This window comes from Equus asinus, chromosome 1 (assembly GCF_041296235.1).
Source record: "Equus asinus isolate D_3611 breed Donkey chromosome 1, EquAss-T2T_v2, whole genome shotgun sequence".
NCBI lineage: Eukaryota > Metazoa > Chordata > Mammalia > Perissodactyla > Equidae > Equus > Equus asinus.
Window position 1 is genome coordinate 70,689,042 of NC_091790.1, and position 69,492 is coordinate 70,758,533.

Sequence of the window (69,492 nt, forward strand, 5' to 3'; positions counted from 1 at the left end):
AAGATGCTTTGGGGCCTATCTCCACCTTTCGAAACAATTCAGCACTTTGTGCCTTGAATCTCTAGGGCAATGTAGCACACCCAGAGCAGAAGTTCTACTTCAGATAGATCAGGCCTGCAAAGAAACTGCGTTTCACAGGCCTTTGTAAGAGATGTTCCCGATAGGCTGTAAGAGAACTGTGCCGAGCGAGTTGTTTCTTAGCTTCCCAAAGAGCTGGAAGCAAGATGCTTTGGTGCCAATCTGACAAGTTTCTAAACAATTCAGCACTTTGTGCCTTGAATATCTAGGGCAATATAGCACAGCCAGAGCAGAAGTTATACTTAAGCCAGATCAGGCCTGCAAAGAAATTGCGTTTCACAGGCCTTTGTAAGAGATGTTCTGGTAGGCTGTAAGAGCACTGTGGACAGCGAGTTGTTTCTCAGCTTCCCAAAGAGCTGGAAGCAAGATGCTTTGGAGCCTATCTCCCCCTTTGGAAACAAGGCACAGCTTTGGGCCTTGAAGCTCTAGGGCAATGTAGCACACCCAGAGCAGAAGTTCTATTTCAGATAGATCAGGCCTTCAAAGAAACTGCGTTTCACGGGCCTTTGTATGAGATTTTCCCTGAAGGATGTAAGAGCACTGTGCAGAGCGAGTTGTTTCATAGCTTCCCAAAGAGATGGAAGCAAGTTGCTTTGGGATCTATCTCCCACTTTGGACACAAGGCAGGTTTTTGTGCCTTGATGCTCTAGGGCAATGTAGCACACGAGAGCAGGAGTTCTACTTCAGCCAGATCAGGCCTGCCAAGAAAATGCGTTTCACAGGCCTTTGTAAGAGATGTTCCCAGTTGTCTGTAAGAGCACTGTGCAGACTGAGTAGTTTCTTAGCTTCCCAATGAGCTGGAAGCAAGATGCTTTGGGGCCTATCTTCCCCTTTGGAAACAAGGCAGGGCTTTGGGTCTTGAAGCTCTAGGGCAATGTAGCAGACCCAGAGCAGAAGTTCTACTTCAGCCAGAGTAGGCCTAGAATGAAATTGCGTTTCACAGGCCTTTGTAAGAGATGTTCCCGGTAGGCTGTAAGAGCACTGTGCAGAGAGAGTTGTTTCTTAGCTTCCCAAAGAGCTGGAAGCAAGATGCTTTGGGGCCTATCTCCCCCTTCGCAAACAAGGCAGGACTTTGTGCCTTGCATCTCCTGGGCAATGCAGCACACGGCAGAGCAGAAGTTCAACGTCAGCCAGATCAGGGCAGCGAAGAAAATGCGTTGCACAGGCCTTTGGAAGAGATGATCCCGGTAGTCTGTAAGAGCTCTGTGCAGAGCGAGTTGTTTCTTAGCTTCCCTGAGAGCTGGAAGCAAGACGCTTTGGGGCCTATCTCCGCCTTTGGAAACAATTCAGCACTTTGTGCCTTGAAGCTCAAGGGCAACGTAGCACACCCGGAGCAGAAGAACTACTTCAGCCAGATCAGGCCTGCAAAGAAACTGCGTTTCACAGGCCTTTGTAAGAGATGTTCCCGATAGGCTGTAAGAAAACTGTGCAGAGCGAGTTGTTTCTTAGCTTCCCAAAGAGCTGGAAGCAAGATGCTTTGGAGCCTATCTCCCCCTTTGGAAACAAGGCACGGCTGTGGGCCTTGAATCTCTAGGGCAATGTAGCACACCCAGAGCAGAAGTTCTACTTCAGATAGATCAGGCCTTCAAAGAAACTGCGTTTCACGGGCCTTTGTAAGAGATGTTCCCAGTAGTCTGTAAGAACACTGTGCAGAGCGATTTGTTTCTTAGCTTCCCAAAGAACTGGAAGCAATATGCTTTTTGGCGTATCTTTCCCTTTGGAAACAAGGCAGGGCTTTCAGCCTTGAAGCTCTAGAGCAATGTAGCACACCCACCGCAGAAGTTCTACTTCAGCCAGATCAGGCCTGCCAAGAAACAGCGTTTCACAAGCCTTTGGAAGAGATGTTCCCAGTTGTCTGTAAGAGCACTGTGCAGACTGAGTTGTTTCTTAGCTTCCCAATGAGCTGGAAGCAAGATGCTTTGGGGCCTGTCTTCCCCTTTGGAAACAAGGCAGGGCTTTGAGTCTTGAAGCTCTAGGGCAATGTAGCACATGGCAGCGCAGAAGTTCTACTTCAAACAGAGGAGGCCTAGAATGAAATTGCGGTTCACAGGCCTTTGTAAGAGATGTTCCCCGTAGGCTGTAAGAGCACTGTGCAGAGGGAGTTGTTTCTTAGCTTCCGAAAGAGCTGGAAGCAAGATGCTTTGGGGCCTATCTCCCCCTTCGCAAACACGGCAGGATTTTGCGCCTTGCATCATGTGGGCAATGCAGCGCACTGCAGAGCAGAAGTTCAACTTCAGCCAGATCAAGGCAGCGAAGAAAATGCGTTTCACAGGCCTTTGTAAGAGATGCCCCAGTTAGCCTGTAAGAGCACTGTGCAGAGCGAGTTGTTTCTTAGCTTCCCAAAGAGCTGGAAGCAAGATGCTTTGGGGCCTATCTCCACCTTTGGAAACAGTTCACCACTTTGTGCCTTGAATCTCTAGGGCAATGTAGCACACCCAGAGCAGAAGTTCTACTTCAGATAGATCAGGCCTGCAAAGAAACTGCGTTTCACAGGCCTTTGTAAGAGATGTTCCCGATAGGCTGTAAGAGAACTGTGCCGAGCGAGTTGTTTCTTAGCTTCCCAAAGAGCTGGAAGCAAGATGCTTTGGTGCCAATCTGACAAGTTTCTAAACAATTCAGCACTTTGTGCCTTGAATCTCTAGGGCAATATAGCACAGCCAGAGCAGAAGTTATACTTAAGCCAGATCAGGCCTGCAAAGAAATTGCGTTTCACAGGCCTTTGTAAGAGATGTTCCGGTAGGCTGTAAGAGCACTGTGGACAGCGAGTTGTTTCTCAGCTTCCCAAAGAGCCGGAAGCAAGATGCTTTGGAGCCTATCTCCCCCTTTGGAAACAAGGCACAGTTTGGGCCTTGAAGCTCTAGGGCAATGTAGCACACCCAGAGCAGAAGTTCTACTTCAGATAGATCAGGCCTTCAAAGATACTGCGTTTCACTGGCCTTTGTATGAGATTTTCCCTGAAGGATGTAAGAGCACTGTGCAGAGCGAGTTGTTTCATAGCTTCCCAAAGACATGGAAGCAAGTTGCTTTGGGATCTATCTCCCACTTTGGAGACAAGGCAGGTTTTTGTGCCTTGATGCTCTAGGGCAATGTAGCACACCCAGCGCAGGAGTTGTACTTCAGCCAGATCAGGCCTGCCAAGAAACTGCGTTTCACAGGCCTTTGTAAGAGATGTTCCCAGTAGTCTGCAAGAACACTGTGCAGAGCGATTTGTTTCTTAGCTTCCCAAAGAACTGGAAGCTATATGCTTTTTGGCGTATCTTTCCCTTTGGAAACAAGGCAGGGCTTTCAGCCTTGAAGCTCTAGAGCAATGTAGCACACCCACCGCAGAAGTTCTACTTCAGCCAGATCAGGCCTGCTAAGAAACTGCGTTTCACAGGCCTTTGGAAGAGATGTTCCCAGTTGTCTGTAAGAGCACTGTGCAGACTGAGTTGTTTCTTAGCTTCCCAATGAGCTGGAAGCAAGATGCTTTGGGGCCTATCTTCCCCTTTGGAAACAAGGCAGGGCTTTGAGTTTGAAGCTCTAGGGCAATGTAGCATACCCAGAGCAGGAGTTCTACTTCACCCATATCAGGCCTGCAAAGAAACTGCGTTTCACAGGCATTTGTAAGAGATGTTCCCAGTAGGCTGTAAGAACACTGTGCAGAGCGATTTGTTTCTTAGCTTCCCAAAGAACTGGAAGCAATATGCTTTTTGGCGTATCTTTCCCTTTGGAAACAAGGCAGGGCTTTCAGCCTTGAAGCTCTAGAGCAATGTAGCCCTCCCACAGCATAAGTTCTACTTCAGCCAGGTCAGGCCTGCAGAGAAACTGCGTTTCACAGGCCTTTGTAAGAGATGTTCGCAGTAGGCTGTAAGAGCACTGTGCAGAGCGAGTTGTTTCTTAGCTTCCCAAAGAGCTGGAAGCAAGATGCTTTCGTGCCTATCTGAGAACTTTCTAAACAATTCAGCACTTTGTGCCTTGAATCTCTAGGGCAATATAGCACACGGCAGAGCAGAAGTTCAACGTCAGCCAGATCAGGGCAGCGAAGAAAATGCGTTTCACAGGCCTTTGTAAGAGATGTTCCAGGTAGCCTGTAAGAGCACTGTGCAGAGCGAGTTGGTTCTTCGCTTCCCAAAGAGCTGGATGCAAGATGATTTGGGGCCTATCGCCCCCTTTGGGAACAAGGCACGGTTTTGCACCTTGAAGCTCTAGGGCAATGTAGCATACCCAGAGCAGGAGTTCTACTTCACCCATATCAGGCCTGCAAAGAAACTGCGTTTCACAGGCCTTTGTAAGAGATGTTCGCAGTAGGCTGTAAGAGCACTGTGCAGAGCGAGTTGTTTCTTAGCTCCACAAAGAGCTGGAAGCAAGATGCTTTGGGGCCTATCTCCACCTTTGGAAACAATTCAGCACTTTGTGCCTTGATGCTCTAGGGCAATGTAGCACACCCAGCGCAGGAGTTGTACTTCAGCCAGATCAGGCCTGCCAAGAAACTGCGTTTCACAGGCCTTTGTAAGAGATGTTCCCAGTTGTCTGTAAGAGCACTGTGCAGACTGAGTTGTTTCTTAGCTTCCCAATGAGCTGGAAGCAAGATGCTTTGGGGCCTATTTCCCCTTTGGAAAAAAGGCAGGGCTTTGAGTCTTGAAGCTCTAGGGCAATGTAGCAGACCCAGAGCAGAAGTTCTACTTCAGCCAGAGTAGGCCTAGAATGAAATTGCGTTTCACAGGCCTTTGTAAGAGATGTTCCCGGTAGGCTGTAAGAGGACTGTGCAGAGCGAGTTGTTTCTTAGCTTCCGAAGGAGCTGGAAGCAAGATGCTTTGGGGCCTATCTTTCCCTTCGCAAAAAAGGCAGGACTTTGTGCCTTGCATCTCCTGGGCAATGCAGCACACGGCAGAGCAGAAGTTCAACGTCAGCAAGATCAGGGCAGCGAAGAAAATGCGTTTCACAGGCCTTTGTAAGATATGATCCCGGTAGTCTGTAAGAGCTCTGTGCAGAGCGAGTTGTTTCTTAGCTTCCCTGAGAACTGGAAGCAAGACGCTTTGGGGCCTATCTCCGCCTTTGGAAACAATTCAGCACTTTGTGCCTTGAAGCTCAATGGCAACGTAGCACACCCAGAGCAGAAGAACTACTTCGGCCAGATCAGGCCTGCAAAGAAACTGCGTTTCACAGACCTTTGTAAGAGATGTTTCCAATAGGCTGTAAGAAAACTGTGCAGAGCGAGTTCTTTCTTAGCTTCCCAAAGAGCTGGAAGCAAGATGCTTTGGAGCCTATCTCCCCCTTTGGAAACAAGGCACGTCTTTGTGCCTTGAATCTCTAGGGCAGTGTAGCACACCCATAGCAGAAGTTCTACTTCAGATAGATCAGGCCTTCAAAGAAACTGCGTTTCACGGCCTTTCTAACAGATGTTCCCAGTAGTCTGCAAGAACACTGTGCAGAGCGATTTGTTTCTTAGCTTCCCAAAGAACTGGAAGCTATATGCTTTTTGGCGTATCTTTCCCTTTGGAAACAAGGCAGGGCTTTCAGCCTTGAAGCTCTAGAGCAATGTAGCACACCCACCGCAGAAGTTCTACTTCAGCCAGATCAGGCCTGCTAAGAAACTGCGTTTCACAGGCCTTTGGAAGAGATGTTCCCAGTTGTCTGTAAGAGCACTGTGCAGACTGAGTTGTTTCTTAGCTTCCCAATGAGCTGGAAGCAAGATGCTTTGGGGCCTATCTTCCCCTTTGGAAACAAGGCAGGGCTTTGAGTTTGAAGCTCTAGGGCAATGTAGCATACCCAGAGCAGGAGTTCTACTTCACCCATATCAGGCCTGCAAAGAAACTGCGTTTCACAGGCATTTGTAAGAGATGTTCCCAGTAGGCTGTAAGAACACTGTGCAGAGCGATTTGTTTCTTAGCTTCCCAAAGAACTGGAAGCAATATGCTTTTTGGCGTATCTTTCCCTTTGGAAACAAGGCAGGGCTTTCAGCCTTGAAGCTCTAGAGCAATGTAGCCCTCCCACAGCATAAGTTCTACTTCAGCCAGGTCAGGCCTGCAGAGAAACTGCGTTTCACAGGCCTTTGTAAGAGATGTTCGCAGTAGGCTGTAAGAGCACTGTGCAGAGCGAGTTGTTTCTTAGCTTCCCAAAGAGCTGGAAGCAAGATGCTTTCGTGCCTATCTGAGAACTTTCTAAACAATTCAGCACTTTGTGCCTTGAATCTCTAGGGCAATATAGCACACGGCAGAGCAGAAGTTCAACGTCAGCCAGATCAGGGCAGCGAAGAAAATGCGTTTCACAGGCCTTTGTAAGAGATGTTCCAGGTAGCCTGTAAGAGCACTGTGCAGAGCGAGTTGGTTCTTCGCTTCCCAAAGAGCTGGATGCAAGATGATTTGGGGCCTATCGCCCCCTTTGGGAACAAGGCAGGGTTTTGCGCCTTGAAGCTCTAGGGCAATGTAGCATACCCAGAGCAGGAGTTCTACTTCACCCATATCAGGCCTGCAAAGAAACTGCGTTTCACAGGCCTTTGTAAGAGATGTTCGCAGTAGGCTGTAAGAGCACTGTGCAGAGCGAGTTGTTTCTTAGCTCCACAAAGAGCTGGAAGCAAGATGCTTTGGGGCCTATCTCCACCTTTGGAAACAATTCAGCACTTTGTGCCTTGAATCTCTAGGGCAATGTAGCACACCCAGAGCAGAAGTTCTACTTCAGATAGATCAGGCCTGCAAAGAAACTGCGTTTCACAGGCCTTTGTAAGAGATGTTCCCGATAGGCTGTAAGAGAACTGTGCCGAGCGAGTTGTTTCTTAGCTTCCCAAAGAGCTGGAAGCAAGATGCTTTGGTGCCCATCTGACAAGTTTCTAAACAATTCAGCACTTTGTGCCTTGAATATCTAGGGCAATATAGCACAGCCAGAGCAGAAGTTATACTTAAGCCAGATCAGGCCTGCAAAGAAATTGCGTTTCACAGGCCTTTGTAAGAGATGTTCTGGTAGGCTGTAAGAGCACTGTGGACAGCGAGTTGTTTCTCAGCTTCCCAAAGAGCTGGAAGCAAGATGCTTTGGAGCCTATCTCCCCCTTTGGAAACAAGGCACAGCTTTGGGCCTTGAAGCTCTAGGGCAATGTAGCACACCCAGAGCAGAAGTTCTATTTCAGATAGATCAGGCCTTCAAAGAAACTGCGTTTCACGGGCCTTTGTATGAGATTTTCCCTGAAGGATGTAAGAGCACTGTGCAGAGCGAGTTGTTTCATAGCTTCCCAAAGAGATGGAAGCAAGTTGCTTTGGGATCTATCTCCCACTTTGGACACAAGGCAGGTTTTTGTGCCTTGATGCTCTAGGGCAATGTAGCACACGAGAGCAGGAGTTCTACTTCAGCCAGATCAGGCCTGCCAAGAAAATGCGTTTCACAGGCCTTTGTAAGAGATGTTCCCAGTTGTCTGTAAGAGCACTGTGCAGACTGAGTAGTTTCTTAGCTTCCCAATGAGCTGGAAGCAAGATGCTTTGGGGCCTATCTTCCCCTTTGGAAACAAGGCAGGGCTTTGGGTCTTGAAGCTCTAGGGCAATGTAGCAGACCCAGAGCAGAAGTTCTACTTCAGCCAGAGTAGGCCTAGAATGAAATTGCGTTTCACAGGCCTTTGTAAGAGATGTTCCCGGTAGGCTGTAAGAGCACTGTGCAGAGAGAGTTGTTTCTTAGCTTCCCAAAGAGCTGGAAGCAAGATGCTTTGGGGCCTATCTCCCCCTTCGCAAACAAGGCAGGACTTTGTGCCTTGCATCTCCTGGGCAATGCAGCACACGGCAGAGCAGAAGTTCAACGTCAGCCAGATCAGGGCAGCGAAGAAAATGCGTTGCACAGGCCTTTGGAAGAGATGATCCCGGTAGTCTGTAAGAGCTCTGTGCAGAGCGAGTTGTTTCTTAGCTTCCCTGAGAGCTGGAAGCAAGACGCTTTGGGGCCTATCTCCGCCTTTGGAAACAATTCAGCACTTTGTGCCTTGAAGCTCAAGGGCAACGTAGCACACCCGGAGCAGAAGAACTACTTCAGCCAGATCAGGCCTGCAAAGAAACTGCGTTTCACAGGCCTTTGTAAGAGATGTTCCCGATAGGCTGTAAGAAAACTGTGCAGAGCGAGTTGTTTCTTAGCTTCCCAAAGAGCTGGAAGCAAGATGCTTTGGAGCCTATCTCCCCCTTTGGAAACAAGGCACGGCTGTGGGCCTTGAATCTCTAGGGCAATGTAGCACACCCAGAGCAGAAGTTCTACTTCAGATAGATCAGGCCTTCAAAGAAACTGCGTTTCACGGGCCTTTGTAAGAGATGTTCCCAGTAGTCTGTAAGAACACTGTGCAGAGCGATTTGTTTCTTAGCTTCCCAAAGAACTGGAAGCAATATGCTTTTTGGCGTATCTTTCCCTTTGGAAACAAGGCAGGGCTTTCAGCCTTGAAGCTCTAGAGCAATGTAGCACACCCACCGCAGAAGTTCTACTTCAGCCAGATCAGGCCTGCCAAGAAACAGCGTTTCACAAGCCTTTGGAAGAGATGTTCCCAGTTGTCTGTAAGAGCACTGTGCAGACTGAGTTGTTTCTTAGCTTCCCAATGAGCTGGAAGCAAGATGCTTTGGGGCCTGTCTTCCCCTTTGGAAACAAGGCAGGGCTTTGAGTCTTGAAGCTCTAGGGCAATGTAGCACATGGCAGAGCAGAAGTTCTACTTCAAACAGAGGAGGCCTAGAATGAAATTGCGGTTCACAGGCCTTTGTAAGAGATGTTCCCCGTAGGCTGTAAGAGCACTGTGCAGAGGGAGTTGTTTCTTAGCTTCCGAAAGAGCTGGAAGCAAGATGCTTTGGGGCCTATCTCCCCCTTCGCAAACACGGCAGGATTTTGCGCCTTGCATCATGTGGGCAATGCAGCGCACTGCAGAGCAGAAGTTCAACTTCAGCCAGATCAAGGCAGCGAAGAAAATGCGTTTCACAGGCCTTTGTAAGAGATGCCCCAGTTAGCCTGTAAGAGCACTGTGCAGAGCGAGTTGTTTCTTAGCTTCCCAAAGAGCTGGAAGCAAGATGCTTTGGGGCCTATCTCCACCTTTGGAAACAGTTCACCACTTTGTGCCTTGAATCTCTAGGGCAATGTAGCACACCCAGAGCAGAAGTTCTACTTCAGATAGATCAGGCCTGCAAAGAAACTGCGTTTCACAGGCCTTTGTAAGAGATGTTCCCGATAGGCTGTAAGAGAACTGTGCCGAGCGAGTTGTTTCTTAGCTTCCCAAAGAGCTGGAAGCAAGATGCTTTGGTGCCAATCTGACAAGTTTCTAAACAATTCAGCACTTTGTGCCTTGAATCTCTAGGGCAATATAGCACAGCCAGAGCAGAAGTTATACTTAAGCCAGATCAGGCCTGCAAAGAAATTGCGTTTCACAGGCCTTTGTAAGAGATGTTCCGGTAGGCTGTAAGAGCACTGTGGACAGCGAGTTGTTTCTCAGCTTCCCAAAGAGCCGGAAGCAAGATGCTTTGGAGCCTATCTCCCCCTTTGGAAACAAGGCACAGTTTGGGCCTTGAAGCTCTAGGGCAATGTAGCACACCCAGAGCAGAAGTTCTACTTCAGATAGATCAGGCCTTCAAAGATACTGCGTTTCACTGGCCTTTGTATGAGATTTTCCCTGAAGGATGTAAGAGCACTGTGCAGAGCGAGTTGTTTCATAGCTTCCCAAAGACATGGAAGCAAGTTGCTTTGGGATCTATCTCCCACTTTGGAGACAAGGCAGGTTTTTGTGCCTTGATGCTCTAGGGCAATGTAGCACACCCAGCGCAGGAGTTGTACTTCAGCCAGATCAGGCCTGCCAAGAAACTGCGTTTCACAGGCCTTTGTAAGAGATGTTCCCAGTAGTCTGCAAGAACACTGTGCAGAGCGATTTGTTTCTTAGCTTCCCAAAGAACTGGAAGCTATATGCTTTTTGGCGTATCTTTCCCTTTGGAAACAAGGCAGGGCTTTCAGCCTTGAAGCTCTAGAGCAATGTAGCACACCCACCGCAGAAGTTCTACTTCAGCCAGATCAGGCCTGCTAAGAAACTGCGTTTCACAGGCCTTTGGAAGAGATGTTCCCAGTTGTCTGTAAGAGCACTGTGCAGACTGAGTTGTTTCTTAGCTTCCCAATGAGCTGGAAGCAAGATGCTTTGGGGCCTATCTTCCCCTTTGGAAACAAGGCAGGGCTTTGAGTTTGAAGCTCTAGGGCAATGTAGCATACCCAGAGCAGGAGTTCTACTTCACCCATATCAGGCCTGCAAAGAAACTGCGTTTCACAGGCATTTGTAAGAGATGTTCCCAGTAGGCTGTAAGAACACTGTGCAGAGCGATTTGTTTCTTAGCTTCCCAAAGAACTGGAAGCAATATGCTTTTTGGCGTATCTTTCCCTTTGGAAACAAGGCAGGGCTTTCAGCCTTGAAGCTCTAGAGCAATGTAGCCCTCCCACAGCATAAGTTCTACTTCAGCCAGGTCAGGCCTGCAGAGAAACTGCGTTTCACAGGCCTTTGTAAGAGATGTTCGCAGTAGGCTGTAAGAGCACTGTGCAGAGCGAGTTGTTTCTTAGCTTCCCAAAGAGCTGGAAGCAAGATGCTTTCGTGCCTATCTGAGAACTTTCTAAACAATTCAGCACTTTGTGCCTTGAATCTCTAGGGCAATATAGCACACGGCAGAGCAGAAGTTCAACGTCAGCCAGATCAGGGCAGCGAAGAAAATGCGTTTCACAGGCCTTTGTAAGAGCTGTTCCAGGTAGCCTGTAAGAGCACTGTGCAGAGCGAGTTGGTTCTTCGCTTCCCAAAGAGCTGGATGCAAGATGATTTGGGGCCTATCGCCCCCTTTGGGAACAAGGCAGGGTTTTGCGCCTTGAAGCTCTAGGGCAATGTAGCATACCCAGAGCAGGAGTTCTACTTCACCCATATCAGGCCTGCAAAGAAACTGCGTTTCACAGGCCTTTGTAAGAGATGTTCGCAGTAGGCTGTAAGAGCACTGTGCAGAGCGAGTTGTTTCTTAGCTCCACAAAGAGCTGGAAGCAAGATGCTTTGGGGCCTATCTCCACCTTTGGAAACAATTCAGCACTTTGTGCCTTGATGCTCTAGGGCAATGTAGCACACCCAGCGCAGGAGTTGTACTTCAGCCAGATCAGGCCTGCCAAGAAACTGCGTTTCACAGGCCTTTGTAAGAGATGTTCCCAGTTGTCTGTAAGAGCACTGTGCAGACTGAGTTGTTTCTTAGCTTCCCAATGAGCTGGAAGCAAGATGCTTTGGGGCCTATTTCCCCTTTGGAAAAAAGGCAGGGCTTTGAGTCTTGAAGCTCTAGGGCAATGTAGCAGACCCAGAGCAGAAGTTCTACTTCAGCCAGAGTAGGCCTAGAATGAAATTGCGTTTCACAGGCCTTTGTAAGAGATGTTCCCGGTAGGCTGTAAGAGGACTGTGCAGAGCGAGTTGTTTCTTAGCTTCCGAAGGAGCTGGAAGCAAGATGCTTTGGGGCCTATCTTTCCCTTCGCAAAAAAGGCAGGACTTTGTGCCTTGCATCTCCTGGGCAATGCAGCACACGGCAGAGCAGAAGTTCAACGTCAGCAAGATCAGGGCAGCGAAGAAAATGCGTTTCACAGGCCTTTGTAAGATATGATCCCGGTAGTCTGTAAGAGCTCTGTGCAGAGCGAGTTGTTTCTTAGCTTCCCTGAGAACTGGAAGCAAGACGCTTTGGGGCCTATCTCCGCCTTTGGAAACAATTCAGCACTTTGTGCCTTGAAGCTCAATGGCAACGTAGCACACCCAGAGCAGAAGAACTACTTCGGCCAGATCAGGCCTGCAAAGAAACTGCGTTTCACAGACCTTTGTAAGAGATGTTTCCAATAGGCTGTAAGAAAACTGTGCAGAGCGAGTTCTTTCTTAGCTTCCCAAAGAGCTGGAAGCAAGATGCTTTGGAGCCTATCTCCCCCTTTGGAAACAAGGCACGTCTTTGTGCCTTGAATCTCTAGGGCAGTGTAGCACACCCATAGCAGAAGTTCTACTTCAGATAGATCAGGCCTTCAAAGAAACTGCGTTTCACGGCCTTTCTAACAGATGTTCCCAGTAGTCTGCAAGAACACTGTGCAGAGCGATTTGTTTCTTAGCTTCCCAAAGAACTGGAAGCTATATGCTTTTTGGCGTATCTTTCCCTTTGGAAACAAGGCAGGGCTTTCAGCCTTGAAGCTCTAGAGCAATGTAGCACACCCACCGCAGAAGTTCTACTTCAGCCAGATCAGGCCTGCTAAGAAACTGCGTTTCACAGGCCTTTGGAAGAGATGTTCCCAGTTGTCTGTAAGAGCACTGTGCAGACTGAGTTGTTTCTTAGCTTCCCAATGAGCTGGAAGCAAGATGCTTTGGGGCCTATCTTCCCCTTTGGAAACAAGGCAGGGCTTTGAGTTTGAAGCTCTAGGGCAATGTAGCATACCCAGAGCAGGAGTTCTACTTCACCCATATCAGGCCTGCAAAGAAACTGCGTTTCACAGGCATTTGTAAGAGATGTTCCCAGTAGGCTGTAAGAACACTGTGCAGAGCGATTTGTTTCTTAGCTTCCCAAAGAACTGGAAGCAATATGCTTTTTGGCGTATCTTTCCCTTTGGAAACAAGGCACGGCTGTGGGCCTTGAATCTCTAGGGCAATGTAGCCCTCCCACAGCATAAGTTCTACTTCAGCCAGGTCAGGCCTGCAGAGAAACTGCGTTTCACAGGCCTTTGTAAGAGATGTTCGCAGTAGGCTGTAAGAGCACTGTGCAGAGCGAGTTGTTTCTTAGCTTCCCAAAGAGCTGGAAGCAAGATGCTTTCGTGCCTATCTGAGAACTTTCTAAACAATTCAGCACTTTGTGCCTTGAATCTCTAGGGCAATATAGCACACGGCAGAGCAGAAGTTCAACGTCAGCCAGATCAGGGCAGCGAAGAAAATGCGTTTCACAGGCCTTTGTAAGAGATGTTCCAGGTAGCCTGTAAGAGCACTGTGCAGAGCGAGTTGGTTCTTCGCTTCCCAAAGAGCTGGATGCAAGATGATTTGGGGCCTATCGCCCCCTTTGGGAACAAGGCAGGGTTTTGCGCCTTGAAGCTCTAGGGCAATGTAGCATACCCAGAGCAGGAGTTCTACTTCACCCATATCAGGCCTGCAAAGAAACTGCGTTTCACAGGCCTTTGTAAGAGATGTTCGCAGTAGGCTGTAAGAGCACTGTGCAGAGCGAGTTGTTTCTTAGCTCCACAAAGAGCTGGAAGCAAGATGCTTTGGGGCCTATCTCCACCTTTGGAAACAATTCAGCACTTTGTGCCTTGAATCTCTAGGGCAATGTAGCACACCCAGAGCAGAAGTTCTACTTCAGATAGATCAGGCCTGCAAAGAAACTGCGTTTCACAGGCCTTTGTAAGAGATGTTCCCGATAGGCTGTAAGAGAACTGTGCCGAGCGAGTTGTTTCTTAGCTTCCCAAAGAGCTGGAAGCAAGATGCTTTGGTGCCAATCTGACAAGTTTCTAAACAATTCAGCACTTTGTGCCTTGAATATCTAGGGCAATATAGCACAGCCAGAGCAGAAGTTATACTTAAGCCAGATCAGGCCTGCAAAGAAATTGCGTTTCACAGGCCTTTGTAAGAGATGTTCTGGTAGGCTGTAAGAGCACTGTGGACAGCGAGTTGTTTCTCAGCTTCCCAAAGAGCTGGAAGCAAGATGCTTTGGAGCCTATCTCCCCCTTTGGAAACAAGGCACAGCTTTGGGCCTTGAAGCTCTAGGGCAATGTAGCACACCCAGAGCAGAAGTTCTATTTCAGATAGATCAGGCCTTCAAAGAAACTGCGTTTCACGGGCCTTTGTATGAGATTTTCCCTGAAGGATGTAAGAGCACTGTGCAGAGCGAGTTGTTTCATAGCTTCCCAAAGAGATGGAAGCAAGTTGCTTTGGGATCTATCTCCCACTTTGGACACAAGGCAGGTTTTTGTGCCTTGATGCTCTAGGGCAATGTAGCACACGAGAGCAGGAGTTCTACTTCAGCCAGATCAGGCCTGCCAAGAAAATGCGTTTCACAGGCCTTTGTAAGAGATGTTCCCAGTTGTCTGTAAGAGCACTGTGCAGACTGAGTAGTTTCTTAGCTTCCCAATGAGCTGGAAGCAAGATGCTTTGGAGCCTATCTCCCCCTTTTTAACCAAGGCACGGCTGTGGGCCTTGAATCTCTAGGGCAATGTAGCACACCCAGAGCAGAAGTTCTACTTCAGATACATCAGGCCTTCAAAGAAACTGCGTTTCACGGGCCTTTGTAAGAGATGTTCCCAGTAGTCTGTAAGAACACTGTGCAGAGCGATTTGTTTCTTAGCTTCCCAAAGAACTGGAAGCAATATGCTTTTTGGCGTATCTTTCCCTTTGGAAACAAGGCAGGGCTTTCAGCCTTGAAGCCCTAGAGCAAAGTAGCACACCCACCGCAGAAGTTCTACTTCAGCCAGATCAGGCCTGCCAAGAAACTGCGTTTCACAGGCCTTTGGAAGAGATGTTCCCACTTGTCTGTAAGAGCACTGTACAGACTGAGTTGTTTCTTAGCTTCCCAATGAGCTGGAAGCAAGATGCTTTGGGGCCTATCTTCCCCATTGGAAACAAGGCAGGGCTTTCAGTCTTGAAGCTCTAGGGCAATGTAGCACATGGCAGAGCAAAATGTCTACTTCAGCCAGAGGAGGCCTAGAATGAAATTGCGTTTCACAGGCCTTTGTAAGAGATGTTCCCTGTAGGCTGTAAGAGCACTGTGCAGAGAGAGTTGTTTCTTAGCTTCCGAAAGAGCTGGAAGCAAGATGCTTTGGGGCCTATCTCCCCATTCGCAAACAAGGCAGGACTTTGCGCCTTGCATCATGTGGGCAATGCAGCACACGGCAGAGCAGAAGTTCAACGTCAGCCAGATCAGGGCAGCGAAGAAAATGCGTTTCACAGGCCTTTGTAAGAGATGTTCCAGGTAGCCTGTAAGAGCACTGTGCAGAGCGAGTTGTTTCTTAGCTTCCCAAAGAGCTGGATGCAAGATGATTTGGGGCCTATCGCCCCCTTTGGGAACAAGGCAGGGCTTTGCGCCTTGAAGCTCTAGGGCAATGTAGCATACCCAGAGCAGAAGTTCTACTTCACCCAGATCAGCACTGCAAAGAAACTGCGTTTCACAGGCATTTGTAAGAGATGTTCCCAGTAGGCTGTAAGAACACTGTGCAGAGCGATTAGTTTCTTAGCTTCCCAAAGAACTGGAAGCAATATGCTTTTTGGCGTATCTTTCCCTTTGGAATCAAGGCAGGGCTTTCAGCCTTGAAGCTCTAGAGCAATGTAGCCCTCCCACAGCATAAGTTCTACTTCAGCCAGGTCAGGACTGCAGAGAAACTGCGTTTCACAGGCCTTTGTAAGAGATGTTCGCAGTAGGCTGTAAGAGCACTGTGCAGAGCGAGTTGTTTCTTAGCTTCCCAAAGAGCTGGAAGCAAGACGCTTTGGGCCCTATCTCCACCTTTGGAAACAATTCAGCACTTTGTGCCTTGAAGCTCAAGGGCAACGTAGCACACCCAGTGCAGAAGAACTAATTCAGCCAGATCAGCCTGCAAAGAAACTGCGTTTCACAGGCCTTTGTAAGAGATGTTCCCGATAGGCTGTAAGAGAACTGTGCCGAGCGAGTTGTTTCTTAGCTTCCCAAAGAGCTGGAAGCAAGATGCTTTGGTGCCTATCTGAGAAGTTTCTAAACAATTCAGCACTTTGTGCATTGAATCTCTAGGGCAATATAGCACAGCCAGAGCAGAAGTTATACTTCATCCAGATCAGGCCTGCAAAGAAATTGCGTTTCCCATGCCTTTGTAAGAGATGTTCCCGGTAGGCTGTAAGAGCACTGTGGACAGCGAGTTGTTTCTCAGCTTCCCAAAGAGCTGGAAGCAAGATGCTTTGGAGCCTATCTCCCCCTTTGGAAACAAGGCACGGCTTTGGGCCTTGAAGCTCTAGGGCAATGTAGCACACCCAGAGCAGAAGTTCTATTTCAGATAGATCAGGCCTTCAAAGAAACTGCGTTTCACGGGCCTTTGTATGAGATTTTCCCTGAAGGATGTAAGAGCACTGTGCAGAGCGAGTTGTTTCATAGCTTCCCAAAGAGATGGAAGCAAGTTGCTTTGGGATCTATCTCCCACTTTGGACACAAGGCAGGTTTTTGTGCCTTGATGCTCTAGGGCAATGTAGCACACGAGAGCAGGAGTTCTACTTCAGCCAGATCAGGCCTGCCAAGAAAATGCGTTTCACAGGCCTTTGTAAGAGATGTTCCCAGTTGTCTGTAAGAGCACTGTGCAGACTGAGTTGTTTCTTAGCTTCCCAATGAGCTGGAAGCAAGATGCTTTGGGGCCTATCTTCCCCTTTGGAAACAAGGCAGGGCTTTGAGTCTTGAAGCTCTAGGGCAATGTAGCAGACCCAGAGCAGAAGTTCTACTTCAGCCAGAGTAGGCCTAGAATGAAGTTGCGTTTCACAGGCCTTTGTAAGAGATGTTCCCGGTAGGCTGTAAGAGCACTGTGCAGAGAGAGTTGTTTCTTAGCTTCCCAAAGAGCTGGAGGCAAGATGCTTTGGGGCCTATCTCCCCCTTCGCAAACAAGGCAGGACTTTGTGCCTTGCATCTCCTGGGCAATGCAGCACACGGCAGAGCAGAAGTTCAACGTCAGCCAGATCAGGGCAGCGAAGAAAATGCGTTTCAAAGGCCTTTGGAAGAGATGATCCCGGTAGTCTGTAAGAGCTCTGTGCAGAGCGAGTTGTTTCTTAGCTTCCCTGAGAGCTGGAAGCAAGACGCTTTGGGGCCTATCTCCGCCTTTGGAAACAATTCAGCACTTTGTGCCTTGAAGCTCAAGGGCAACGTAGCACACCCGGAGCAGAAGAACTACTTCAGCCAGATGAGGCCTGCAAAGAAACTGCGTTTCACAGGCCTTTGTAAGAGATGTTCCCGATAGGCTGTAAGAAAACTGTGCAGAGCGAGTTGTTTCTTAGCTTCCCAAAGAGCTGGAAGCAAGATGCTTTGGAGCCTATCTCCCCCTTTGGAAACAAGGCACGGCTGTGGGCCTTGAATCTCTAGGGCAATGTAGCACACCCAGAGCAGAAGTTCTACTTCAGATAGATCAGGCCTTCAAAGAAACTGCGTTTCACGGGCCTTTGTAAGAGATGTTCCCAGTAGTCTGTAAGAACACTGTGCAGAGCGATTTGTTTCTTAGCTTCCCAAAGAACTGGAAGCAATATGCTTTTTGGCGTATCTTTCCCTTTGGAAACAAGGCAGGGCTTTCAGCCTTGAAGCTCTAGAGCAATGTAGCACACCCACCGCAGAAGTTCTACTTCAGCCAGATCAGGCCTGCCAAGAAACTGCGTTTCACAGGCCTTTGGAAGAGATGTTCCCACTTGTCTGTAAGAGCACTGTACAGACTGAGTTGTTTCTTAGCTTCCCAATGAGCTGGAAGCAAGATGCTTTGGGGCCTGTCTTCCCCTTTGGAAACAAGGCAGGGCTTTGAGTCTTGAAGCTCTAGGGCAATGTAGCACATGGCAGAGCAAAATGTCTACTTCAGCCAGAGGAGGCCTAGAATGAAATTGCGTTTCACAGGCCTTTGTAAGAGATGTTCCCGGTAGGCTGTAAGAGCACTGTGCAGAGCGAGTTGTTTCTTAGCTTCCGAAAGAGCTGGAAGCAAGATGCTTTGGGGCCTATCTCCCCCTTCGCAAACAAGGCAGGACTTTGCGCCTTGCATCATGTGGGCAATGCAGCACACGGCAGAGCAGAAGTTCAACGTCAGCCAGATCAGGGCAGCGAAGAAAATGCGTTTCACAGGCCTTTGTAAGAGATGTTCCAGGTAGCCTGTAAGAGCACTGTGCAGAGCGAGTTGTTTCTTAGCTTCCCAAAGAGCTGGATGCAAGATGATTTGGGGCCTATCGCCCCCTTTGGGAACAAGGCAGGGCTTTGCGCCTTGAAGCTCTAGGGCAATGTAGCATACCCAGAGCAGGAGTTCTACTTCACCCAGATCAGCTCTGCAAAGAAACTGCGTTTAACAGGCATTTGTAAGAGATGTTCCCAGTAGGCTGTAAGAACACTGTGCAGAGCGATTTGTTTCTTAGCTTCCCAAAGAACTGGAAGCAATATGCTTTTTGGCGTATCTTTCCCTTTGGAAACAAGGCAGGGCTTTCAGCCTTGAAGCTCTAGAGCAATGTAGCCCTCCCACAGCATAAGTTCTACTTCAGCCAGGTCAGGCCTGCAGAGAAACTGCGTTTCACAGGCCTTTGTAAGAGATGTTCGCAGTAGGCTGTAAGAGCACTGTGCAGAGCGAGTTGTTTCTTAGCTTCCCAAAGAGCTGGAAGCAAGATGCTTTCGTGCCTATCTGAGAACTTTCTAAACAATTCAGCACTTTGTGCCTTGAATCTCTAGGGCAATATAGCACACGGCAGAGCAGAAGTTCAACGTCAGCCAGATCAGGGCAGCGAAGAAAATGCGTTTCACAGGCCTTTGTAAGAGATGTTCCCGGTAGGCTGTAAGAGCACTGTGGACAGCGAGTTGCTTCTCAGCTTCCCAAAGAGCTGGAAGCAAGATGCTTTGGAGCCTATCTCCCCCTTTGGAAACAAGGCACGGCTTTGGGCCTTGAAGCTCTAGGGCAATGTAGCACACCCAGAGCAGAAGTTCTATTTCAGATAGATCAGGCCTTCAAAGAAACTGCGTTTCACGGGCCTTTGTATGAGATTTTCCCTGAAGGATGTAAGAGCACTGTGCAGAGCGAGTTGTTTCATAGCTTCCCAAAGAGATGGAAGCAAGTTGCTTTGGGATCTATCTCCCACTTTGGACACAAGGCAGGTTTTTGTGCCTTGATGCTCTAGGGCAATGTAGCACACGAGAGCAGGAGTTCTACTTCAGCCAGATCAGGCCTGCCAAGAAAATGCGTTTCACAGGCCTTTGTAAGAGATGTTCCCAGTTGTCTGTAAGAGCACTGTGCAGACTGAGTAGTTTCTTAGCTTCCCAATGAGCTGGAAGCAAGATGCTTTGGAGCCTATCTCCCCCTTTTTAACCAAGGCACGGCTGTGGGCCTTGAATCTCTAGGGCAATGTAGCACACCCAGAGCAGAAGTTCTACTTCAGATACATCAGGCCTTCAAAGAAACTGCGTTTCACGGGCCTTGGTAAGAGATGTTCCCAGTAGTCTGTAAGAACACTGTGCAGAGCGATTTGTTTCTTAGCTTCCCAAAGAACTGGAAGCAATATGCTTTTTGGCGTATCTTTCCCTTTGGAAACAAGGCAGGGCTTTCAGCCTTGAAGCCCTAGAGCAAAGTAGCACACCCACCGCAGAAGTTCTACTTCAGCCAGATCAGGCCTGCCAAGAAACTGCGTTTCACAGGCCTTTGGAAGAGATGTTCCCACTTGTCTGTAAGAGCACTGTACAGACTGAGTTGTTTCTTAGCTTCCCAATGAGCTGGAAGCAAGATGCTTTGGGGCCTATCTTCCCCATTGGAAACAAGGCAGGGCTTTCAGTCTTGAAGCTCTAGGGCAATGTAGCACATGGCAGAGCAAAATGTCTACTTCAGCCAGAGGAGGCCTAGAATGAAATTGCGTTTCACAGGCCTTTGTAAGAGATGTTCCCTGTAGGCTGTAAGAGCACTGTGCAGAGAGAGTTGTTTCTTAGCTTCCGAAAGAGCTGGAAGCAAGATGCTTTGGGGCCTATCTCCCCATTCGCAAACAAGGCAGGACTTTGCGCCTTGCATCATGTGGGCAATGCAGCACACGGCAGAGCAGTAGTTCAACGTCAGCCAGATCAGGGCAGCGAAGAAAATGCGTTTCACAGGCCTTTGTAAGAGATGTTCCAGGTAGCCTGTAAGAGCACTGTGCAGAGCGAGTTGTTTCTTAGCTTCCCAAAGAGCTGGATGCAAGATGATTTGGGGCCTATCGCCCCCTTTGGGAACAAGGCAGGGCTTTGCGCCTTGAAGCTCTAGGGCAATGTAGCATACCCAGAGCAGAAGTTCTACTTCACCCAGATCAGCACTGCAAAGAAACTGCGTTTCATAGGCATTTGTAAGAGATGTTCCCAGTAGGCTGTAAGAACACTGTGCAGAGCGATTAGTTTCTTAGCTTCCCAAAGAACTGGAAGCAATATGCTTTTTGGCGTATCTTTCCCTTTGGAAACAAGGCAGGGCTTTCAGCCTTGAAGCTCTAGAGCAATGTAGCCCTCCCACAGCATAAGTTCTACTTCAGCCAGGTCAGGACTGCAGAGAAACTGCGTTTCACAGGCCTTTGTAAGAGATGTTCGCAGTAGGCTGTAAGAGCACTGTGCAGAGCGAGTTGTTTCTTAGCTTCCCAAAGAGCTGGAAGCAAGACGCTTTGGGCCCTATCTCCACCTTTGGAAACAATTCAGCACTTTGTGCCTTGAAGCTCAAGGGCAACGTAGCACACCCAGTGCAGAAGAACTAATTCAGCCAGATCAGCCTGCAAAGAAACTGCGTTTCACAGGCCTTTGTAAGAGATGTTCCCGATAGGCTGTAAGAGAACTGTGCCGAGCGAGTTGTTTCTTAGCTTCCCAAAGAGCTGGAAGCAAGATGCTTTGGTGCCTATCTGAGAAGTTTCTAAACAATTCAGCACTTTGTGCATTGAATCTCTAGGGCAATATAGCACAGCCAGAGCAGAAGTTATACTTCATCCAGATCAGGCCTGCAAAGAAATTGCGTTTCCCATGCCTTTGTAAGAGATGTTCCCGGTAGGCTGTAAGAGCACTGTGGACAGCGAGTTGCTTCTCAGCTTCCCAAAGAGCTGGAAGCAAGATGCTTTGGAGCCTATCTCCCCCTTTGGAAACAAGGCACGGCTTTGGGCCTTGAAGCTCTAGGGCAATGTAGCACACCCAGAGCAGAAGTTCTATTTCAGATAGATCAGGCCTTCAAAGAAACTGCGTTTCACGGGCCTTTGTATGAGATTTTCCCTGAAGGATGTAAGAGCACTGTGCAGAGCGAGTTGTTTCATAGCTTCCCAAAGAGATGGAAGCAAGTTGCTTTGGGATCTATCTCCCACTTTGGACACAAGGCAGGTTTTTGTGCCTTGATGCTCTAGGGCAATGTAGCACACGAGAGCAGGAGTTCTACTTCAGCCAGATCAGGCCTGCCAAGAAAATGCGTTTCACAGGCCTTTGTAAGAGATGTTCCCAGTTGTCTGTAAGAGCACTGTGCAGACTGAGTTGTTTCTTAGCTTCCCAATGAGCTGGAAGCAAGATGCTTTGGGGCCTATCTTCCCCTTTGGAAACAAGGCAGGGCTTTGAGTCTTGAAGCTCTAGGGCAATGTAGCAGACCCAGAGCAGAAGTTCTACTTCAGCCAGAGTAGGCCTAGAATGAAGTTGCGTTTCACAGGCCTTTGTAAGAGATGTTCCCGGTAGGCTGTAAGAGCACTGTGCAGAGAGAGTTGTTTCTTAGCTTCCCAAAGAGCTGGAGGCAAGATGCTTTGGGGCCTATCTCCCCCTTCGCAAACAAGGCAGGACTTTGTGCCTTGCATCTCCTGGGCAATGCAGCACACGGCAGAGCAGAAGTTCAACGTCAGCCAGATCAGGGCAGCGAAGAAAATGCGTTTCACAGGCCTTTGGAAGAGATGATCCCGGTAGTCTGTAAGAGCTCTGTGCAGAGCGAGTTGTTTCTTAGCTTCCCTGAGAGCTGGAAGCAAGACGCTTTGGGGCCTATCTCCGCCTTTGGAAACAATTCAGCACTTTGTGCCTTGAAGCTCAAGGGCAACGTAGCACACCCGGAGCAGAAGAACTACTTCAGCCAGATGAGGCCTGCAAAGAAACTGCGTTTCACAGGCCTTTGTAAGAGATGTTCCCGATAGGCTGTAAGAAAACTGTGCAGAGCGAGTTGTTTCTTAGCTTCCCAAAGAGCTGGAAGCAAGATGCTTTGGAGCCTATCTCCCCCTTTGGAAACAAGGCACGGCTGTGGGCCTTGAATCTCTAGGGCAATGTAGCACACCCAGAGCAGAAGTTCTACTTCAGATAGATCAGGCCTTCAAAGAAACTGCGTTTCACGGGCCTTTGTAAGAGATGTTCCCAGTAGTCTGTAAGAACACTGTGCAGAGCGATTTGTTTCTTAGCTTCCCAAAGAACTGGAAGCAATATGCTTTTTGGCGTATCTTTCCCTTTGGAAACAAGGCAGGGCTTTCAGCCTTGAAGCTCTAGAGCAATGTAGCACACCCACCGCAGAAGTTCTACTTCAGCCAGATCAGGCCTGCCAAGAAACTGCGTTTCACAGGCCTTTGGAAGAGATGTTCCCACTTGTCTGTAAGAGCACTGTACAGACTGAGTTGTTTCTTAGCTTCCCAATGAGCTGGAAGCAAGATGCTTTGGGGCCTGTCTTCCCCTTTGGAAACAAGGCAGGGCTTTGAGTCTTGAAGCTCTAGGGCAATGTAGCACATGGCAGAGCAAAATGTCTACTTCAGCCAGAGGAGGCCTAGAATGAAATTGCGTTTCACAGGCCTTTGTAAGAGATGTTCCCGGTAGGCTGTAAGAGCACTGTGCAGAGCGAGTTGTTTCTTAGCTTCCGAAAGAGCTGGAAGCAAGATGCTTTGGGGCCTATCTCCCCCTTCGCAAACAAGGCAGGACTTTGCGCCTTGCATCATGTGGGCAATGCAGCACACGGCAGAGCAGAAGTTCAACGTCAGCCAGATCAGGGCAGCGAAGAAAATGCGTTTCACAGGCCTTTGTAAGAGATGTTCCAGGTAGCCTGTAAGAGCACTGTGCAGAGCGAGTTGTTTCTTAGCTTCCCAAAGAGCTGGATGCAAGATGATTTGGGGCCTATCGCCCCCTTTGGGAACAAGGCAGGGCTTTGCGCCTTGAAGCTCTAGGGCAATGTAGCATACCCAGAGCAGGAGTTCTACTTCACCCAGATCAGCTCTGCAAAGAAACTGCGTTTAACAGGCATTTGTAAGAGATGTTCCCAGTAGGCTGTAAGAACACTGTGCAGAGCGATTTGTTTCTTAGCTTCCCAAAGAACTGGAAGCAATATGCTTTTTGGCGTATCTTTCCCTTTGGAAACAAGGCAGGGCTTTCAGCCTTGAAGCTCTAGAGCAATGTAGCCCTCCCACAGCATAAGTTCTACTTCAGCCAGGTCAGGCCTGCAGAGAAACTGCGTTTCACAGGCCTTTGTAAGAGATGTTCGCAGTAGGCTGTAAGAGCACTGTGCAGAGCGAGTTGTTTCTTAGCTTCCCAAAGAGCTGGAAGCAAGATGCTTTCGTGCCTATCTGAGAACTTTCTAAACAATTCAGCACTTTGTGCCTTGAATCTCTAGGGCAATATAGCACACGGCAGAGCAGAAGTTCAACGTCAGCCAGATCAGGGCAGCGAAGAAAATGCGTTTCACAGGCCTTTGTAAGAGATGTTCCCGGTAGGCTGTAAGAGCACTGTGGACAGCGAGTTGCTTCTCAGCTTCCCAAAGAGCTGGAAGCAAGATGCTTTGGAGCCTATCTCCCCCTTTGGAAACAAGGCACGGCTTTGGGCCTTGAAGCTCTAGGGCAATGTAGCACACCCAGAGCAGAAGTTCTATTTCAGATAGATCAGGCCTTCAAAGAAACTGCGTTTCACGGGCCTTTGTATGAGATTTTCCCTGAAGGATGTAAGAGCACTGTGCAGAGCGAGTTGTTTCATAGCTTCCCAAAGAGATGGAAGCAAGTTGCTTTGGGATCTATCTCCCACTTTGGACACAAGGCAGGTTTTTGTGCCTTGATGCTCTAGGGCAATGTAGCACACGAGAGCAGGAGTTCTACTTCAGCCAGATCAGGCCTGCCAAGAAAATGCGTTTCACAGGCCTTTGTAAGAGATGTTCCCAGTTGTCTGTAAGAGCACTGTGCAGACTGAGTTGTTTCTTAGCTTCCCAATGAGCTGGAAGCAAGATGCTTTGGGGCCTATCTTCCCCTTTGGAAACAAGGCAGGGCTTTGAGTCTTGAAGCTCTAGGACAATGTAGCAGACCCAGAGCAGAAGTTCTACTTCAGCCAGAGTAGGCCTAGAATGAAGTTGCGTTTCACAGGCCTTTGTAAGAGATGTTCCCGGTAGGCTGTAAGAGCACTGTGCAGAGAGAGTTGTTTCTTAGCTTCCCAAAGAGCTGGAGGCAAGATGCTTTGGGGCCTATCTCCCCCTTCGCAAACAAGGCAGGACTTTGTGCCTTGCATCTCCTGGGCAATGCAGCACACGGCAGAGCAGAAGTTCAACGTCAGCCAGATCAGGGCAGCGAAGAAAATGCGTTTCACAGGCCTTTGGAAGAGATGATCCCGGTAGTCTGTAAGAGCTCTGTGCAGAGCGAGTTGTTTCTTAGCTTCCCTGAGAGCTGGAAGCAAGACGCTTTGGGGCCTATCTCCGCCTTTGGAAACAATTCAGCACTTTGTGCCTTGAAGCTCAAGGGCAACGTAGCACTCCTGGAGCAGAAGAACTACTTCAGCCAGATGAGGCCTGCAAAGAAACTGCGTTTCACAGGCCTTTGTAAGAGATGTTCCCGATAGGCTGTAAGAAAACTGTGCAGAGCGAGTTGTTTCTTAGCTTCCCAAAGAGCTGGAAGCAAGATGCTTTGGAGCCTATCTCCCCCTTTGGAAACAAGGCACGGCTGTGGGCCTTGACTCTCTAGGGCAATGTAGCACACCCAGAGCAGAAGTTCTACTTCAGATAGATCAGGCCTTCAAAGAAACTGCGTTTCACGGGCCTTTGTAAGAGATGTTCCCAGTAGTCTGTAAGAACACTGTACAGACTGAGTTGTTTCTTAGCTTCCCAATGAGCTGGAAGCAAGATGCTTTGGGGCCTATCTTCCCCTTTGGAAACAAGGCAGGGCTTTGAGTCTTGAAGCTCTAGGGCAATGTAGCACATGGCAGAGCAGGAGTTCTACTTCAGCCAGATCAGGCCTGCCAAGAAACTGCGTTTCACAGGCCTTTGGAAGAGATGTTCCCACTTGTCTGTAAGAGCACTGTACAGACTGAGTTGTTTCTTAGCTTCCCAATGAGCTGGAAGCAAGATGCTTTGGGGCCTATCTTCCCCTTTGGAAACAAGGCAGGGCTTTGAGTCTTGAAGCTCTAGGGCAATGTAGCACATGGCAGAGCAAAATGTCTACTTCAGCCAGAGGAGGCCTAGAATGAAATTGCGTTTCACAGGCCTTTGTAAGAGATGTTCCCGGTAGGCTGTAAGAGCACTGTGCAGAGCGAGTTGTTTCTTAGCTTCCGAAAGAGCTGGAAGCAAGATGCTTTGGGGCCTATCTCCCCCTTCGCAAACAAGGCAGGACTTTGCGCCTTGCATCATGTGGGCAATGCAGCACACGGCAGAGCAGAAGTTCAACGTCAGCCAGATCAAGGCAGCGAAGAAAATGCGTTTCACAGGCCTTTGTAAGAGATGTTCCAGGTAGCCTGTAAGAGCACTGTGCAGAGCGAGTTGTTTCTTAGCTTCCCAAAGAGCTGGATGCAAGATGATTTGGGGCCTATCGCCCCCTTTGGGAACAAGGCAGGGCTTTGCGCCTTGAAGCTCTAGGGCAATGTAGCATACCCAGAGCAGGAGTTCTACTTCACCCAGATCAGCTCTGCAAAGAAACTGCGTTTAACAGGCATTTGTAAGAGATGTCCCAGTAGGCTGTAAGAACACTGTGCAGAGCGATTTGTTTCTTAGCTTCCCAAAGAACTGGAAGCAATATGCTTTTTGGCGTATCTTTCCCTTTGGAAACAAGGCAGGGCTTTCAGCCTTGAAGCTCTAGAGCAATGTAGCCCTCCCACAGCATAAGTTCTACTTCAGCCAGGTCAGGCCTGCAGAGAAACTGCGTTTCACAGGCCTTTGTAAGAGATGTTCGCAGTAGGCTGTAAGAGCACTGTGCAGAGTGAGTTGTTTCTTAGCTTCCCAAAGAGCTGGAAGCAAGATGCTTTCGTGCCTATCTGAGAACTTTCTAAACAATTCAGCACTTTGTGCCTTGAATGTCTAGGGCAATATAGCACACGGCAGAGCAGAAGTTCAACGTCAGCCAGATCAGGGCAGCGAAGAAAATGCGTTTCACAGGCCTTTGTAAGAGATGTTCCAGGTAGCCTGTAAGAGCACTGTGCAGAGCGAGTTGGTTCTTCGCTTCCCAAAGAGCTGGATGCAAGATGATTTGGGGCCTATCGCCCCCTTTGGGAACAAGGCAGGGTTTTGCGCCTTGAAGCTCTAGGGCAATGTAGCAGACCCAGAGCAGAAGTTCTACTTCAGATAGATCAGGCCTTCAAAGAAACTGCGTTTCACGGGCCTTTGTATGAGATTTTCCCTGAAGGATGTAAGAGCACTGTGCAGAGCGAGTTGTTTCATAGCTTCACAAAGAGATGGAAGCAAGTTGCTTTGGGATCTATCTCCCACCTTGGAGACAAGGCAGGTTTTTGTGCCTTGATGCTCTAGGGCAATGTAGCACACCCAGAGCAGGAGTTCTACTTCAGCCAGATCAGGCCTGCCAAGAAACTGCGTTTCACAGGCCTTTGGAAGAGATGTTCCCAGTTGTCTGCAAGAGCACTGTGCAGACTGAGTTGTTTCTTAGCTTCCCAATGAGCTGGAAGCAAGATGCTTTGGGGCCTATCTTCCCCTTTGGAAACAAGGCAGGGCTTTGAGTTTGAAGCTCTAGGGCAATGTAGCAGACCCAGAGCAGAAGTTCTACTTCAGCCAGAGGAGGCCTAGAATGAAATTGCGTTTCACAGGCCTTTGTAAGAGATGTTCCCGGTAGGCTGTAAGAGCACTGTGCAGAGCGAGTTGTTTCTTACCTTCCGAAAGAGCTGGAAGCAAGATGCTTTGGGGCCTATCTCCCCCTTCGCAAACAAGGCAGGACTTTGTGCCTTGCATCTCCTGGGCAATGCAGCACACGGCAGAGCAGAAGTTCAACGTCAGCCAGATCAGGGCAGCGAAGAAAATGCGTTTCACAGGCCTTTGTAAGAGATGATCCCGGTAGTCTATTAGAGCTCTGTGCAGAGCGAGTTGTTTCTTAGCTTCCCTGAGAGCTGGAAGCAAGACGCTTTGGGGCCTATCTCCGCCTTTGGAAACAATTCAGCACTTTGTGCCTTGAAGCTCAAGGGCAACGTAGCACACCCAGAGCAGAAGAACTACTTCAGCCAGATCAGGCCTGCAAAGGAACTGCGTTTCACAGGCCTTTGTAAGAGATGTTCCCTATAGGCTGTAAGAAAACTGTGCAGAGCGAGTTGTTTCTTAGCTTCCCAAAGAGCTGGAAGCAAGATGCTTTGGAGCCTATCTCCCCCTTTGGAAACAAGGCACGTCTTTGTGCCTTGAATCTCTAGGGCAATGTAGCTCACCCAGAGCAGAAGTTCTACTTCAGATAGATCAGGCCTTCAAAGAAACTGCGTTTCACGGGCCTTTGTAAGAGATGTTCCCAGTAGTCTGTAAGAACACTGTGCAGATCGATTTGTTTCTTAGCTTCCCAAAGAACTGGAAGCAATATGCTTTTTGGCGTATCTTTCCCTTTGGAAACAAGGCAGGGCTTTCAGCCTTGAAGCTCTAGAGCAATGTTGCACACCCACAGCAGAAGTTCTACTTCAGCCAGAACAGGCCTGCCAGGCAACTGCGTTTCACAGGCCTTTGGAAGAGATGTTCCCAGTTGTCTGTAAGAGCACTGTGCAGACTGAGTTGTTTCTTAGCTTCCCAATGAGCTGGAAGCAAGATGCTTTGGGGACTATCTTCCCCTTTTGAAACAAGACAGGGCTTTGAGTCTTGAAGCTCTAGGGCAATGTAGCACACCCAGAGCAGAAGTTCTACTTCAGCCAGAGGAGGCCTAGAATGAAATTGCGTTTCACAGGCCTTTGTAAGAGATGTTCCCGGTAGGCTGTAAGAGCACTGTGCAGAGCGAGTTGTTTCTTAGCTTCCGAAAGAGCTGGAAGCAAGATGCTTTGGGGCCTATCTCCCCCTTCGCAAACAAGGCAGGACTTTGCGCCTTGCATCATGTGGGCAATGCAGCACACGGCAGAGCAGAAGTTCAACGTCAGCCAGATCAGGGCAGCGAAGAAAATGCGTTTCACAGGCCTTTGTAAGAGATGTTCCAGGTAGCCTGTAAGAGCACTGTGCAGAGCGAGTTGTTTCTTAGCTTCCCAAAGAGCTGGAAGCAAGATGCTTTGGAGCCTATCTCCCCCTTTTTAACCAAGGCACGGCTGTGGGCCTTGAATCTCTAGGGCAATGTAGCACACCCAGAGCAGAAGTTCTACTTCAGATACATCAGGCCTTCAAAGAAACTGCGTTTCACGGGCCTTTGTAAGAGATGTTCCCAGTAGTCTGTAAGAACACTGTGCAGAGCGATTTGTTTCTTAGCTTCCCAAAGAACTGGAAGCAATATGCTTTTTGGCGTATCTTTCCCTTTGGAAACAAGGCAGGGCTTTCAGCCTTGAAGCCCTAGAGCAAAGTAGCACACCCACCGCAGAAGTTCTACTTCAGCCAGATCAGGCCTGCCAAGAAACTGCGTTTCACAGGCCTTTGGAAGAGATGTTACCACTTGTCTGTAAGAGCACTGTACAGACTGAGTTGTTTCTTAGCTTCCGAAAGAGCTGGAAGCAAGATGCTTTGGGGCCTATCTTCCCCTTTGGAAACAAGGCAGGGCTTTCAGTCTTGAAGCTCTAGGGCAATGTAGCACATGGCAGAGCAAAATGTCTACTTCAGCCAGAGGAGGCCTAGAATGAAATTGCGTTTCACAGGCCTTTGTAAGAGATGTTCCCTGTAGGCTGTAAGAGCACTGTGCAGAGAGAGTTGTTTCTTAGCTTCCGAAAGAGCTGGAAGCAAGATGCTTTGGGGCCTATCTCCCAATTCGCAAACAAGGCACGACTTTGTGCCTTGCATCATGTGGGCAATGCAGCACACGGCAGAGCAGAAGTTCAACGTCAGCCAGATCAGGGCAGCGAAGAAAATGCGTTTCACAGGCCTTTGTAAGAGATGTTCCAGGTAGCCTGTAAGAGCACTGTGCAGAGCGAGTTGTTTCTTAGCTTCCCAAAGAGCTGGATGCAAGATGATTTGGGGCCTATCGCCCCCTTTGGGAACAAGGCAGGGCTTTGCGCCTTGAAGCTCTAGGGCAATGTAGCATACCCAGAGCAGGAGTTCTACTTCACCCAGATCAGCACTGCAAAGAAACTGCGTTTCACAGGCATTTGTAAGAGATGTTCCCAGTAGGCTGTAAGAACACTGTGCAGAGCGATTTGTTTCTTAGCTTCCCAAAGAACTGGAAGCAATATGCTTTTTGGCGTATCTTTCCCTTTGGAAACAAGGCAGGGCTTTCAGCCTTGAAGCTCTAGAGCAATGTAGCCCTCCCACAGCATAAGTTCTACTTCAGCCAGGTCAGAACTGCAGAGAAACTGCGTTTCACAGGCCTTTGTAAGAGATGTTCGCAGTAGGCTGTAAGAGCACTGTGCAGAGCGAGTTGTTTCTTAGCTTCCCAAAGAGCTGGAAGCAAGACGCTTTGGGCCCTATCTCCACCTTTGGAAACAATTCAGCACTTTGTGACTTGAAGCTCAAGGGCAACGTAGCACACCCAGTGCAGAAGAACTAATTCAGCCAGATCAGCCTGCAAAGAAACTGCGTTTCACAGGCCTTTGTAAGAGATGTTCCCGATAGGCTGTAAGAGAACTGTGCCGAGCGAGTTGTTTCTTAGCTTCCCAAAGAGCTGGAAGCAAGATGCTTTGGTGCTTATCTGAGAAGTTTCTAAACAATTCAGCACTTTGTGCCTTGAATCTCTAGGGCAATATAGCACAGCCAGAGCAGAAGTTATACTTCATCCAGATCAGGCCTGCAAAGAAATTGCGTTTCCCATGCCTTTGTAAGAGATGTTCCCGGTAGGCTGTAAGAGCACTGTGGACAGCGAGTTGCTTCTCAGCTTCCCAAAGAGCTGGAAGCAAGATGCTTTGGAGCCTATCTCCCCCTTTGGAAACAAGGCACGGCTTTGGGCCTTGAAGCTCTAGGGCAATGTAGCACACCCAGAGCAGAAGTTCTATTTCAGATAGATCAGGCCTTCAAAGAAACTGCGTTTCACGGGCCTTTGTATGAGATTTTCCCTGAAGGATGTAAGAGCACTGTGCAGAGCGAGTTGTTTCATAGCTTCCCAAAGAGATGGAAGCAAGTTGCTTTGGGATCTATCTCCCACTTTGGACACAAGGCAGGTTTTTGTGCCTTGATGCTCTAGGGCAATGTAGCACACGAGAGCAGGAGTTCTACTTCAGCCAGATCAGGCCTGCCAAGAAAATGCGTTTCACAGGCCTTTGTAAGAGATGTTCCCAGTTGTCTGTAAGAGCACTGTGCAGACTGAGTTGTTTCTTAGCTTCCCAATGAGCTGGAAGCAAGATGCTTTGGGGCCTATCTTCCCCTTTGGAAACAAGGCAGGGCTTTGAGTCTTGAAGCTCTAGGTCAATGTAGCAGACCCAGAGCAGAAGTTCTACTTCAGCCAGAGTAGGCCTAGAATGAAGTTGCGTTTCACAGGCCTTTGTAAGAGATGTTCCCGGTAGGCTGTAAGAGCACTGTGCAGAGAGAGTTGTTTCTTAGCTTCCCAAAGAGCTGGAGGCAAGATGCTTTGGGGCCTATCTCCCCCTTCGCAAACAAGGCAGGACTTTGCGCCTTGCATCATGTGGGCAATGCAGCACACGGCAGAGCAGAAGTTCAACGTCAGCCAGATCAGGGCAGCGAAGAAAATGCGTTTCACAGGCCTTTGTAAGAGATGTTCCAGGTAGCATGTAAGAGCACTGTCCAGAGCGAGTTGGTTCTTCGCTTCCCAAAGAGCTGGATACAAGATGATTTGGGGCCTATCGACCCCTTTTGGAACAAGGCAGGGTTTTGCGCCTTGAAGCTCTAGGGCAATGTAGCATACCCAGAGCAGGAGTTCTACTTCACCCATATCAGGCCTGCAAAGAAACTGCGTTTCACAGGCCTTTGTAAGAGATGTTCGCAGTAGGCTGTAAGAGCACTGTGCAGAGCGAGTTGTTTCTTAGCTTCCCAAAGAGCTGGAAGCAAGATGCTTTGGAGCCTATCTCCCCCTTTTTAACCAAGGCACGGCTGTGGGCCTTGAATCTCTAGGGCAATGTAGCACACCCAGAGCAGAAGTTCTACTTCAGATACATCAGGCCTTCAAAGAAACTGCGTTTCACGGGCCTTTGTAAGAGATGTTCCCAGTAGTCTGTAAGAACACTGTGCAGAGCGATTTGTTTCTTAGCTTCCCAAAGAACTGGAAGCAATATGCTTTTTGGCGTATCTTTCCCTTTGGAAACAAGGCAGGGCTTTCAGCCTTGAAGCCCTAGAGCAAAGTAGCACACCCACCGCAGAAGTTCTACTTCAGCCAGATCAGGCCTGCCAAGAAACTGCGTTTCACAGGCCTTTGGAAGAGATGTTCCCACTTGTCTGTAAGAGCACTGTAGAGACTGAGTTGTTTCTTAGCTTCCCAATGAGCTGGAAGCAAGATGCTTTGGGGCCTATCTTCCCCTTTGGAAACAAGGCAGGGCTTTCTGTCTTGAAGCTCTAGGGCAATGTAGCACATGGCAGAGCAAAATGTCTACTTCAGCCAGAGGAGGCCTAGAATGAAATTGCGTTTCACAGGCCTTTGGAAGAGATGTTCCCTGTAGGCTGTAAGAGCACTGTGCAGAGAGAGTTGTTTCTTAGCTTCCGAAAGAGCTGGAAGCAAGATGCTTTGGGGCCTATCTCCCCATTCGCAAACAAGGCAGGACTTTGCGCCTTGCATCATGTGGGCAATGCAGCACATGGCAGAGCAGAAGTTCAACGTCAGCCAGATCAGGGCAGCGAAGAAAATGCGTTTCACAGGCCTTTGTAAGAGATGTTCCAGGTAGCCTGTAAGAGCACTGTGCAGAGCGAGTTGTTTCTTAGCTTCCCAAAGAGCTGGATGCAAGATGATTTGGGGCCTATCGCCCCCTTTGGGAACAAGGCAGGGCTTTGCGCCTTGAAGCTCTAGGGCAATGTAGCATACCCAGAGCAGGAGTTCTACTTCACCCAGATCAGCACTGCAAAGAAACTGCGTTTCACAGGCATTTGTAAGAGATGTTCCCAGTAGGCTGTAAGAACACTGTGCAGAGCGATTTGTTTCTTAGCTTCCCAAAGAACTGGAAGCAATATGCTTTTTGGCGTATCTTTCCCTTTGGAAACAAGGCAGGGCTTTCAGCCTTGAAGCTCTAGAGCAATGTAGCCCTCCCACAGCATAAGTTCTACTTCAGCCAGGTCAGGACTGCAGAGAAACTGCGTTTCACAGGCCTTTGTAAGAGATGTTCGCAGTAGGCTGTAAGAGCACTGTGCAGAACGAGTTGTTTCTTAGCTTCCCAAAGAGCTGGAAGCAAGACGCTTTGGGCCCTATCTCCACCTTTGGAAACAATTCAGCACTTTGTGACTTGAAGCTCAAGGGCAACGTAGCACACCCAGTGCAGAAGAACTAATTCAGCCAGATCAGCCTGCAAAGAAACTGCGTTTCACAGGCCTTTGTAAGAGATGTTCCCGATAGGCTGTAAGAGAACTGTGCCGAGCGAGTTGTTTCTTAGCTTCCCAAAGAGCTGGAAGCAAGATGCTTTGGTGCTTACCTGAGAAGTTTCTAAACAATTCAGCACTTTGTGCCTTGAATCTCTAGGGCAATATAGCACAGCCAGAGCAGAAGTTATACTTCATCCAGATCAGGCCTGCAAAGAAATTGCGTTTCCCATGCCTTTGTAAGAGATGTTCCCGGTAGGCTGTAAGAGCACTGTGGACAGCGAGTTGCTTCTCAGCTTCCCAAAGAGCTGGAAGCAAGATGCTTTGGAGCCTATCTCCCCCTTTGGAAACAAGGCACGGCTTTGGGCCTTGAAGCTCTAGGGCAATGTAGCACACCCAGAGCAGAAGTTCTATTTCAGATAGATCAGGCCTTCAAAGAAACTGCGTTTCACGGGCCTTTGTATGAGATTTTCCCTGAAGGATGTAAGAGCACTGTGCAGAGCGAGTTGTTTCATAGCTTCCCAAAGAGATGGAAGCAAGTTGCTTTGGGATCTATCTCCCACTTTGGACACAAGGCAGGTTTTTGTGCCTTGATGCTCTAGGGCAATGTAGCACACGAGAGCAGGAGTTCTACTTCAGCCAGATCAGGCCTGCCAAGAAAATGCGTTTCACAGGCCTTTGTAAGAGATGTTCCCAGTTGTCTGTAAGAGCACTGTGCAGAGAGAGTTGTTTCTTAGCTTCCCAAAGAGCTGGAGGCAAGATGCTTTGGGGCCTATCTCCCCCTTCGCAAACAAGGCAGGACTTTGTGCCTTGCATCTCCTGGGCAATGCAGCACACGGCAGAGCAGAAGTTCAACGTCAGCCAGATCAGGGCAGCGAAGAAAATGCGTTTCACACGCCTTTGGAAGAGATGATCCCGGTAGTCTGTAAGAGCTCTGTGCACAGCGAGTTGTTTCTTAGCTTCCCTGAGAGCTGGAAGCAAGACGCTTTGGGGCCTATCTCCGCCTTTGGAAACAATTCAGCACTTTGTGCCTTGAAGCTCAAGGGCAACGTAGCACACCCGGAGCAGAAGAACTACTTCAGCCAGATGAGGCCTGCAAAGAAACTGCGTTTCACAGGCCTTTGTAAGAGATGTTCCCGATAGGCTGTAAGAAAACTGTGCAGAGCGAGTTGTTTCTTAGCTTCCCAAAGAGCTGGAAGCAAGATGCTTTGGAGCCTATCTCCCCCTTTGGATACAAGGCACGGCTGTGGGCCTTGAATCTCTAGGGCAATGTAGCACACCCAGAGCAGAAGTTCTACTTCAGATAGATCAGGCCTTCAAAGAAACTGCGTTTCACGGGCCTTTGTAAGAGATGTTCCCAGTAGTCTGTAAGAACACTGTGCAGAGCGATTTGTTTCTTAGCTTCCCAAAGAACTGGAAGCAATATGCTTTTTGGCATATCTTTCCCTTTGGAAACAAGGCAGGGCTTTCAGCCTTGAAGCTCTAGAGCAATGTAGCACACCCACCGCAGAAGTTCTACTTCAGCCAGATCAGGCCTGCCAAGAAACTGCGTTTCACAGGCCTTTGGAAGAGATGTTCCCACTTGTCTGTAAGAGCACTGTACAGACTGAGTTGTTTCTTAGCTTCCCAATGAGCTGGAAGCAAGATGCTTTGGGGCCTATCTTCCCCTTTGGAAACAAGGCAGGGCTTTCAGTCTTGAAGCTCTAGGGCAATGTAGCACATGGCAGAGCAAAATGTCTACTTCAGCCAGAGGAGGCCTAGAATGAAATTGCGTTTCACAGGCCTTTGTAAGAGATGTTCCCGGTAGGCTGTAAGAGCACTGTGCAGAGCGAGTTGTTTCTTAGCTTCCGAAAGAGCTGGAAGCAAGATGCTTTGGGGCCTATCTCCCCCTTTGCAAACAAGGCAGGACTTTGCGCCTTGCATCATGTGGGCAATGCAGCACACGGCAGAGCAGAAGTTCAACGTCAGCCAGATCAGGGCAGCGAAGAAAATGCGTTTCACAGGCCTTTGTAAGAGATGTTCCAGGTAGCCTGTAAGAGCACTGTGCAGAGCGAGTTGTTTCTTAGCTTCCCAAAGAGCTGGATGCAAGATGATTTGGGGCCTATCGCCCCCTTTGGGAACAAGGCAGGGCTTTGCGCCTTGAAGCTCTAGGGCAATGTAGCATACCCAGAGCAGGAGTTCTATTTCACCCAGATCAGCTCTGCAAAGAAACTGCGTTTAACAGGCATTTGTAAGAGATGTTCCCAGTAGGCTGTAAGAACACTGTGCAGAGCGATTTGTTTCTTAGCTTCCCAAAGAACTGGAAGCAATATGCTTTTTGGCGTATCTTTCCCTTTGGAAACAAGGCAGGGCTTTCAGCCTTGAAGCTCTAGAGCAATGTAGCCCTCCCACAGCATAAGTTCTACTTCAGCCAGGTCAGGCCTGCAGAGAAACTGCGTTTCACAGGCCTTTGTAAGAGATGTTCGCAGTAGGCTGTAAGAGCACTGTGCAGAGCGAGTTGTTTCTTAGCTCCACAAAGAGCTGGAAGCAAGATGCTTTGGGGCCTATCTCCACCTTTGGAAACAATTCAGCACTTTGTGCCTTGAATCTCTAGGGCAATGTAGCACACCCAGAGCAGAAGTTCTACTTCAGATAGATCAGGCCTGCAAAGAAACTGCGTTTCACAGGCCTTTGTAAGAGATGTTCCCGATAGGCTGTAAGAGAACTGTGCCGAGCGAGTTGTTTCTTAGCTTCCCAAAGAGCTGGAAGCAAGATGCTTTGGTGCCAATCTGACAAGTTTCTAAACAATTCAGCACTTTGTGCCTTGAATCTCTAGGGCAATATAGCACAGCCAGAGCAGAAGTTATACTTAAGCCAGATCAGGCCTGCAAAGAAATTGCGTTTCACAGGCCTTTGTAAGAGATGTTCCGGTAGGCTGTAAGAGCACTGTGGACAGCGAGTTGTTTCTCAGCTTCCCAAAGAGCTGGAAGCAAGATGCTTTGGAGCCTATCTCCCCCTTTGGAAACAAGGCACAGCTTTGGGCCTTGAAGCTCTAGGGCAATGTAGCACACCCAGAGCAGAAGTTCTATTTCAGATAGATCAGGCCTTCAAAGAAACTGCGTTTCACGGGCCTTTGTATGAGATTTTCCCTGAAGGATGTAAGAGCACTGTGCAGAGCGAGTTGTTTCATAGCTTCCCAAAGAGATGGAAGCAAGTTGCTTTGGGATCTATCTCCCACTTTGGACACAAGGCAGGTTTTTGTGCCTTGATGCTCTAGGGCAATGTAGCACACGAGAGCAGGAGTTCTACTTCAGCCAGATCAGGCCTGCCAAGAAAATGCGTTTCACAGGCCTTTGTAAGAGATGTTCCCAGTTGTCTGTAAGAGCACTGTGCAGACTGAGTAGTTTCTTAGCTTCCCAATGAGCTGGAAGCAAGATGCTTTGGGGCCTATCTTCCCCTTTGGAAACAAGGCAGGGCTTTGAGTCTTGAAGCTCTAGGGCAATGTAGCAGACCCACCGCAGAAGTTCTACTTCAGCCAGATCAGGCCTGCCAAGAAACTGCGTTTCACAGGCCTTTGGAAGAGATGTTCCCACTTGTCTGTAAGAGCACTGTACAGACTGAGTTGTTTCTTAGCTTCCCAATGAGCTGGAAGCAAGATGCTTTGGGGCCTATCTTCCCCTTTGGAAACAAGGCAGGGCTTTCAGTCTTGAAGCTCTAGGGCAATGTAGCACATGGCAGAGCAAAATGTCTACTTCAGCCAGAGGAGGCCTAGAATGAAATTGCGTTTCACAGGCCTTTGTAAGAGATGTTCCCGGTAGGCTGTAAGAGCACTGTGCAGAGCGAGTTGTTTCTTAGCTTCCGAAAGAGCTGGAAGCAAGATGCTTTGGGGCCTATCTCCCCCTTCGCAAACAAGGCAGGACTTTGCGCCTTGCATCATGTGGGCAATGCAGCACACGGCAGAGCAGAAGTTCAACGTCAGCCAGATCAGGGCAGCGAAGAAAATGCGTTTCACAGGCCTTTGTAAGAGATGTTCCAGGTAGCATGTAAGAGCACTGTGCAGAGCGAGTTGGTTCTTCGCTTCCCAAAGAGCTGGATACAAGATGATTTGGGGCCTATCGACCCCTTTTGGAACAAGGCAGGGTTTTGCGCCTTGAAGCTCTAGGGCAATGTAGCATACCCAGAGCAGGAGTTCTACTTCACCCATATCAGGCCTGCAAAGAAACTGCGTTTCACAGGCCTTTGTAAGAGATGTTCGCAGTAGGCTGTAAGAGCACTGTGCAGAGCGAGTTGTTTCTTAGCTTCCCAAAGAGCTGGAAGCAAGATGCTTTGGAGCCTATCTCCCCCTTTTTAACCAAGGCACGGCTGTGGGCCTTGAATCTCTAGGGCAATGTAGCACACCCAGAGCAGAAGTTCTACTTCAGATACATCAGGCCTTCAAAGAAACTGCGTTTCACGGGCCTTTGTAAGAGATGTTCCCAGTAGTCTGTAAGAACACTGTGCAGAGCGATTTGTTTCTTAGCTTCCCAAAGAACTGGAAGCAATATGCTTTTTGGCGTATCTTTCCCTTTGGAAACAAGGCAGGGCTTTCAGCCTTGAAGCCCTAGAGCAAAGTAGCACACCCACCGCAGAAGTTCTACTTCAGCCAGATCAGGCCTGCCAAGAAACTGCGTTTCACAGGCCTTTGGAAGAGATGTTCCCACTTGTCTGTAAGAGCACTGTACAGACTGAGTTGTTTCTTAGCTTCCCAATGAGCTGGAAGCAAGATGCTTTGGGGCCTATCTTCCCCTTTGGAAACAAGGCAGGGCTTTCAGTCTTGAAGCTCTAGGGCAATGTAGCACATGGCAGAGCAAAATGTCTACTTCAGCCAGAGGAGGCCTAGAATGAAATTGCGTTTCACAGGCCTTTGTAAGAGATGTTCCCTGTAGGCTGTAAGAGCACTGTGCAGAGAGAGTTGTTTCTTAGCTTCCGAAAGAGCTGGAAGCAAGATGCTTTGGGGCCTATCTCCCCATTCGCAAACAAGGCAGGACTTTGCGCCTTGCATCATGTGGGCAATGCAGCACACGGCAGAGCAGAAGTTCAACGTCAGCCAGATCAGGGCAGCGAAGAAAATGCGTTTCACAGGCCTTTGTAAGAGATGTTCCAGGTAGCCTGTAAGAGCACTGTGCAGAGCGAGTTGTTTCTTAGCTTCCCAAAGAGCTGGATGCAAGATGATTTGGGGCCTATCGCCCCCTTTGGGAACAAGGCAGGGCTTTGCGCCTTGAAGCTCTAGGGCAATGTAGCATACCCAGAGCAGGAGTTCTACTTCACCCAGATCAGCACTGCAAAGAAACTGCGTTTCACAGGCATTTGTAAGAGATGTTCCCAGTAGGCTGTAAGAACACTGTGCAGAGCGATTTGTTTCTTAGCTTCCCAAAGAACTGGAAGCAATATGCTTTTTGGCGTATCTTTCCCTTTGGAAACAAGGCAGGGCTTTCAGCCTTGAAGCTCTAGAGCAATGTAGCCCTCCCACAGCATAAGTTCTACTTCAGCCAGGTCAGGACTGCAGAGAAACTGCGTTTCACAGGCCTTTGTAAGAGATGTTCGCAGTAGGCTGTAAGAGCACTGTGCAGAGCGAGTTGTTTCTTAGCTTCCCAAAGAGCTGGAAGCAAGACGCTTTGGGCCCTATCTCCACCTTTGGAAACAATTCAGCACTTTGTGCCTTGAAGCTCAAGGGCAACGTAGCACACCCAGTGCAGAAGAACTAATTCAGCCAGATCAGCCTGCAAAGAAACTGCGTTTCACAGGCCTTTGTAAGAGATGTTCCCGATAGGCTGTAAGAGAACTGTGCCGAGCGAGTTGTTTCTTAGCTTCCCAAAGAGCTGGAAGCAAGATGCTTTGGTGCTTATCTGAGAAGTTTCTAAACAATTCAGCACTTTGTGCCTTGAATCTCTAGGGCAATATAGCACAGCCAGAGCAGAAGTTATACTTCATCCAGATCAGCCCTGCAAAGAAATTGCGTTTCCCATGCCTTTGTAAGAGATGTTCCCGGTAGGCTGTAAGAGCACTGTGGACAGCGAGTTGCTTCTCAGCTTCCCAAAGAGCTGGAAGCAAGATGCTTTGGAGCCTATCTCCCCCTTTGGAAACAAGGCACGGCTTTGGGCCTTGAAGCTCTAGGGCAATGTAGCACACCCAGAGCAGAAGTTCTATTTCAGATAGATCAGGCCTTCAAAGAAACTGCGTTTCACGGGCCTTTGTATGAGATTTTCCCTGAAGGATGTAAGAGCACTGTGCAGAGCGAGTTGTTTCATAGCTTCCCAAAGAGATGGAAGCAAGTTGCTTTGGGATCTATCTCCCACTTTGGACACAAGGCAGGTTTTTGTGCCTTGATGCTCTAGGGCAATGTAGCACACGAGAGCAGGAGTTCTACTTCAGCCAGATCAGGCCTGCCAAGAAAATGCGTTTCACAGGCCTTTGTAAGAGATGTTCCCAGTTGTCTGTAAGAGCACTGTGCAGAGAGAGTTGTTTCTTAGCTTCCCAAAGAGCTGGAGGCAAGATGCTTTGGGGCCTATCTCCCCCTTCGCAAACAAGGCAGGACTTTGTGCCTTGCATCTCCTGGGCAATGCAGCACACGGCAGAGCAGTAGTTCAACGTCAGCCAGATCAGGGCAGCGAAGAAAATGCGTTTCACAGGCCTTTGTAAGAGATGTTCCAGGTAGCCTGTAAGAGCACTGTGCAGAGCGAGTTGTTTCTTAGCTTCCCAAAGAGCTGGATGCAAGATGATTTGGGGCCTATCGCCCCCTTTGGGAACAAGGCAGGGCTTTGCGCCTTGAAGCTCTAGGGCAATGTAGCATACCCAGAGCAGGAGTTCTACTTCACCCATATCAGCTCTGCAAAGAAACTGCGTTTCACAGGCTTTTGTAAGAGATGTTCCCAGTAGGCTATAAGAACACTGTGCAGAGCGATTTGTTTCTTAGCTTCCCAAAGAACTGGAAGCAATATGCTTTTTGGCGTATCTTTCCCTTTGGAAACAAGGCAGGGCTTTCAGCCTTGAAGCTCTAGAGCAATGTAGCACACCCACCGCAGAAGTTCTACTTCAGCCAGATCAGGCCTGCCAAGAAACTGCGTTTCACAGGCATTTGTAAGAGATGTTCCCAGTAGGCTGTAAGAACACTGTGCAGAGCGATTTGTTTCTTAGCTTCCCAAAGAACTGGAAGCAATATGCTTTTTGGCGTATCTTTCCCGTTGGAAACAAGGCCGGGTTTTCAGCCTTGAAGCTCTAGAGCAATGTAGCCCTCCCACAGCATAACTTCTACTTCAGCCTGGTCAGGCCTGCAGAGAAACTGCGTTTCACAGGCCTTTGTAATAGATGTTCGCAGTAGGCTGTAAGAGCACTGTGCAGAGCGAGTTGTTTCTTAGCTTCCCAAAGAGCTGGAAGCAAGACACTTTGGGCCCTATCTCCGCCTTTGGAAACAATTCAGCACTTTGTGCCTTGAAGCTCAAGGGCAACGTAGCACACCCAGTGCAGAAGAACTAATTCAGCCAGATCAGCCTGCAAAGAAACTGCGTTTCACAGGCCTTTGTAAGAGATGTTCCCGATAGGCTGTAAGAGCACTGTGCAGAGCGAGTTGTTTCTTAGCTTCCCAAAGAGCTGGAAGCAAGATGCTTTGGTGCCTATCTGAGAAGTTTCTAAACAATTCAGCACTTTGTGCCTTGAAGCTCTAGGGCAATATAGCACAGCCAGAGCAGAAGTTATACTTCAGCCAGATCAGGCCTGCAAAGAAATTGCGTTTCCCATGCCTTTGTAAGAGATGTTCCGGTAGGCTGTAAGAGCACTGTGGACAGCGAGTTGTTTCTCAGCTTCCCAAAGAGCTGGAAGCAAGATGCTTTGGAGCCTATCTCCCCCTTAGGAAACAAGGCACGGCTTTGGGCCTTGAAGCTCTAGGGCAATGTAGCACACCCAGAGCAGAAGTTCTACTTCAGATAGATCAGGCCTTCAAAGAAACTGCGTTTCACGGGCCTTTGTATGAGATTTTCCCTGAAGGATGTAAGAGCACTGTGCAGAGCGAGTTGTTTCATAGCTTCCCAAACAGATGGAAGCAAGTTGCTTTGGGATCTATCTCCCACTTTGGACACAAGTCAGGTTTTTGTGCCTTGATGCTCTAGGGCAATGTAGCACACGAGAGCAGGAGTTCTACTTCAGCCAGATCAGGCCTGCCAAGAAAATGCGTTTCACAGGCCTTTGTAAGAGATGTTCCCAGTTGTCTGTAAGAGCACTGTGCAGACTGAGTAGTTTCTTAGCTTCCCAATGAGCTGGAAGCAAGATGCTTTGGGTCATATCTTCCCCTTTGGAAACAAGGCAGGGCTTTGAGTCTTGAAGCTCTAGGGCAATGTAGCAGACCCAGAGCAGAAGTTCTACTTCAGCCAGAGTAGGCCTAGAATGAAGTTGCGTTTCACAGGCCTTTGTAAGAGATGTTCCCGGTAGGCTGTAAGAGCACTGTGCAGAGAGAGTTGTTTCTTAGCTTCCCAAAGAGCTGGAGGCAAGATGCTTTGGGGCCTATCTCCCCCTTCGCAAACAAGGCAGGACTTTGTGCCTTGCATCTCCTGGGCAATGCAGCACACGGCAGAGCAGAAGTTCAACGTCAGCCAGATCAGGGCAGCGAAGAAAATGCGTTTCACAGGCCTTTGGAAGAGATGATCCCGGTAGTCTGTAAGAGCTCTGTGCAGAGCGAGTTGTTTCTTAGCTTCCCTGAGAGCTGGAAGCAAGACGCTTTGGGGCCTATCTCCGCCTTTGGAAACAATTCAGCACTTTGTGCCTTGAAGCTCAAGGGCAACGTAGCACACCCGGAGCAGAAGAACTACTTCAGCCAGATCAGGCCTGCAAAGAAACTGCGTTTCACAGGCCTTTGTAAGAGATGTTCCCGATAGGCTGTAAGAAAACTGTGCAGAGCGAGTTGTTTCTTAGCTTCCCAAAGAGCTGGAAGCAAGATGCTTTGGAGCCTATCTCCCCCTTTGGAAACAAGGCACGGCTGTGGGCCTTGAATCTCTAGGGCAATGTAGCACACCCAGAGCAGAAGTTCTACTTCAGATAGATCAGGCCTTCAAAGAAACTGCGTTTCACGGGCCTTTGTAAGAGATGTTCCCAGTAGTCTGTAAGAACACTGTGCAGAGCGATTTGTTTCTTAGCTTCCCAAAGAACTGGAAGCAATATGCTTTTTGGCGTATCTTTCCCTTTGGAAACAAGGCAGGGCTTTCAGCCTTGAAGCTCTAGAGCAATGTAGCACACCCACCGCAGAAGTTCTACTTCAGCCAGATCAGGCCTGCCAAGAAACTGCGTTTCACAGGCCTTTGGAAGAGATGTTCCCACTTGTCTGTAAGAGCCCTGTACAGACTGAGTTGTTTCTTAGCTTCCCAATGAGCTGGAAGCAAGATGCTTTGGGGCCTATCTTCCCCTTTGGAAACAAGGCAGGGCTTTGAGTCTTGAAGCTCTAGGGCAATGTAGCACATGGCAGAGCAAAATGTCTACTTTAGCCAGAGGAGGCCTAGAATGAAATTGCGTTTCACAGGCCTTTGTAAGAGATGTTCCCGGTAGGCTGTAAGAGCACTGTGCAGAGCGAGTTGTTTCTTAGCTTCCGAAAGAGCTGGAAGCAAGATGCTTTGGGGCCTATCTCCCCCTTCGCAAACAAGGCAGGACTTTGCGCCTTGCATCATGTGGGCAATGCAGCACACGGCAGAGCAGAAGTTCAACGTCAGCCAGATCAGGGCAGCGAAGAAAATGCGTTTCACAGGCCTTTGTAAGAGATGTTCCAGGTAGCCTGTAAGAGCACTGTGCAGAGCGAGTTGTTTCTTAGCTTCCCAAAGAGCTGGATGCAAGATGATTTGGGGCCTATCGCCCCCTTTGGGAACAAGGCAGGGCTTTGCGCCTTGAAGCTCTAGGGCAATGTAGCATACCCAGAGCAGGAGTTCTACTTCACCCAGATCAGCTCTGCAAAGAAACTGCGTTTAACAGGCATTTGTAAGAGATGTTCCCAGTAGGCTGTAAGAACACTGTGCAGAGCGATTTGTTTCTTAGCTTCCCAAAGAACTGGAAGCAATATGCTTTTTGGCGTATCTTTCCCTTTGGAAACAAGGCAGGGCTTTCAGCCTTGAAGCTCTAGAGCAATGTAGCCCTCCCACAGCATAACTTCTACTTCAGCCAGGTCAGGCCTGCAGAGAAACTGCGTTTCACAGGCCTTTGTAAGAGATGTTCGCAGTAGGCTGTAAGAGCACTGTGCAGAGCGAGTTGTTTCTTAGCTTCCCAAAGAGCTGGAAGCAAGATGCTTTCGTGCCTATCTGAGAACTTTCTAAACAATTCAGCACTTTGTGCCTTGAATCTCTAGGGCAATATAGCACACGGCAGAGCAGAAGTTCAACGTCAGCCAGATCAGGGCAGCGAAGAAAATGCGTTTCACAGGCCTTTGTAAGAGATGTTCCAGGTAGCCTGTAAGAGCACTGTGCAGAGCGAGTTGGTTCTTCGCTTCCCAAAGAGCTGGATGCAAGATGATTTGGGGCCTATCGCCCCCTTTGGGAACAAGGCAGGCTTTTGCGCCTTGAAGCTCTAGGGCAATGTAGCATACCCAGAGCAGGAGTTCTACTTCACCCATATCAGGCCTGCAAAGAAACTGCGTTTCACAGGCCTTTGTAAGAGATGTTCGCAGTAGGCTGTAAGAGCACTGTGCAGAGCGAGTTGTTTCTTAGCTCCACAAAGAGCTGGAAGCAAGATGCTTTGGGGCCTATCTCCACCTTTGGAAACAATTCAGCACTTTGTGCCTTGAATCTCTAGGGCAATGTAGCACACCCAGAGCAGAAGTTCTACTTCAGATAGATCAGGCCTGCAAAGAAACTGCGTTTCACAGGCCTTTGTAAGAGATGTTCCCGATAGGCTGTAAGAGAACTGTGCCGAGCGAGTTGTTTCTTAGCTTCCCAAAGAGCTGGAAGCAAGATGCTTTGGTGCCAATCTGACAGGTTTCTAAACAATTCAGCACTTTGTGCCTTGAATCTCTAGGGCAATATAGCACAGCCAGAGCAGAAGTTATACTTAAGCCAGATCAGGCCTGCAAAGAAATTGCGTTTCACAGGCCTTTGTAAGAGATGTTCCGGTAGGCTGTAAGAGCACTGTGGACAGCGAGTTGTTTCTCAGCTTCCCAAAGAGCTGGAAGCAAGATGCTTTGGAGCCTATCTCCCCCTTTGGAAACAAGGCACAGCTTTGGGCCTTGAAGCTCTAGGGCAATGTAGCACACCCAGAGCAGAAGTTCTATTTCAGATAGATCAGGCCTTCAAAGAAACTGCGTTTCACGGGCATTTGTATGAGATTTTCCCTGAAGGATGTAAGAGCACTGTGCAGAGCGAGTTGTTTCATAGCTTCCCAAAGAGATGGAAGCAAGTTGCTTTGGGATCTATCTCCCACTTTGGACACAAGGCAGGTTTTTGTGCCTTGATGCTCTAGGGCAATGTAGCACACGAGAGCAGGAGTTCTACTTCAGCCAGATCAGGCCTGCCAAGAAAATGCGTTTCACAGGCCTTTGTAAGAGATGTTCCCAGTTGTCTGTAAGAGCACTGTGCAGACTGAGTAGTTTCTTAGCTTCCCAATGAGCTGGAAGCAAGATGCTTTGGGGCCTATCTTCCCCTTTGGAAACAAGGCAGGGCTTTGAGTCTTGAAGCTCTAGGGCAATGTAGCAGACCCAGAGCAGAAGTTCTACTTCAGCCAGAGTAGGCCTAGAATGAAATTGCGTTTCACAGGCCTTTGTAAGAGATGTTCCCGGTAGGCTGTAAGAGCACTGTGCAGAGCGAGTTGTTTCTTAGCTTCCGAAAGAGCTGGAAGCAAGATGCTTTGGGGCCTATCTCCCCCTTCGCAAACAAGGCAGGACTTTGCGCCTTGCATCATGTGGGCAATGCAGCACACGGCAGAGCAGAAGTTCAACGTCAGCCAGATCAGGGCAGCGAAGAAAATGCGTTTCACAGGCCTTTGTAAGAGATGTTCCAGGTAGCCTGTAAGAGCACTGTGCAGAGCGAGTTGTTTCTTAGCTTCCCAAAGAGCTGGATGCAAGATGATTTGGGGCCTATCGCCCCCTTTGGGAACAAGGCAGGGCTTTGCGCCTTGAAGCTCTAGGGCAATGTAGCATACCCAGAGCAGGAGTTCTACTTCACCCAGATCAGCTCTGCAAAGAAACTGCGTTTCACAGGCATTTGTAAGAGATGTTCCCAGTAGGCTGTAAGAACACTGTGCAGAGCGATTTGTTTCTTAGCTTCCCAAAGAACTGGAAGCAATATGCTTTTTGGCGTATCTTTCCCTTTGGAAACAAGGCAGGGCTTTCAGCCTTGAAGCTCTAGAGCAATGTAGCCCTCCCACAGCATAAGTTCTACTTCAGCCAGGTCAGGCCTGCAGAGAAACTGCGTTTCACAGGCCTTTGTAAGAGATGTTCGCAGTAGGCTGTAAGAGCACTGTGCAGAGCGAGTTGTTTCTTAGCTTCCCAAAGAGCTGGAAGCAAGATGCTTTCGTGCCTATCTGAGAACTTTCTAAACAATTCAGCACTTTGTGCCTTGAATCTCTAGGGCAATATAGCACACGGCAGAGCAGAAGTTCAACGTCAGCCAGATCAGGGCAGCGAAGAAAATGCGTTTCACAGGCCTTTGTAAGAGATGTTCCAGGTAGCCTGTAAGAGCACTGTGCAGAGCGAGTTGGTTCTTCGCTTCCCAAAGAGCTGGATGCAAGATGATTTGGGGCCTATCGCCCCCTTTGGGAACAAGGCAGGGTTTTGCGCCTTGAAGCTCTAGGGCAATGTAGCATACCCAGAGCAGGAGTTCTACTTCACCCATATCAGGCCTGCAAAGAAACTGCGTTTCACAGGCCTTTGTAAGAGATGTTCGCAGTAGGCTGTAAGAGCACTGTGCAGAGCGAGTTGTTTCTTAGCTCCACAAAGAGCTGGAAGCAAGATGCTTTGGGGCCTATCTCCACCTTTGGAAACAATTCAGCACTTTGTGCCTTGAATCTCTAGGGCAATGTAGCACACCCAGAGCAGAAGTTCTACTTCAGATAGATCAGGCCTGCAAAGAAACTGCGTTTCACAGGCCTTTGTAAGAGATGTTCCCGATAGGCTGTAAGAGAACTGTGCCGAGCGAGTTGTTTCTTAGCTTCCCAAAGAGCTGGAAGCAAGATGCTTTGGTGCCAATCTGACAAGTTTCTAAACAATTCAGCACTTTGTGCCTTGAATCTCTAGGGCAATATAGCACAGCCAGAGCAGAAGTTATACTTAAGCCAGATCAGGCCTGCAAAGAAATTGCGTTTCACAGGCCTTTGTAAGAGATGTTCCGGTAGGCTGTAAGAGCACTGTGGACAGCGAGTTGTTTCTCAGCTTCCCAAAGAGCTGGAAGCAAGATGCTTTGGAGCCTATCTCCCCCTTTGCAAACAAGGCACAGCTTTGGGCCTTGAAGCTCTAGGGCAATGTAGCACACCCAGAGCAGAAGTTCTATTTCAGATAGATCAGGCCTTCAAAGAAACTGCGTTTCACGGGCATTTGTATGAGATTTTCCCTGAAGGATGTAAGAGCACTGTGCAGAGCGAGTTGTTTCATAGCTTCCCAAAGAGATGGAAGCAAGTTGCTTTGGGATCTATCTCCCACTTTGGACACAAGGCAGGTTTTTGTGCCTTGATGCTCTAGGGCAATGTAGCACACGAGAGCAGGAGTTCTACTTCAGCCAGATCAGGCCTGCCAAGAAAATGCGTTTCACAGGCCTTTGTAAGAGATGTTCCCAGTTGTCTGTAAGAGCACTGTGCAGACTGAGTAGTTTCTTAGCTTCCCAATGAGCTGGAAGCAAGATGCTTTGGGGCCTATCTTCCCCTTTGGAAACAAGGCAGGGCTTTGAGTCTTGAAGCTCTAGGGCAATGTAGCAGAACCAGAGCAGAAGTTCTACTTCAGCCAGAGTAGGCCTAGAATGAAATTGCGTTTCACAGGCCTTTGTAAGAGATGTTCCCGGTAGGCTGTAAGAGCACTGTGCAGAGCGAGTTGTTTCTTAGCTTCCGAAAGAGCTGGAAGCAAGATGCTTTGGGGCCTATCTCCCCCTTCGCAAACAAGGCAGGACTTTGCGCCTTGCATCATGTGGGCAATGCAGCACACGGCAGAGCAGAAGTTCAACGTCAGCCAGATCAGGGCAGCGAAGAAAATGCGTTTCACAGGCCTTTGTAAGAGATGTTCCAGGTAGCCTGTAAGAGCACTGTGCAGAGCGAGTTGTTTCTTAGCTTCCCAAAGAGCTGGATGCAAGATGATTTGGGGCCTATCGCCCCCTTTGGGAACAAGGCAGGGCTTTGCGCCTTGAAGCTCTAGGGCAATGTAGCATACCCAGAGCAGGAGTTCTACTTCACCCAGATCAGCTCTGCAAAGAAACTGCGTTTCACAGGCATTTGTAAGAGATGTTCCCAGTAGGCTGTAAGAACACTGTGCAGAGCGATTTGTTTCTTAGCTTCCCAAAGAACTGGAAGCAATATGCTTTTTGGCGTATCTTTCCCTTTGGAAACAAGGCAGGGCTTTCAGCCTTGAAGCTCTAGAGCAATGTAGCCCTCCCACAGCATAAGTTCTACTTCAGCCAGGTCAGGCCTGCAGAGAAACTGCGTTTCACAGGCCTTTGTAAGAGATGTTCGCAGTAGGCTGTAAGAGCACTGTGCAGAGCGAGTTGTTTCTTAGCTTCCCAAAGAGCTGGAAGCAAGATGCTTTCGTGCCTATCTGAGAACTTTCTAAACAATTCAGCACTTTGTGCCTTGAATCTCTAGGGCAATATAGCACACGGCAGAGCAGAAGTTCAACGTCAGCCAGATCAGGGCAGCGAAGAAAATGCGTTTCACAGGCCTTTGTAAGAGATGTTCCAGGTAGCCTGTAAGAGCACTGTGCAGAGCGAGTTGGTTCTTCGCTTCCCAAAGAGCTGGATGCAAGATGATTTGGGGCCTATCGCCCCCTTTGGGAACAAGGCAGGCTTTTGCGCCTTGAAGCTCTAGGGCAATGTAGCATACCCAGAGCAGGAGTTCTACTTCACCCATATCAGGCCTGCAAAGAAACTGCGTTTCACAGGCCTTTGTAAGAGATGTTCGCAGTAGGCTGTAAGAGCACTGTGCAGAGCGAGTTGTTTCTTAGCTCCACAAAGAGCTGGAAGCAAGATGCTTTGGGGCCTATCTCCACCTTTGGAAACAATTCAGCACTTTGTGCCTTGAATCTCTAGGGCAATGTAGCACACCCAGAGCAGAAGTTCTACTTCAGATAGATCAGGCCTGCAAAGAAACTGCGTTTCACAGGCCTTTGTAAGAGATGTTCCCGATAGGCTGTAAGAGAACTGTGCCGAGCGAGTTGTTTCTTAGCTTCCCAAAGAGCTGGAAGCAAGATGCTTTGGTGCCAATCTGACAGGTTTCTAAACAATTCAGCACTTTGTGCCTTGAATCTCTAGGGCAATATAGCACAGCCAGAGCAGAAGTTATACTTAAGCCAGATCAGGCCTGCAAAGAAATTGCGTTTCACAGGCCTTTGTAAGAGATGTTCCGGTAGGCTGTAAGAGCACTGTGGACAGCGAGTTGTTTCTCAGCTTCCCAAAGAGCTGGAAGCAAGATGCTTTGGAGCCTATCTCCCCCTTTGGAAACAAGGCACAGCTTTGGGCCTTGAAGCTCTAGGGCAATGTAGCACACCCAGAGCAGAAGTTCTATTTCAGATAGATCAGGCCTTCAAAGAAACTGCGTTTCACGGGCATTTGTATGAGATTTTCCCTGAAGGATGTAAGAGCACTGTGCAGAGCGAGTTGTTTCATAGCTTCCCAAAGAGATGGAAGCAAGTTGCTTTGGGATCTATCTCCCACTTTGGACACAAGGCAGGTTTTTGTGCCTTGATGCTCTAGGGCAATGTAGCACACGAGAGCAGGAGTTCTACTTCAGCCAGATCAGGCCTGCCAAGAAAATGCGTTTCACAGGCCTTTGTAAGAGATGTTCCCAGTTGTCTGTAAGAGCACTGTGCAGACTGAGTAGTTTCTTAGCTTCCCAATGAGCTGGAAGCAAGATGCTTTGGGGCCTATCTTCCCCTTTGGAAACAAGGCAGGGCTTTGAGTCTTGAAGCTCTAGGGCAATGTAGCAGACCCAGAGCAGAAGTTCTACTTCAGCCAGAGTAGGCCTAGAATGAAATTGCGTTTCACAGGCCTTTGTAAGAGATGTTCCCGGTAGGCTGTAAGAGCACTGTGCAGAGCGAGTTGTTTCTTAGCTTCCGAAAGAGCTGGAAGCAAGATGCTTTGGGGCCTATCTCCCCCTTCGCAAACAAGGCAGGACTTTGCGCCTTGCATCATGTGGGCAATGCAGCACACGGCAGAGCAGAAGTTCAACGTCAGCCAGATCAGGGCAGTGAAGAAAATGCGTTTCACAGGCCTTTGTAAGAGATGTTCCAGGTAGCCTGTAAGAGCACTGTGCAGAGCGAGTTGTTTCTTAGCTTCCCAAAGAGCTGGATGCAAGATGATTTGGGGCCTATCGCCCCCTTTGGGAACAAGGCAGGGCTTTGCGCCTTGAAGCTCTAGGGCAATGTAGCATACCCAGAGCAGGAGTTCTACTTCACCCAGATCAGCTCTGCAAAGAAACTGCGTTTAACAGGCATTTGTAAGAGATGTTCCCAGTAGGCTGTAAGAACACTGTGCAGAGCGATTTGTTTCTTAGCTTCCCAAAGAACTGGAAGCAATATGCTTTTTGGCGTATCTTTCCCTTTGGAAACAAGGCAGGGCTTTCAGCCTTGAAGCTCTAGAGCAATGTAGCCCTCCCACAGCATAAGTTCTACTTCAGCCAGGTCAGGCCTGCAGAGAAACTGCGTTTCACAGGCCTTTGTAAGAGATGTTCGCAGTAGGCTGTAAGAGCACTGTGCAGAGCGAGTTGTTTCTTAGCTTCCCAAAGAGCTGGAAGCAAGATGCTTTCGTGCCTATCTGAGAACTTTCTAAACAATTCAGCACTTTGTGCCTTGAATCTCTAGGGCAATATAGCACACGGCAGAGCAGAAGTTCAACGTCAGCCAGATCAGGGCAGCGAAGAAAATGCGTTTCACAGGCCTTTGTAAGAGATGTTCCAGGTAGCCTGTAAGAGCACTGTGCAGAGCGAGTTGGTTCTTCGCTTCCCAAAGAGCTGGATGCAAGATGATTTGGGGCCTATCGCCCCCTTTGGGAACAAGGCAGGGTTTTGCGCCTTGAAGCTCTAGGGCAATGTAGCATACCCAGAGCAGGAGTTCTACTTCACCCATATCAGGCCTGCAAAGAAACTGCGTTTCACAGGCCTTTGTAAGAGATGTTCGCAGTAGGCTGTAAGAGCACTGTGCAGAGCGAGTTGTTTCTTAGCTCCACAAAGAGCTGGAAGCAAGATGCTTTGGGGCCTATCTCCACCTTTGGAAACAATTCAGCACTTTGTGCCTTGAATCTCTAGGGCAATGTAGCACACCCAGAGCAGAAGTTCTACTTCAGATAGATCAGGCCTGCAAAGAAACTGCGTTTCACAGGCCTTTGTAAGAGATGTTCCCGATAGGCTGTAAGAGAACTGTGCCGAGCGAGTTGTTTCTTAGCTTCCCAAAGAGCTGGAAGCAAGATGCTTTGGTGCCAATCTGACAAGTTTCTAAACAATTCAGCACTTTGTGCCTTGAATCTCTAGGGCAATATAGCACAGCCAGAGCAGAAGTTATACTTAAGCCAGATCAGGCCTGCAAAGAAATTGCGTTTCACAGGCCTTTGTAAGAGATGTTCCGGTAGGCTGTAAGAGCACTGTGGACAGCGAGTTGTTTCTCAGCTTCCCAAAGAGCTGGAAGCAAGATGCTTTGGAGCCTATCTCCCCCTTTGGAAACAAGGCACAGCTTTGGGCCTTGAAGCTCTAGGGCAATGTAGCACACCCAGAGCAGAAGTTCTATTTCAGATAGATCAGGCCTTCAAAGAAACTGCGTTTCACGGGCCTTTGTATGAGATTTTCCCTGAAGGATGTAAGAGCACTGTGCAGAGCGAGTTGTTTCATAGCTTCCCAAAGAGATGGAAGCAAGTTGCTTTGGGATCTATCTCCCACTTTGGACACAAGGCAGGTTTTTGTGCCTTGATGCTCTAGGGCAATGTAGCACACGAGAGCAGGAGTTCTACTTCAGCCAGATCAGGCCTGCCAAGAAAATGCGTTTCACAGGCCTTTGTAAGAGATGTTCCCAGTTGTCTGTAAGAGCACTGTGCAGACTGAGTAGTTTCTTAGCTTCCCAATGAGCTGGAAGCAAGATGCTTTGGGGCCTATCTTCCCCTTTGGAAACAAGGCAGGGCTTTGAGTCTTGAAGCTCTAGGGCAATGTAGCAGACCCAGAGCAGAAGTTCTACTTCAGCCAGAGTAGGCCTAGAATGAAATTGCGTTTCACAGGCCTTTGTAAGAGATGTTCCCGGTAGGCTGTAAGAGCACTGTGCAGAGCGAGTTGTTTCTTAGCTTCCGAAAGAGCTGGAAGCAAGATGCTTTGGGGCCTATCTCCCCCTTCGCAAACAAGGCAGGACTTTGCGCCTTGCATCATGTGGGCAATGCAGCACACGGCAGAGCAGAAGTTCAACGTCAGCCAGATCAGGGCAGCGAAGAAAATGCGTTTCACAGGCCTTTGTAAGAGATGTTCCAGGTAGCCTGTAAGAGCACTGTGCAGAGCGAGTTGTTTCTTAGCTTCCCAAAGAGCTGGATGCAAGATGATTTGGGGCCTATCGCCCCCTTTGGGAACAAGGCAGGGCTTTGCGCCTTGAAGCTCTAGGGCAATGTAGCATACCCAGAGCAGGAGTTCTACTTCACCCAGATCAGCTCTGCAAAGAAACTGCGTTTAACAGGCATTTGTAAGAGATGTTCCCAGTAGGCTGTAAGAACACTGTGCAGAGCGATTTGTTTCTTAGCTTCCCAAAGAACTGGAAGCAATATGCTTTTTGGCGTATCTTTCCCTTTGGAAACAAGGCAGGGCTTTCAGCCTTGAAGCTCTAGAGCAATGTAGCCCTCCCACAGCATAAGTTCTACTTCAGCCAGGTCAGGCCTGCCAAGAAACTGCATTTCACAGGCCTTTGGAAGAGATGTTCCCAGTTGTCTGTAAGAGCACTGTGCAGACTGAGTTGTTTCTTAGCTTCCCAATGAGCTGGAAGCAAGATGCTTTGGGGCCTGACTTCCCCTTTGGAAACAAGGCATGGCTTTGAGTCTTGAAGCTCTAGGGCAATGTAGCACATGGCAGAGCAGAAGTTCTACTTCAGCCAGAGGAGGCCCAGAATGAAATTGCGTTTCACAGGCCTTTGTAAGAGATGTTCCCGGTAGGCTGTAAGAGCACTGTGCAGAGCGAGTTGTTTCTTAGCTTCCGAAAGAGCTGGAAGCAAGATGCTTTGGGGCCTATCTCCCCATTCGCAAACAAGGCAGGACTTTGCGCCTTGCATCATGTGGGCAATGCAGCACACGGCAGAGCAGTAGTTCAACGTCAGCCAGATCAGGGCAGCGAAGAAAATGCGTTTCACAGGCCTTTGTAAGAGATGTTCCAGGTAGCCTGTAAGAGCACTGTGCAGAGCGAGTTGTTTCTTAGCTTCCCAAAGAGCTGGATGCAAGATGATTTGAGGCCTATCGCCCCCTTTGGGAACAAGGCAGGGCTTTGCGCCTTGAAGCTCTAGGGCAATGTAGCATACCCAGAGCAGGAGTTCTACTTCACCCAGATCAGCTCTGCAAAGAAACTGCGTTTCACAGGCATTTGTAAGAGATGTTCCCAGTAGGCTGTAAGAACACTGTGCAGAGCGATTTGTTTCTTAGCTTCCCAAAGAACTGGAAGCAATATGCTTTTTGGCGTATCTTTCCCTTTGGAAACAAGGCAGGGCTTTCAGCCTTGAAGCTCTAGAGCAATGTAGCCCTCCCACAGCATAACTTCTACTTCAGCCAGGTCAGGCCTGCAGAGAAACTGCGTTTCACAGGCCTTTGTAAGAGATGTTCGCAGTAGGCTGTAAGAGCACTGTGCAGAGCGAGTTGTTTCTTAGCTTCCCAAAGAGCTGGAAGCAAGACGCTTTGGGGCCTATCTCCGCCTTTGGAAACAATTCAGCACTTTGTGCCTTGAAGCTCAAGGGCAACGTAGCACACCCAGTGCAGAAGAACTACTTCAGCCAGATCAGCCTGCAAAGAAACTGCGTTTCACAGGCCTTTGTAAGAGATGTTCCCGATAGGCTGTAAGAGAACTGTGCCGAGCGAATTGTTTCTTAGCTTCCCAAAGAGCTGGAAGCAAGACGCTTTGGTGCCTATCTGAGAAGTTTCTAAACAATTCAGCACTTTGTGCCTTGAATCTCTAGGGCAATATAGCACAGCCAGAGCAGAAGTTATACTTCAGCCAGATCAAGCCTGCAAAGAAATTGCGTTTCCCATGCCTTTGTAAGAGATGTTCCCGGTAGGCTGTAAGAGCACTGTGGACAGCGAGTTGTTTCTCAGCTTCCCAAAGAGCTGGAAGCAAGATGCTTTGGAGCCTATCTCCCCCTTTGGAAACAAGGCACGGCTTTGGGCCTTGAAGCTCTAGGGCAATGTAGCACACCCAGAGCAGAAGTTCTACTTCAGATAGATCAGGCCTTCAAAGAAACTGCGTTTCACGGGCCTTTGTAAGAGATGTTCCCAGTAGTCTGTAAGAACACTGTGCAGAGCGATTTGTTTCTTAGCTTCCCAAAGAACTGGAAGCAATATGCTTTTTGGCGTATCTTTCCCTTTGGAAACAAGGCAGGGCTTTCAGCCTTGAAGCTCTAGAGCAATGTAGCACACCCACAGCAGAAGTTCTACTTCAGCCAGATCAGGCCTGCCAAGAAACTGCATTTCACAGGCCTTTGGAAGAGATGTTCCCATTTGTCTGTAAGAGCACTGTCCAGACTGAGTTGTTTCTTAGCTTCCCAATGAGCTGGAAGCAAGATGCTTTGGGGCCTATCTTCTCCTTTGGAAACAAGGCAGGGCTTTGAGTCTTGAAGCTCTAGGGCAATGTAGCAGACCAAGAGCAGAAGTTCTACTTCAGCCAGAGGAGGCCTAGAATGACATTGCGTTTCACAGGCCTTTGTAAGAGATGTTCCCGGTAGGCTGTAAGAGCACTGTGCAGAGCGAGTTGTTTCTCAGCTTCCGAAAGAGCTGGAAGCAAGATGCTTTGGGGCCTATCTCCACATTCGCAAACAAGGCAGGACTTTGCGCCTTGCACCATGTGGGCAATGCAGCACAGGGCAGAGCAGTAGTTCAACGTCAGCCAGATCAGGGCAGCGAAGAAAATGCGTTTCACAGGCCTTTGTAAGAGATGTTCCAGGTAGCCTGTAAGAGCACTGTGCAGAGCGAATTGTTTCTTAGCTTCCCAAAGAGCTGGAAGCAAGATGCTTTGGAGCCTATCTCCCCCTTTGGAAACAAGGCACGGCTTTGGGCCTTGAAGCTCTAGGGCAATGTAGCACACCCAGAGCAGAAGTTCTACTTCAGATAGATCAGGCCTTCAAAGAAACTGCGTTTCACGGGCCTTTGTAAGAGATGTTCCCAGTAGTCTGTAAGAACACTGTGCAGAGCGATTTGTTTCTTAGCTTCCCAAAGAACTGGAAGCAATATGCTTTTTGGCGTATCTTTCCCTTTGGAAACAAGGCAGGGCTTTCAGCCTTGAAGCTCTAGAGCAATGTAGCACACCCACAGCAGAAGTTCTACTTCAGCCAGATCAGGCCTGCCAAGAAACTGCATTTCACAGGCCTTTGGAAGAGATGTTCCCAGTTGTCTGTAAGAGCACTGTGCAGACTGAGTTGTTTCTTAGCTTCCCAATGAGCTGGAAGCAAGATGCTTTGGGCCTGTCTTCCCCTTTGGAAACAAGGCAGGGCTTTGAGTCTTGAAGCTCTAGGGCAATGTAGCACATGGCAGAGCAGAAGTTCTACTTCAGCCAGAGGAGGCCCAGAATGAAATTGCGTTTCACAGGTCTTTGTAAGAGATGTTCCCGGTAGGCTGTAAGAGCACTGTGCAGAGCGAGTTGTTTCTTAGCTTCCGAAAGAGCTGGAAGCAAGATGCTTTGGGGCCTATCTCCCCATTCGCAAACAAGGCAGGACTTTGCGCCTTGCATCATGTGGGCAATGCAGCACACGGCAGAGCAGTAGTTCAACGTCAGCCAGATCAGGGCAGCGAAGAAAATGCGTTTCACAGGCCTTTGTAAGAGATGTTCCAGGTAGCCTGTAAGAGCACTGTGCAGAGCGAGTTGTTTCTTAGCTTCCCAAAGAGCTGGATGCAAGATGATTTGGGGCCTATCGCCCCCTTTGGGAACAAGGCAGGGCTTTGCGCCTTGAAGCTCTAGGGCAATGTAGCATACCCAGAGCAGGAGTTCTACTTCACCCAGATCAGCTCTGCAAAGAAACTGCGTTTCACAGGCATTTGTAAGAGATGTTCCCAGTAGGCTGTAAGAACACTGTGCAGAGCGATTTGTTTCTTAGCTTCCCAAAGAACTGGAAGCAATATGCTTTTTGGCGTATCTTTCCCTTTGGAAACAAGGCAGGGCTTTCAGCCTTGAAGCTCTAGAGCAATGTAGCCCTCCCACAGCATAACTTCTACTTCAGCCAGGTCAGGCCTGCAGAGAAACTGCGTTTCACAGGCCTTTGTAAGAGATGTTCGCAGTAGGCTGTAAGAGCACTGTGCAGAGCGAGTTGTTTCTTAGCTTCCCAAAGAGCTGGAAGCAAGACGCTTTGGGGCCTATCTCCGCCTTTGGAAACAATTCAGCACTTTGTGCCTTGAAGCTCAAGGGCAACGTAGCACACCCAGTGCAGAAGAACTACTTCAGCCAGATCAGCCTGCAAAGAAACTGCGTTTCACAGGCCTTTGTAAGAGATGTTCCCGATAGGCTGTAAGAGAACTGTGCCGAGCGAGTTGTTTCTTAGCTTCCCAAAGAGCTGGAAGCAAGACGCTTTGGTGCCTATCTGAGAAGTTTCTAAACAATTCAGCACTTTGTGCCTTGAATCTCTAGGGCAATATAGCACAGCCAGAGCAGAAGTTATACTTCAGCCAGATCAAGCCTGCAAAGAAATTGCGTTTCCCATGCCTTTGTAAGAGATGTTCCCGGTAGGCTGTAAGAGCACTGTGGACAGCGAGTTGTTTCTCAGCTTCCCAAAGAGCTGGAAGCAAGATGCTTTGGAGCCTATCTCCCCCTTTGGAAACAAGGCACGGCTTTGGGCCTTGAAGCTCTAGGGCAATGTAGCACACCCAGAGCAGAAGTTCTACTTCAGATAGATCAGGCCTTCAAAGAAACTGCGTTTCACGGGCCTTTGTAAGAGATGTTCCCAGTAGTCTGTAAGAACACTGTGCAGAGCGATTTGTTTCTTAGCTTCCCAAAGAACTGGAAGCAATATGCTTTTTGGCGTATCTTTCCCTTTGGAAACAAGGCAGGGCTTTCAGCCTTGAAGCTCTAGAGCAATGTAGCACACCCACAGCAGAAGTTCTACTTCAGCCAGATCAGGCCTGCCAAGAAACTGCATTTCACAGGCCTTTGGAAGAGATGTTCCCATTTGTCTGTAAGAGCACTGTCCAGACTGAGTTGTTTCTTAGCTTCCCAATGAGCTGGAAGCAAGATGCTTTGGGGCCTATCTTCTCCTTTGGAAACAAGGCAGGGCTTTGAGTCTTGAAGCTCTAGGGCAATGTAGCAGACCAAGAGCAGAAGTTCTACTTCAGCCAGAGGAGGCCTAGAATGACATTGCGTTTCACAGGCCTTTGTAAGAGATGTTCCCGGTAGGCTGTAAGAGCACTGTGCAGAGCGAGTTGTTTCTCAGCTTCCGAAAGAGCTGGAAGCAAGATGCTTTGGGGCCTATCTCCACATTCGCAAACAAGGCAGGACTTTGCGCCTTGCACCATGTGGGCAATGCAGCACAGGGCAGAGCAGTAGTTCAACGTCAGCCAGATCAGGGCAGCGAAGAAAATGCGTTTCACAGGCCTTTGTAAGAGATGTTCCAGGTAGCCTGTAAGAGCACTGTGCAGAGCGAATTGTTTCTTAGCTTCCCAAAGAGCTGGAAGCAAGATGCTTTGGAGCCTATCTCCCCCTTTGGAAACAAGGCACGGCTTTGGGCCTTGAAGCTCTAGGGCAATGTAGCACACCCAGAGCAGAAGTTCTACTTCAGATAGATCAGGCCTTCAAAGAAACTGCGTTTCACGGGCCTTTGTAAGAGATGTTCCCAGTAGTCTGTAAGAACACTGTGCAGAGCGATTTGTTTCTTAGCTTCCCAAAGAACTGGAAGCAATATGCTTTTTGGCGTATCTTTCCCTTTGGAAACAAGGCAGGGCTTTCAGCCTTGAAGCTCTAGAGCAATGTAGCACACCCACAGCAGAAGTTCTACTTCAGCCAGATCAGGCCTGCCAAGAAACTGCATTTCACAGGCCTTTGGAAGAGATGTTCCCAGTTGTCTGTAAGAGCACTGTGCAGACTGAGTTGTTTCTTAGCTTCCCAATGAGCTGGAAGCAAGATGCTTTGGGCCTGTCTTCCCCTTTGGAAACAAGGCAGGGCTTTGAGTCTTGAAGCTCTAGGGCAATGTAGCACATGGCAGAGCAGAAGTTCTACTTCAGCCAGAGGAGGCCCAGAATGAAATTGCGTTTCACAGGTCTTTGTAAGAGATGTTCCCGGTAGGCTGTAAGAGCACTGTGCAGAGCGAGTTGTTTCTTAGCTTCCGAAAGAGCTGGAAGCAAGATGCTTTGGGGCCTATCTCCCCATTCGCAAACAAGGCAGGACTTTGCGCCTTGCATCATGTGGGCAATGCAGCACACGGCAGAGCAGTAGTTCAACGTCAGCCAGATCAGGGCAGCGAAGAAAATGCGTTTCACAGGCCTTTGTAAGAGATGTTCCAGGTAGCCTGTAAGAGCACTGTGCAGAGCGAGTTGTTTCTTAGCTTCCCAAAGAGCTGGATGCAAGATGATTTGGGGCCTATCGCCCCCTTTGGGAACAAGGCAGGGCTTTGCGCCTTGAAGCTCTAGGGCAATGTAGCATACCCAGAGCAGGAGTTCTACTTCACCCAGATCAGCTCTGCAAAGAAACTGCGTTTCACAGGCATTTGTAAGAGATGTTCCCAGTAGGCTGTAAGAACACTGTGCAGAGCGATTTGTTTCTTAGCTTCCCAAAGAACTGGAAGCAATATGCTTTTTGGCGTATCTTTCCCTTTGGAAACAAGGCAGGGCTTTCAGCCTTGAAGCTCTAGAGCAATGTAGCCCTCCCACAGCATAAGTTCTACTTCAGCCAGGTCAGGCCTTCAGAGAAACTGCGTTTCACAGGCCTTTGTAAGAGATGTTCGCCGTAGGCTGTAAGAGCACTGTGCAGAGCGAGTTGTTTCTTAGCTTCCCAAAGAGCTGGAAGCAAGACGCTTTGGGGCCTATCTCCGCCTTTGGAAACAATTCAGCACTTTGTGCCTTGAAGCTCAAGGGCAACGTAGCACACCCAGTGCAGAAGAACTACTTCAGCCAGATCAGCCTGCAAAGAAACTGCGTTTCACAGGCCTTTGTAAGAGATGTTCCCGATAGGCTGTAAGAGAACTGTGCCGAGCGAGTTTTTTCTTAGTTTCCCAAAGAGCTGGAAGCAAGATGCTTTGGTGCCTATCTGAGAAGTTTCTAAACAATTCCGCACTTTGTGCCTTGAATCTCTAGGGCAATATAGCACAGCCAGAGCAGAAGTTATACTTCAGCCTGATCAGGCCTGCAAAGAAATTGCGTTTCCCATGCCTTTGTAAGAGGTGTTCCCGGTAGGCTGTAAGAGCACTGTGGACAGCGAGTTGTTTCTCAGCTTCCCAAAGAGCTGGAAGCAAGATGCTTTGGAGCCTATCTCCCCCTTTGGAAACAAGGCACGGCTTTGGGCCTTGAAGCTCTAGGGCAATGTAGCACACCCAGAGCAGAAGTTCTACTTCAGATAGATCAGGCCTTCAAAGAAACTGCGTTTCATTGGCCTTTGTAAGAGATGTCCCAGTAGTCTGTAAGAACACTGTGCAGAGCGATTTGTTTCTTAGCTTCCCAAAGAACTGGAAGCAATATGCTTTTTGGCGTATCTTTCCCTTTGGAAACAAGGCAGGGCTTTCAGCCTTGAAGCTCTAGAGCAATGTAGCACACCCACAGCAGAAGTTCTACTTCAGCCAGATCAGGCCTGCCAAGAAACTGCATTTCACAGGCCTTTGGAAGAGATGTTCCCAGTTGTCTGTAAGAGCACTGTGCAGACTGAGTTGTTTCTTAGCTTCCCAATGAGCTGGAAGCAAGATGCTTTGGGGCCTATCTTCTCCTTTGGAAACAAGGCAGGGCTTTGAGTCTTGAAGCTCTACGGCAATGTAGCAGACCAAGAGCAGAAGTTCTACTTCAGCCAGAGGAGGCCTAGAATGAAATTGCGTTTCACAGGCCTTTGTAAGAGATGTTCCCGGTAGGCTGTAAGAGCACTGTGCAGAGCGAGTTGTTTCTCAGCTTCCGAAAGAGGTGGAAGCAAGATGCTTTGGGGCCTATCTCCCCATTCGCAAACAAGGCAGGACTTTGCGCCTTGCATCATGTGGGCAATGCAGCACAGGGCAGAGCAGTAGTTCAACGTCAGCCAGATCAGGGCAGCGAAGAAAATGCGTTTCACAGGCCTTTGTAAGAGATGTTCCAGGTAGCCTGTAAGAGCACTGTGCAGAGCGAGTTGTTTCTTAGCTTCCCAAAGAGCTGGAAGCAAGATGCTTTGGAGCCTATCTCCCCCTTTGGAAACAAGGCACGGCTTTGGGCCTTGAAGCTCTAGGGCAATGTAGCACACCCAGAGCAGAAGTTCTACTTCAGTTAGATCAGGCCTTCAAAGAAACTGCGTTTCACGGGCCTTTGTAAGAGATGTTCCCAGTAGTCTGTAAGAACACTGTGCAGAGCGATTTGTTTCTTAGCTTCCCAAAGAACTGGAAGCAATATGCTTTTTGGCGTATCTTTCCCTTTGGAAACAAGGCAGGGCTTTCAGCCTTGAAGCTCTAGAGCAATGTAGCACACCCACAGCAGAAGTTCTACTTCAGCCAGTTCAGGCCTGCCAGAAACTGCATTTCACAGGCCTTTGGAAGAGATGTTCCCAGTTGTCTGTAAGAGCACTGTGCAGACTGAGTTGTTTCTTAGCTTCCCAATGAGCTGGAAGCAAGATGCTTTGGGGCCTGTCTTCCCCTTTGGAAACAAGGCAGGGCTTTGAGTCTTGAAGCTCTAGGGCAATGTAGCACATGGCAGAGCAGAAGTTCTACTTCAGCCAGAGGAGGCCCAGAATGAAATTGCGTTTCACAGGCCTTTGTAAGAGATGTTCCCGGTAGGCTGTAAGAGCACTGTGCAGAGCGAGTTGTTTCTTAGCTTCCGAAAGAGCTGGAAGCAAGATGCTTTGGGGCCTATCTCCCCATTCGCAAACAAGGCAGGACTTTGCGCCTTGCATCATGTGGGCAATGCAGCACACGGCAGAGCAGTATTTCAACGTCAGCCAGATCAGGGCAGCGAAGAAAATGCGTTTCACAGGCCTTTGTAAGAGATGTTCCAGGTAGCCTGTAAGAGCACTGTGCAGAGCGAGTTGTTTCTTAGCTTCCCAAAGAGCTGGATGCAAGATGATTTGGGGCCTATCGCCCCCTTTGGGAACAAGGCAGGGCTTTGCGCCTTGAAGCTCTAGGGCAATGTAGCATACCCAGAGCAGGAGTTCTACTTCACCCAGATCAGCTCTGCAAAGAAACTGCGTTTCACAGGCATTTGTAAGAGATGTTCCCAGTAGGCTGTAAGAACACTGTGCAGAGCGATTTGTTTCTTAGCTTCCCAAAGAACTGGAAGCAATATGCTTTTTGGCGTATCTTTCCCTTTGGAAACAAGGCAGGGCTTTCAGCCTTGAAGCTCTAGAGCAATGTAGCCCTCCCACAGCATAAGTTCTACTTCAGCCAGGTCAGGCCTTCAGAGAAACTGCGTTTCACAGGCCTTTGTAAGAGATGTTCGCCGTAGGCTGTAAGAGCACTGTGCAGAGCGAGTTGTTTCTTAGCTTCCCAAAGAGCTGGAAGCAAGACGCTTTGGGGCCTATCTCCGCCTTTGGAAACAATTCAGCACTTTGTGCCTTGAAGCTCAAGGGCAACGTAGCACACCCAGTGCAGAAGAACTACTTCAGCCAGATCAGCCTGCAAAGAAACTGCGTTTCACAGGCCTTTGTAAGAGATGTTCCCGATAGGCTGTAAGAGAACTGTGCCGAGCGAGTTTTTTCTTAGTTTCCCAAAGAGCTGGAAGCAAGATGCTTTGGTGCCTATCTGAGAAGTTTCTAAACAATTCAGCACTTTGTGCCTTGAATCTCTAGGGCAATATAGCACAGCCAGAGCAGAAGTTATACTTCAGCCAGATCAGGCCTGCAAAGAAATTGCGTTTCCCATGCCTTTGTAAGAGGTGTTCCCGGTAGGCTGTAAGAGCACTGTGGACAGCGAGTTGTTTCTCAGCTTCCCAAAGAGCTGGAAGCAAGATGCTTTGGAGCCTATCTCCCCCTTTGGAAACAAGGCACGGCTTTGGGCCTTGAAGCTCTAGGGCAATGTAGCACACCCAGAGCAGAAGTTCTACTTCAGATAGATCAGGCCTTCAAAGAAACTGCGTTTCATGGGCCTTTGTAAGAGATGTTCCCAGTAGTCTGTAAGAACACTGTGCAGAGCGATTTGTTTCTTAGCTTCCCAAAGAACTGGAAGCAATATGCTTTTTGGCGTATCTTTCCCTTTGGAAACAAGGCAGGGCTTTCAGCCTTGAAGCTCTAGAGCAATGTAGCACACCCACAGCAGAAGTTCTACTTCAGCCAGATCAGGCGTGCCAAGAAACTGCATTTCACAGGCCTTTGGAAGAGATGTTCCCAGTTGTCTGTAAGAGCACTGTGCAGACTGAGTTGTTTCTTAGCTTCCCAATGAGCTGGAAGCAAGATGCTTTGGGGCCTATCTTCTCCTTTGGAAACAAGGCAGGGCTTTGAGTCTTGAAGCTCTACGGCAATGTAGCAGACCAAGAGCAGAAGTTCTACTTCAGCCAGAGGAGGCCTAGAATGAAATTGCGTTTCACAGGCCTTTGTAAGAGATGTTCCCGGTAGGCTGTAAGAGCACTGTGCAGAGCGAGTTGTTTCTCAGCTTCCGAAAGAGCTGGAAGCAAGATGCTTTGGGGCCTATCTCCCCATTCGCAAACAAGGCAGGACTTTGCGCCTTGCATCATGTGGGCAATGCAGCACAGGGCAGAGCAGTAGTTCAACGTCAGCCAGATCAGGGCAGCGAAGAAAATGCGTTTCACAGGCCTTTGTAAGAGATGTTCCAGGTAGCCTGTAAGAGCACTGTGCAGAGCGAGTTGTTTCTTAGCTTCCCAAAGAGCTGGAAGCAAGATGCTTTGGAGCCTATCTCCCCCTTTGGAAACAAGGCACGGCTTTGGGCCTTGAAGCTCTAGGGCAATGTAGCACACCCAGAGCAGAAGTTCTACTTCAGATAGATCAGGCCTTCAAAGAAACTGCGTTTCACGGGCCTTTGTAAGAGATGTTCCCAGTAGTCTGTAAGAACACTGTGCAGAGCGATTTGTTTCTTAGCTTCCCAAAGAACTGGAAGCAATATGCTTTTTGGCGTATCTTTCCCTTTGGAAACAAGGCAGGGCTTTCAGCCTTGAAGCTCTAGAGCAATGTAGCACACCCACAGCAGAAGTTCTACTTCAGCCAGATCAGGCTTGCCAAGAAACTGCATTTCACAGGCCTTTGGAAGAGATGTTCCCAGTTGTCTGTAAGAGCACTGTGCAGACTGAGTTGTTTCTTAGCTTCCCAATGAGCTGGAAGCAAGATGCTTTGGGGCCTGTCTTCCCCTTTGGAAACAAGGCAGGGCTTAGAGTCTTGAAGCTCTAGGGCAATGTAGCACATGGCAGAGCAGAAGTTCTACTTCAGCCAGAGGAGGCCCAGAATGAAATTGCGTTTCACAGGCCTTTGTAAGAGATGTTCCCGGTAGGCTGTAAGAGCACTGTGCAGAGCGAGTTGTTTCTTAGCTTCCGAAAGAGCTGGAAGCAAGATGCTTTGGGGCCTATCTCCCCATTCGCAAACAAGGCAGGACTTTGCGCCTTGCATCATGTGGACAATGCAGCACACGGCAGAGCAGTAGTTCAACGTCAGCCAGATCAGGGCAGCGAAGAAAATGCGTTTCACAGGCCTTTGTAAGACATGTTCCAGGTAGCCTGTAAGAGCACTGTGCAGAGCGAGTTGTTTCTTAGCTTCCCAAAGAGCTGGATGTAAGATGATTTGGGGCCTATCGCCCCCTTTGGGAACAAGGCAGGGCTTTGCGCCTTGAAGCTCTAGGGCAATGTAGCATACCCAGAGCAGGAGTTCTACTTCACCCATATCAGCTCTGCAAAGAAACTGCGTTTCACAGGCTTTTGTAAGAGATGTTCCCAGTAGGCTGTAAGAACACTGTGCAGAGCGATTTGTTTCTTAGCTTCCCAAAGAACTGGAAGCAATATGCTTTTTGGCGTATCTTTCCCTTTGGAAACAAGGCAGGGCTTTCAGCCTTGAAGCTCTAGAGCAATGTAGCCCTCCCACAGCATAACTTCTACTTCAGCCAGGTCAGGCCTGCAGAGAAACTGCGTTTCACAGGCCTTTGTAAGAGATGTTCGCAGTAGGCTGTAAGAGCACTGTGCAGAGCGAGTTGTTTCTTAGCTTCCCAAAGAGCTGGAAGCAAGACGCTTTGGGGCCTATCTCCGCCTTTGGAAACAATTCAGCACTTTGTGCCTTGAAGCTCAAGGGCAACGTAGCACACCCAGTGCAGAAGAACTACTTCAGCCAGATCAGGCCTGCAAAGAAACTGCGTTTCACAGGCCTTTGTAAGAGATGTTCCCGATAGGCTGTAAGAAAACTGTGCCGAGCGAGTTGTTTCTTAGCTTCCCAAAGAGCTGGAAGCAAGATGCTTTGGTGCCTATCTGAGAAGTTTCTAAACAATTCAGCACTTTGTGCCTTGAATCTCTAGGGCAATATAGCACAGCCAGAGCAGAAGTTATACTTCAGCCAGATCAGGCCTGCAAAGAAATTGCGTTTCCCATGCCTTTGTATGAGATGTTCCCGGTAGGCTGTAAGAGCACTGTGGACAGCGAGTTGTTTCTCAGCTTCCCAAAGAGCTGGAAGCAAGATGCTTTGGAGCCTATCTCCCCCTTTGGAAACAAGGCACGGCTTTGGGCCTTGAAGCTCTAGGGCAATGTAGCACACCCAGAGCAGAAGTTCTACTTCAGATAGATCAGGCCTTCAAAGAAACTGCGTTTCACGGGCCTTTGTAAGAGATGTTCCAAGTAGTCTGTAAGAACACTGTGCAGAGCGATTTGTTTCTTAGCTTCCCAAAGAACTGGAAGCAATATGCTTTTTGGCGTATCTTTCCCTTTGGAAACAAGGCAGGGCTTTCAGCCTTGAAGCTCTAGAGCAATGTAGCACACCCACCGCAGAAGTTCTACTTCAGCCAGATCAGGCCTGCCAAGAAACTGCGTTTCACAGGCCTTTGGAAGAGATGTTCCCAGTTGTCTGTAAGAGCACTGTGCAGACTGAGTTGTTTCTTAGCTTCCCAATGAGCTGGAAGCAAGATGCTTTGGGGCCTGTCTTCCCCTTTGGAAACAAGGCAGGGCTTTGAGTCTTGAAGCTCTAGGGCAATGTAGCACATGGCAGAGCAGAAGTTCTACTTCAGCCAGAGGAGGCCCAGAATGAAATTGCGTTTCGCAGGCCTTTGTAAGAGATGTTCCCGGTAGGCTGTAAGAGCACTGTGCAGAGCGAGTTGTTTCTCAGCTTCCGAAAGAGCTGGAAGCAAGATGCTTTGGGGCCTATATCCCCATTCGCAAACAAGGCAGGACTTTGCGCCTTGCATCATGTGGGCAATGCAGCACAGGGCAGAGCAGTAGTTCAACGTCAGCCAGATCAGGGCAGCGAAGAAAATGCGTTTCACAGGCCTTTGTAAGAGATGTTCCAGGTAGCCTGTAAGAGCACTGTGCAGAGCGAGTTGTTTTTTAGCTTCCCAAAGAGCTGGAAGCAAGATGCTTTGGAGCCTATCTCCCCCTTTGGAAACAAGGCACGGCTTTGGGCCTTGAAGCTCTAGGGCAATGTAGCACACCCAGAGCAGAAGTTCTACTTCAGATAGATCAGGCCTTCAAAGAAACTGCGTTTCACGGGCCTTTGTAAGAGATGTTCCAAGTAGTCTGTAAGAACACTGTGCAGAGCGATTTGTTTCTTAGCTTCCCAAAGAACTGGAAGCAATATGCTTTTTGGCGTATCTTTCCCTTTGGAAACAAGGCAGGGCTTTCAGCCTTGAAGCTCTAGAGCAATGTAGCACACCCACAGCAGAAGTTCTACTTCAGCCAGATCAGGCCTGCCAAGAAACTGCATTTCACAGGCCTTTGGAAGAGATGTTCCCAGTTGTCTGTAAGAGCACTGTGCAGACTGAGTTGTTTCTTAGCTTCCCAATGAGCTGGAAGCAAGATGCTTTGGGGCCTGTCTTCCCCTTTGGAAACAAGGCAGGGCTTTGAGTCTTGAAGCTCTAGGGCAATGTAGCACATGGCAGAGCAGGAGTTCTACTTCACCCATATCAGCTCTGCAAAGAAACTGCGTTTCACAGGCTTTTGTAAGAGATGTTCCCAGTAGGCTGTAAGAACACTGTGCAGAGCGATTTGTTTCTTAGCTTCCCAAAGAACTGGAAGCAATATGCTTTTTGGCGTATCTTTCCCTTTGGAAACAAGGCAGGGCTTTCAGCCTTGAAGCTCTAGAGCAATGTAGCCCTCCCACAGCATAACTTCTACTTCAGCCAGGTCAGGCCTGCAGAGAAACTGCGTTTCACAGGCCTTTGTAAGAGATGTTCGCAGTAGGCTGTAAGAGCACTGTGCAGAGCGAGTTGTTTCTTAGCTTCCCAAAGAGCTGGAAGCAAGACGCTTTGGGGCCTATCTCCGCCTTTGGAAACAATTCAGCACTTTGTGCCTTGAAGCTCAAGGGCAACGTAGCACACCCAGTGCAGAAGAACTACTTCAGCCAGATCAGGCCTGCAAAGAAACTGCGTTTCACAGGCCTTTGTAAGAGATGTTCCCGATAGGCTGTAAGAAAACTGTGCCGAGCGAGTTGTTTCTTAGCTTCCCAAAGAGCTGGAAGCAAGATGCTTTGGTGCCTATCTGAGAAGTTTCTAAACAATTCAGCACTTTGTGCCTTGAATCTCTAGGGCAATATAGCACAGCCAGAGCAGAAGTTATACTTCAGCCAGATCAGGCCTGCAAAGAAATTGCGTTTCCCATGCCTTTGTATGAGATGTTCCCGGTAGGCTGTAAGAGCACTGTGGACAGCGAGTTGTTTCTCAGCTTCCCAAAGAGCTGGAAGCAAGATGCTTTGGAGCCTATCTCCCCCTTTGGAAACAAGGCACGGCTTTGGGCCTTGAAGCTCTAGGGCAATGTAGCACACCCAGAGCAGAAGTTCTACTTCAGATAGATCAGGCCTTCAAAGAAACTGCGTTTCACGGGCCTTTGTAAGAGATGTTCCCAGTAGTCTGTAAGAACACTGTGCAGAGCGATTTGTTTCTTAGCTTCCCAAAGAACTGGAAGCAATATGCTTTTTGGCGTATCTTTCCCTTTGGAAACAAGGCAGGGCTTTCAGCCTTGAAGCTCTAGAGCAATGTAGCACACCCACAGCAGAAGTTCTACTTCAGCCAGATCAGGCCTGCCAAGAAACTGCATTTCACAGGCCTTTGGAAGAGATGTTCCCAGTTGTCTGTAAGAGCACTGTGCAGACTGAGTTGTTTCTTAGCTTCCCAATGAGCTGGAAGCAAGATGCTTTGGGGCCTGTCTTCCCCTTTGGAAACAAGGCAGGGCTTTGAGTCTTGAAGCTCTAGGGCAATGTAGCACATGGCAGAGCAGGAGTTCTACTTCACCCATATCAGCTCTGCAAAGAAACTGCGTTTCACAGGCTTTTGTAAGAGATGTTCCCAGTAGGCTGTAAGAACACTGTGCAGAGCGATTTGTTTCTTAGCTTCCCAAAGAACTGGAAGCAATATGCTTTTTGGCGTATCTTTCCCTTTGGAAACAAGGCAGGGCTTTCAGCCTTGAAGCTCTAGAGCAATGTAGCCCTCCCACAGCATAACTTCTACTTCAGCCAGGTCAGGCCTGCAGAGAAACTGCGTTTCACAGGCCTTTGTAAGAGATGTTCGCAGTAGGCTGTAAGAGCACTGTGCAGAGCGAGTTGTTTCTTAGCTTCCCAAAGAGCTGGAAGCAAGACGCTTTGGGGCCTATCTCCGCCTTTGGAAACAATTCAGCACTTTGTGCCTTGAAGCTCAAGGGCAACGTAGCACACCCAGTGCAGAAGAACTACTTCAGCCAGATCAGGCCTGCAAAGAAACTGCGTTTCACAGGCCTTTGTAAGAGATGTTCCCGATAGGCTGTAAGAAAACTGTGCCGAGCGAGTTGTTTCTTAGCTTCCCAAAGAGCTGGAAGCAAGATGCTTTGGTGCCTATCTGAGAAGTTTCTAAACAATTCAGCACTTTGTGCCTTGAATCTCTAGGGCAATATAGCACAGCCAGAGCAGAAGTTATACTTCAGCCAGATCAGGCCTGCAAAGAAATTGCGTTTCCCATGCCTTTGTATGAGATGTTCCCGGTAGGCTGTAAGAGCACTGTGGACAGCGAGTTGTTTCTCAGCTTCCCAAAGAGCTGGAAGCAAGATGCTTTGGAGCCTATCTCCCCCTTTGGAAACAAGGCACGGCTTTGGGCCTTGAAGCTCTAGGGCAATGTAGCACACCCAGAGCAGAAGTTCTACTTCAGATAGATCAGGCCTTCAAAGAAACTGCGTTTCACGGGCCTTTGTAAGAGATGTTCCCAGTAGTCTGTAAGAACACTGTGCAGAGCGATTTGTTTCTTAGCTTCCCAAAGAACTGGAAGCAATATGCTTTTTGGCGTATCTTTCCCTTTGGAAACAAGGTTGGGCTTTCAGCCTTGAAGCTCTAGAGCAATGTAGCACACCCACCGCAGAAGTTCTACTTCAGCCAGATCAGGCCTGCCAAGAAACTGCGTTTCACAGGCCTTTGGAAGAGATGTTCCCAGTTGTCTGTAAGAGCACTGTGCAGACTGAGTTGTTTCTTAGCTTCCCAATGAGCTGGAAGCAAGATGCTTTGGGGCCTGTCTTCCCCTTTGGAAACAAGGCAGGGCTTTGAGTCTTGAAGCTCTAGGGCAATGTAGCACATGGCAGAGCAGAAGTTCTACTTCAGCCAGAGGAGGCCCAGAATGAAATTGCGTTTCACAGGCCTTTGTAAGAGATGTTCCCGGTAGGCTGTAAGAGCACTGTGCAGAGCGAGTTGTTTCTTAGCTTCCGAAAGAGCTGGAAGCAAGATGCTTTGGGGCCTATCTCCCCCTTCGCAAACAAGGCAGGACTTTGCGCCTTGCATCATGTGGGCAATGCAGCACACGGCAGAGCAGTAGTTCAACGTCAGCCAGATCAGGGCAGCGAAGAAAATGCGTTTCACAGGCCTTTGTAAGAGATGTTCCAGGTAGCCTGTAAGAGCACTGTGCAGAGCGAGTTGTTTCTTAGCTTCCCAAAGAGCTGGATGCAAGATGATTTGGGGCCTATCGCCCCCTTTGGGAACAAGGCAGGGCTTTGCGCCTTGAAGAACTAGGGCAATGTAGCATACCCAGAGCAGGAGTTCTACTTCACCCAGATTAGCTCTGCAAAGAAACTGCGTTTCACAGGCATTTGAAAGAGATGTTCCCAGTAGGCTGCAAGAACACTGTGCAGAGCGATTTGTTTCTTAGCTTCCCAAAGAACTGGAAGCAATATGCTTTTTGGCGTATCTTTCCCTTTGGAAACAAGGCAGGGCTTTCAGCCTTGAAGCTCCAGAGCAATGTAGCACACCCACAGCAGAAGTTCTACTTCAGCCAGATCAGGCCTGCCAAGAAACTGCATTTCACAGGCCTTTGGAAGAGATGTTCCCAGTTGTCTGTAAGAGCACTGTGCAGACTGAGTTGTTTCTTAGCTTCCCAATGAGCTGGAAGCAAGATGCTTTGGGGCCTGTCTTCCCCTTTGGAAACAAGGCAGGGCTTTGAGTCTTGAAGCTCTAGGGCAATGTAGCAGACCAAGAGCAGAAGTTCTACTTCAGCCAGAGGAGGCCTAGAATGAAATTGCGTTTCACAGGCCTTTGTAAGAGATGTACCCGGTAGGCTGTAAGAGCACTGTGCAGAGAGAGTTGTTTCTTAGCTTCCCAAAGAGCTGGAAGCAAGATGCTTTGGGGCGTATCTCCCCCTTCGCAAACAAGGCAGGACTTTGTGCCTTGCATCTCCTGGGCAATGCAGCACACGGCAGAGCAGAAGTTCAACGTCAGCCAGATCAGGGCAGCGAAGAAAATGCGTTTCACAGGCCTTTGGAAGAGATGATCCCGGTAGTCTGTAAGAGCTCTGTGCAGAGCGAGTTGTTTCTTAGCTTCCCTGAGAGCTGGAAGCAAGACGCTTTGGGGCCTATCTCCGCCTTTGGAAACAATTCAGCACTTTGTGCCTTGAAGCTCAAGGGCAACGTAGCACACCCGGAGCAGAAGAACTACTTCAGCCAGATGAGGCCTGCAAAGAAACTGCGTTTCACAGGCCTTTGTAAGAGATGTTCCCGATAGGCTGTAAGAAAACTGTGCAGAGCGAGTTGTTTCTTAGCTTCCCAAAGAGCTGGAAGCAAGATGCTTTGGAGCCTATCTCCCCCTTTGGAAACAAGGCACAGCTGTGGGCCTTGAATCTCTAGGGCAATGTAGCACACCCAGAGCAGAAGTTCTACTTCAGATAGATCAGGCCTTCAAAGAAACTGCGTTTCACGGGCCTTTGTAAGAGATGTTCCCAGTAGTCTGTAAGAACACTGTGCAGAGCGATTTGTTTCTTAGCTTCCCAAAGAACTGGCAGCAATATGCTTTTTGGCGTATCTTTCCCTTTGGAAACAAGGCAGGGCTTTCAGCCTTGAAGCTCTAGAGCAATGTAGCACACCCACCGCAGAAGTTCTACTTCAGCCAGATCAGGCCTGCCAAGAAACTGCGTTTCACAGGCCTTTGGAAGAGATGTTCCCACTTGTCTGTAAGAGCACTGTACAGACTGAGTTGTTTCTTAGCTTCCCAATGAGCTGGAAGCAAGATGCTTTGGGGCCTATCTTCCCCTTTGGAAACAAGGCA